Here is a 72,089-nt window from a genome sequence, read left to right on the forward strand (position 1 = left end):
TAAACCCATATTTTGACATATAAAAAAGAACCTGACATGTATAGCATTATTTAATTAAAAACAGTAAAGTGTATGACAGTAGTAGACATAAGTACTTCAAAATTTGAAAGTCAACATTAGTGCATTTAACATTGATCTCTAATGAATGTTTCAATTGCTATAATTCTAGGATTAACAGAAAATTATCAATTTAGTTTATGAAAATAAAATATGATAGATAGATGCAACCATATAGGTAGCCATTAGTCATTGTTTTAGAAGACTCAAGTATTAATCTTCATTACAAGGACATAACTGAGTTTATATTCCATTTTTCTAGATTTTAGAAAGCTAAAAAATAGTGTTTGCTTGAATTCAGTGGTCTGGAAGTTATGCTGAAAGTGAATATCCTTAGGGATGGTAGATAAACATTACCCTTTTCTTGATGCAAGTGATAATTGATGAAAAAAATGCATCTGAGGCAAATTTGATAGTTTATTTAATGGTTTACATTTTTGGATGTTCATATGTGTTTTGGTAAACGGCCAACTTTTTCTGGTAAAAAGTCCCCATTTTCTTGTGAAGTGAAAATCTGAAAGCTTATTATCCCCCTGACAGAAACTTGGGCTTTTGTTATTTACAACAAATATTCCTGTTAAAAATACAAATAACAAGTTATGATTTAAGGATCATCAATGAATGATATAGTGAGTATTCAGTATTTCAATCTCTGCCATGGTGATATAGCTTGATATTGTTTTGATGTTTTACCCTTCCCAAAGACATTTATTTTTATCAGAGGAAACCTGAATAACTTATTTAAGAATAATAAAATTAGGTGTAGCTCTTTTAAGAACTAGGGTGAAATTGAAAAGTAAGTTTAGCCATTCATCTCTTTGTAACAGTTATTTTAATCTAGACAAGGTAGTAAGTCTTGAGAATTAGTGACAAATGGTATGGAGTAGCCCTCATAGTCAACAAAAGAGTCCGAAATGCAGTCCTAGGGTGCAATCTCAGAAAAAACAGAATGATCTCTGTTCATTTCCAACACAAACCATTGAATATCACTGAAATCCAAGTCTATATCCCAACCAGTAATGCTGAAGAAACTGAAGTTGAACACTTCTATGAAGACCTTCTAGAACTAACACCCAAAAATGATGCCTTTTTCAACATAGGGGACTGGATGCCAAAGTAGGAAGTCAAGGAATACCTGGAATAACAGGCAAAGTTGACGTTAGAGTACAAAATGAAGCAGGACAAAAGCTAACAGAGTTTTGCCAAGAGAACATATTGGTCATAATAAGCACTTTCTTCCAACAACACAAGAGATGAGTCGAAACAAGGACATCATCAGATGGTCAATACCAAAATAAGAATGATTATATTCTTTGTAGCCAAAGATGGAGAAGCTCTATACAGTCTTCAAAACAAGATGGGAAGCTGAATGTGGCTCAGATCATGAACTCCTTATTGCAACATTCAGACTTAAATTGAAGAAAGTAGGGAAAACCACTAGACCATTTCGATAAGACCTAAATCAAATCCCTTACAGTTAGGCAGTGGAAGTGACAAATAGATTCAAGGGATTAATCTGATAGACTGAGTGCCTGAACAACTATGGATGGAGATTCATGACACTGTATAAGAGGCAGTGATCACGACCATCTCCAAGAAAAAGAAATACAAAAAGGCAAAATGGTTCTCTGAGGAGGTCTTAGAAAAGTAGAGAAGAAAAGGCAAAGGAGAAATAGAAAGATATACCCATTTGAAAGCAGAGTTCCAAAGAATATCAAGGAGAGATAAGAAAGCCTTCCTTAGTGATCCATTAAAAGAAATAGAGGAAAGCAATGGGAAAGACTAGAGATCTCTTCAAGAGAACTAGAGATACCAAGGGAATACTTCATGCAAAGATGGGCACAATAAAGGACAGAAATGGTATGGACCTAACAGAAGCAGAAGATATTAAGAAAAGGTGGCAAGAATACACAGAAGAACTATACAAAAAGATCTTCATGCCCCAGATAGATAATCATGGTGGTTGATCACTCATCCCAGAATGAGAAGTCAGGATGGGGCCTTAGGTAGCATGATTATAAACAAAGCTAGTGGAGGTGATGGAATTCCAGTTGAGTTCTTTTAAATCCTAAAAGATGATTCTGTGAAAGTGCTGCACTCAAAATGCCAGCAAATTTGGAAACTCAGCAGTAGGCACAGGATTGGGAAAGGTCAGTTTTCATTCCAATCCCAAAGAGAGGTAATGGCAGAGTATGTTCAAACTACTGCACAATTCCACTCATCTCACATGCTAACAAAGTAATGCTCAAAATTCTCCAAGCCAGGCTTCAACTGTATGTGAACCATGAACTTCTAGATGTTCAAGATAGATTTAGAACAGGCAGAGGATCCAGAGATAAAATTGCCATTGTCCACTGGATCATTGAAAAAGCAAGAGAGTTCCAGGTAAACATCTATTTCTGCTCCATTGACTATGCCAAAGCCATTGACTGTGTGGATCACAACAAACTTTGGAAAATTCTTCAACTGATTGGAATACTAGACCACCTTACCTGACTCCTGAGTAATCTGTATGCAGATCAAGAAGCCACAGTTAGAATCAGACATGGAACAAGAGATTGCTTCCAAATCGGGAAAGGAGTAGGTCAAGGCTGTATATTGTCATCCTGCTTATTTAACTTGTGTGCAGATTACATCATGTGAAATGCTGGGCTGGATGAAACACAACCTGAAATCCAGATTGCTGGGAGAACTATCAATAATCTCAGTTATGCAGATGACAACACCCTTTGGCAGAAAGCAAAGAATAACTAAAAAGCCTCTCAATGAAAGTGAAAGAGGAGAGTGAAAACATTGGCTTAAAACTCTATATTCAGAAAACTAAGATCATGGCAGCTAGTCCCATCACTTCATAGCAAACAGATGAGGAAACAATGGAAACTATGAGAGACTCTATTTTGGGGGGGGGGGGGCTCCAAAATCACTGCAGATGGTGACTGCAGCCATGAAATGACCCAGAGGGGTGGTACCAGGAGGGAGGAGGGACGGGGGTTCAGGATGGGGAACACGTGTATACCTGTGGTGGCTTCATGTTGATGTATGGCAAAACCAACACAATATTGTAAAGTAATTAAGCTCCAATAAAAATAAATAAATTTGTATTTTTAAAAAAAAGACGCTTGCTCCTTGGAAGAAAAATATGACCAACCTTGACAGCATATTAAAAATCAGAGACATTACCAACAAAGGTCCATCTAGTCAAGGCTATGGTTTTTCCAGTAGTCATGTATGGATGTGAGAGTTGGACTATAAGGAAAGCTGAGCACTGAAGAATTGTTGCATTTAAACTGTGGTATTGGAGAAGACACTTGAGAGTCCTTGGACTGCCAGGAGATCAGATCAGTCATTCCTAAAGGAAATCAGTCCTGAATATTCATTAGAATGACTGATGCTGAACCTGAAACTCTTATACTTTGGCCACCTGATGATAACTGACTCTTTGGAAAAGACTCTAATGCTGGGAAAGATTGAAGCCAGAAGGAGAAGGGGATGACAGAGGATGAGACGGTTGGATGGACGTGAGTTTGAGTAAGCTCCAGAAGTTGGTGATGGACAGGGAAGCCTGGTGTGCTGCAGTCCATGGGGTCACAAAGAGTGGACATGACTGAGGGACTGAACTGAACTGAACTGGTATAGTCAGTCAGCAAAATCCTGACATCCTGGAGTGTGAAGTCAAGTGGGCCTTAGGAAGCATCACTGTGAGCAAGGCTAGTGGAGGTGATGGAATTCCAGTTGAGATCTTTCAAATCCTAAAAGATGATGGTGTGAAATTGCAGCACTCAATATGCCAGCAAAATGGAAAACTCAGGAGTGGCCATAGAACTTAGAAAGGTTAGTTTTCATTCCAATCTCAAATAAAAGCATGCCAAAGAGTTTTCAAGCTACTGCACAATTGCACTCATCTCACACACTAGTAAAGTAGTGCTCAAAATTCTCCATGCCAGGCTTCAACAGTACATGAACCATGAACTTCCATATGTTCAAGCTGGATTTAGAAAAGGCAGAGAAACCAAAGATCAACATCCGCAGGATCACTGAAATGCAAGAGAGTTCCGTAAAACATCTACTTCTGCTTTATTGACTATGCCAAAGCCTTTGACTCTGTGGATCACAACAAACTGTGGCAACAAACAGAGCATGAGATGCTTGGATGGCATCACTGATTCAATGGGCATGAGTGTGAGCAAAGGTTGATAGTGAAGGACAGTGAAACGTGGAATGCTACAGTTCATAGAGTGTTGAATTATTGAACATGACTTGGCTACTGAAAAACTATAATCCTTAAATAATTATTGTTAATGGATTATGATTTTTTCATTATAACATAAAAGACATAATATAAGGAAAAGAAATATGTAATGCCAAGTAGTAAGTCTTCTGAATTAGTGACTTGTATGTATTATGTCGCTTCAATCATGTTTGACTCTTTGCAACACCATGGACTGTAGCCCACCAGGTTCCTCTCTCCATAGAGATTCTAGTGGAGTGAATTGCCATGCTCTCCTCCAGGGGATCTTCTCAACCCAGGGACTGAATCCACATCTTTTGTCTCCTGCCTTGACAGGAGGTTTCTTTCCCACTAGCTTCACCAGGGAAGCCCTAGTGACAAACATTGCTAACAGAATTATGATTTTTTTCCACAACAGGAATGAAATCATGAGTATAAGGAAATGAAAAATGTAATATCAAGATTTAGCAACTTCATGTAAAAGTAAAACTTAAACATTGAAGGTACCCTTAACTAGGCCTTAGTTTGTAGTCTGTGTGACTGAGATAAAAGCAAGTTAACAGTATTGTTGTCGTCTTTTCTTCCCCAATATCTTTTAGAAAGTAAAAAAACTTCTCAGAGGCACTTGCCAAAGGGCAAACTAAATGACACACTACATACCCAAAGTCTCCTATATTCTGGAGGTGTGCCATGAGATAAACCGTCTTCAAAATACTCAGGTGTAAGAATTTCCTGTTTAAACTTTGTGACATGTTGATGAGAAATCTACCTTTTCTACACTTGCTTCACCATGGGCCTTCACAGGGTAGTCTGTGAAGAACACAGATACTGTTTATTACAGAAACTTGGTCACCCACAAGAGGAGGCAGGATTCTGGCCTGCAGAAGGTATGTGTCTCCCTCTTCGTCCTAACTCCTCGTCTCATTTGGTAGGAGATTACACATGCCTAGATGTGATTCAATTTATGGACAATTGATATATAGCCAAATTAAGGGTATATTGGTAGCTTTATTTGAATAATTCTGAGAATTATGTAAGCACAAAATATGAAATATTACGGAGGATTTCTAAAAAATTCAAATTCTTGCCTATTATTCAAGTTCATATACACATTTGTAAATGAGCTTGTAAATCAATGTGATTTTAAGTGAAATCTCACAAGTATCATGACAAGGAACAATTACTGCTGTATTTTGTCATCAATAGAGATATATTTATATATGTCATTAAACATTTCACTTAGCTTTTAAAAATAGATTCTCAAAGGAGATTCATGGAACTGTGAAGGGCCAATGTAATTTTTCATAGATTTATATTCAATAAAAGCAGTTTAGTTTTAATAAAAATAAGACTAATGTAGTTCAGTAAAGTGCTAATTTAAATGTAATTCTAAACAATCATATGCTTTTTAAAAATGTGAACAAAACATTGAATAAAAAAGATAAATGGTACATATACAGAGATCCTGTCTAATAAATTGTTACATTTTTTAACTATATGTATGTAATTATAGCTATTATATTAAAATAATTTAATGTCAAGTGTTTTATATGATTTATATAATGCATATTTCATTCTCATTTGAGATTAATAAGCTAGTTTGCTAGATACTAAATAATTTTTAAAGGTCACAAATTGTAAACTTCAAAGTCAGAATTATTCTTAGATCTCACTAACTACAGGCTCCAGTGACAGAATTATTAATGTGCATTATCTGACATTTAATTGTTGATTCAACTAAAGCTACCCTCATTGATTTAACACCAATAGGATCTTTCTGGAAGTTTGTATCAGAATTGCTCTTCCATAATTGATTGACACTTTTATTTATCATTTTATGATTTCATATCTCAGCCATTATCAATTGCTAATTACTTTTGTAAAGTATTTTTTTTAATCTTTTTAATATTGTTTTCTTTTATTGTTTGTCAAGTTTTGGATAGTTTAATATGTTTCATGTAACATTTTTAACATGCAAAATATTTCTGTAAATTTCTGATTTCAAAGAACTTGCAGTCAGAATAAAATTAAAAAAGTATTTGATAGCGCTTCATTTTCTTTTAATAAATGATATCACTAATTAGAGTAGTTTAGTGCAGGAAATATTACATATGCCTATACTATTATTCTCGCTTCTTTAGAAGCCTCAATCCTTAAACATTAATGGGCTTTAAAATTATCATACAGTTGTTACATTGGTGCATCTGTTTTTTCCAGTATGGCATTTTAATTTCAACACAGTTGCTGTAACAGCTTTTGAATGTTTCTATGCAAATAGACTGTAAATTGATAAGGATGTTATTCTTTATGAACTTTATTTTTCACCAATTTATTAATTTCATTGCTCCAATGATAAATAACTATTTCAAACTCAGAATATTATTTTTTAAACTTAGTCTATCTTGAAACACTTACTAAAACTTTACAGATATAAGAACCAAACATGCACCTTGCTTAACTGCAAAATGAGTGCTGTCACTCATCTCACACACCACCCACTCCAGGCTTCTTGTGATTTTATACACCATTTATTAACTAGCTAGGTACAGTTTTCATAGAGCGCCATCCTTGACATTACACTGCTGCGGAGATGAACAATCAAAGGGAAAACTACCCAGAACCAAGTCTGGCTAAGGACGCCAGGAAACAGCAAATGAGAGGTAAGAGCACGCAAAGTTCCCGTTTAGTCACTGAGCAGGAGAAAACCTACAGGGAATTAAAATTTCTAGATGCTTCTCACTATCCTCAATGGAATGCCAGGAGCTACCAGTGCAAGCGTGAGAATTTAATAGCTCACATCCTTTTTATTTATGAGGCTCAGAGCTTGAATTTGAAATACAGTACTCTAGTATGAGCTTCCTGGTGACTTCATGATAAAGAATCCACCTGGCAATGCAGGAGATGTGGGTTGGATCCCTGGCAAATCCCATGGACAGAGGAGCCTATCTATTCCAGCATTGTTGTAATTTGTAGTCTTTGATACACAACTTGTGAAGTGTTATATTTGCTGAAAATGTATATATTCTGAGAGGAGGATTATAATGTTTCATATGGATTTGGGGTCCAAGTTGATGTCTATGAATTCTCACGGATGTGGGATCTTTTGTTCTTCTGAAACAACTGTCTCCATTGCTCCTTTCTTAGTGTTTCCTTTTCTCTTCCTGCAGATTTACCGTCACCTTGAGAGAAGTTCATTGCCGTGATCCTGAGAATCATCTGTTTTGTCTTGATGTATACTCTAGTGAGACTGATAACTTTTATTCCATTTAAGTATATTTTTGAAAATGTGATTGAACTGTTCACTTTAATGATCATCAGTGCCTTCTCAAAAATCATATGATGAAATAAAACTCTTATTTTAATATGTGCATTCAGCCTAAATGTGAAATAGCTATTCTCAAATTGTCCAAAGTATAAATAAGAGGATGATTCTAGGGAATATTTTATATACATATATATGTATGTATATATTTGTACATATGTGTGCATGTATATATATATATATATATATATATATATATATGTATTTTCTGATTTCATTACTCAAATACAGGCTTTAGGAAGCTGAAGACCTTATTGAGAAATACAAATTAGTTCTTGAGATTGGTTAAACCAAATACTGTAATAGGTGGAGAAGTCTATTCCTTTAGGCTTTTGTTAATATCCCCCCCTCCCAATTTTCATTACTTTATTAATTTTTCTTGGTAAAAGCAACTTTATTCCAGATAATTCTAATTCTAAAAAATGCCACATTTAAACTAAGAAACTAAAATTATTATGATTTATTTAGATCAGTGTTAATTTTTTAAAAGATCATTTCAATTTTTCTAGGTACTAAAATACCAGAGCAGAACAATTCCTGTATGAACAAAGCTCTGAAAAGTTACATAATAATTTTCAAAGTTCTTATATTAAATACACTTAGTTTTGTCTCTGTCTTAGGTTAGATAAAGATAATAATTGTCTTTGACAAGAAAGCATAAATTATAAAATCAAATGAACATTCATAAATGATCATAGAAGAGTGTTCCTTCTTAGACAACAATACATAGAAATATTCAGTTACAATCACCATACCTACTGCTGCCAATTGGCTTAAATTTCCTCCTGTGATAATGCAATACAAATAATTTTACATTCTACAAAAGGAGTGTCATTGATTATCAGGTTGTGTAGAGAGTACATATTTTGTTTGTCTGTTTGCTTCCTATGGGGACTTTGGAGAAAGAGGTTGACCTTTCTCTGTGAGTGTGTATATGAGTATGTACCAGCCTGTGAAAATGCATAACTATGTTATGTACATATATTTTATACTTAGCAAATACGTAAATGAATCTTAATTTCTTTAAGATTAATTTTTTGGATAATAATTCATAATCTTTCTTCAGAATGTCATTCTGGTCATTGTCCAAAAGACTGGTTACATATTCCAACAACTGCTATTATATTACTTTTGGAAAAAAAAAAACATGGAATAAGAGTTTGATAGCCTGTACTTCTAGGAACTCTATTCTGCTCTATATAGATAATGAAGAGGAAATGGTAAGATATTAAATGTTTCCAACACTTTGCTAAAAGCTTGATTCAGTTAATATTATATTTGTTAGAATTCACTTTATGTTTTTGTACATATTTGTAGTATGTTTAAGGCTTGTTATTTCATTAAACAATGGAATACAACTTAATGATATTTTATTTAATTTTTATCTTATTAATGCATGCTTTATAATTTCCAGTTCCTGCTTTTTTTGAAAACCATGGCTCTACAAATGCTAAATGCTAAAATAAACTGTGCTATTTAATTTTACCATATATGAAGGAAAATATACCTATCATAATTTTGCATATTGATAAAAAATAGAACCATGTAATTGAACATCAGACCATGGATTAGAAATTTGCAACTCCCAACTACCCTGAAAAGTGAAAGTGCTAGTCGATCAGTCGTGTGGGACTCTTTGCGATCCAATGGACCATAGACCACCAGGTTCCTCTGTCGATGGAATTTCCCAGGCAAGGATACTGGAATGAATAGCCATTCCCTTCTCCAGGGGATCTCCCTGACCTGAGGGTAGCACCCTGTCACCTGCACTGTAGGCAGATTCTTTACCAGCTGAGTCACCAGAGAAGCCCAGCGGCCCCATTCTCTGTAATTTCTCATCACATCTATGTCCTCCTTATTTACCCACCATCATGACTTCTGATATTACAGAATCTCTTTGCATGTTTTTGCACTTCATATACACGGAATCATACAGTATGTGTTTTTCTTTCTGTCTCCACTCACTCCCATATGCTATTTTAAAAATCATCCCAATTCTTGCACTTACCTGGAGTTTGTTAATTTCTACTGCTCATTATGTAAAATCCATTCCATGCAATGTCTCTGACTGGAGATGGAGTCTTACACCTTCAGCGATAAAGAGGCTTCCTGGGTTCAGTACTTTAAGTCATGGAATCACCTTTCTTGATCCCATCCTTACCCCTACGACCTAATTCTAGTGACTCTTGGTGGAGAAAGGACAAGCACTTCCTTTGACTGCTCCTTGTTAGCAGATGTTCTGATGGATCACCTTGTAAGGCTCACTGGGTGCTGCTCACAGGATTCCCCTCAACACACAGGAGGAATGGCTTATCTGTGCCACCTCCTACAGGTGTTAGGTGTTGGGAAGCAGCAGACCCCATCATTTTCTTCTGTTGGGGAAGGGATATAAAATGCCCCTAATTTTTCCATCACCTCAGGGTCTCAAACCGTTTCACTTTTCTCTTCCTACCCTTCAGCATTCTCCTTTCTTGTGTCTTTCATTAGTTCCCTTGTTTACAGTTGAACTTAGCAGGGAGGAACAGAGAGAAATGAGTCTCTGATCCTTTGTCTGGTTCACTGGATTTCACCAATACAGAAATAGATTGCTTTGGAGTTTATCTAGTCAAAGAATGGCGTGGGACCTGGAAAACAAACCTTTGTCTTTCATGTCATTTATTTTCTCAATTTCACTCCCTTAATTTCTTTCTAAAACTGAAATTCTGAGAAACATAGTAGTGAAATCTTGTCATATAATCACAGTATCTGGAAAAAAGAATGTCACAGAATCTAAAAATATTTAAAACCTTGCTATATTCAATTTGACAATATGGATAACAATTAAACTACATGACTCACTTTTCCTTATTAACATAAGAAAAGCAATGAAACTGCTAAACATAAATGTTTGAGTCTATTTTAAATCAAAAGTACAGACAATGGTTAATGCTTTGACAAATATTAACTTTCAACTTTGTACTTTTAGTGTTAGATTACACTAAACTCTCATCTTGTTCAGAAAACTAAGGATCCTTGATTTCTTTCATCAGTGTTTTATAGTTTTCTATATATAGATCTTTTGTTTCTTTAGGTAGACTTAATCTAAGTATTTTATTTTTTTCATCACAATGGTGAATGAAATTGCTTCCTTAATTTCTCTTTCTGTTTTCTCACTGTTGGTGTATAGGGATGCAAGTGATTTCTGTGTATTAATTCTATATCCTCCAACTTTACTATATTCATTGATTAGCTCTAGTAATTTTCTGGTGGTGTCTTTATGGTTTTCTTTGGAGAGGATCATGTCATCTGCAAACAATGAGAGTTTTACTTCTTTTCCAAGCTGGAATACTTTTATTTCATTTTCTTCTCTGATTGCTGTGGCTAAAACTTTCAAAACTATGTTGAATAGTAGTGGACACCCTTGTCTTGTTCCTGACTTTAGGGGAAATGTTTTCAAGTTTTCACCATTGAGGATAATGTTTGCTGTGGGTTTATCATATATGGCTTTTATTATATTGAGGTATGTTCCGTCTATGCCTGCTTTCTGGAGGGGTTTTTTTTTTTTTATCATAAATTGATGTTGAATTTGGTCAAAGGCTTTCTCTGCATCTATTGACATAATCATATGGTTTTTATCTTTCAATTTGTTAATGTGGTATATCACATTGATTGAATTGTGAGTATTGAGAATCCTTGCATTCCTGGGATAAAGCCCACTTGGTCATGATATATGATCTTTTTAATATATTGTTGGATTTTGTTTGCTCGAATTTTGTTGAGGATTTTTGCATCTATGTTCATCAGTGATATTGGTCTGTAGTTTTCTTTTCTGTGGCGTCTTTGTCTGGTTTTGGTATTAGTGTGATGGTGGCCTCATAGAATGAGTTTGGAAGTTTACCTTCTTCTGCAATTTTCAGGAAGACTTTGAGTAGGATAGGTGTTAGCTCATCTCTAAATTTGTAGATTTCACCTGTGAAGCCATCTGGTTCTGGGCTTTTGTTTGTTTGAAGATTTTTTTATCACAGTTTCAATTTCTGTGCATGTGATAACTCTGTTAAGATTTTCTATTTGTTCCTGGTTCAGTTTTGGAAGCTTATACTTTTCTAAGAATTCGTCCATTTCTTCCAAGTTGTCCATTTTATGTGAAATAAGTCAAAGATGACACAAATAGATGGAAAAAATATACTAAGTTCATGGATTGGAAGAATATAGCTAATATACTACCAAAAGCAATCTATAGATTCAATGCAATCCCTTTCAAGCTACCAACAGTATTTTTCACAGAACTAGAACAAATAATTTCACAATATGTATAGAAATACAAAAAAAAAAATCTCGAATAGTCAAAGCAATTTTGAGAAAGAATTGAACTGGAGGAATCAACTTGCCTGACTTCAGACTATACTACAAAGCTACAGTCATCAAGACAGTATGGTACTGGCATAAATACAGAAATATAGATCAATGGAACAAAATAGAGAGCCCAGAGATAAATCCACACACCTATGAAAAACTTATCTTTGACAAAGGAGGCAAGAATATACAATGGAGAGAAGACAAACTCTTTAACAAGTGGTTCTGGGGAAAACTAGTCAACCACCTGTAAAAGAGTGAAACTAGAACACTTTCTAACACCATACACAAAAATAAACTCAAAATGAAATTAAAGATCTAAGTGTAAAACCAGAAGCTATAAAACTCCTAGAGGAAAGCATAGGTAAAACACTCTGATATAAATCATAGCAGGATCCTCTATGACCCACCTCCCAGAGTAATGCAAATAAAAGCAAAAATAAACAAATGGGACCTAATTAAACTTAAAATCTTTTGCACAATGAAGAAAACTATAAGTAAGGTGAAAAGACAGACTTCAGAATGGGAGAAAATGATAACAAATGAAGCAACTGACAAACAACTAATCTCAAAAATATACAAACAGCTCATGCAGCTCAATTCCAGAAAAATAAATGACCCAATCAAAAAATAGGCCAAAGAACTAAATAGACATTTCTCCAAAGAAGACATACAGATGGTTAACAAACACATGAAAAGATGCTCCACATCACTCGTTATCAGAGAAACGCAAATCAAAACCACAATGAGGTACCATTTCACACCAGTCAGAATGGCTGCTATCAAAAAGTCCTCAAACAATAAATGCTGGAGAGGATGCAGAGAAAAGGGAACCCTCTTACACTGTTGGTGGGAATGCAAACTAGTACAGCCACTGTGAAGAAGAGTGTGGAGATTCCTTTAAAAAATGAAAATAGGGGGCGGTACTAAGATGGCAGAGGAATAGGATGGGGAGACCACTTTCTCCCCCATAACTTCATTGAAATATCATTTGAACACTGAGCAAATTCCACAAAACAACTTCTGAAAGCTGGAAGAGGACACCAGGCACCCAGAAAGGCAGCCCATTTTCTTTGAAAGGAGGTAGGACAAAATATAAAACATAAAAAGAGAGACAAAATACTTAGGGACAGAGACCCATCCTGGGAAGGGAGTAGTGAAAGAGGAGAAGTTTCCAAACAACAGGAAACCCTCTCACTGGCGGGTCTGTGGGGAATTTTGGAATATCAGAGGGTAACATAATCAGGAGGAAAAAATAAATAAATAAAACCCACAGATTATGGACCTAACCACAACTCCCAGCAGAGAATTAGCCCAGACACTCACATCTGCCACCAGCAAATGGGGACTGAACAAGGAGGAGCGGGCTGCATTGCTTAGGATAAGGACTGGGCCTGAATGCCCTGAGGACAATCTGAGGGATCTAACAGGAGATAGCAACCCAAACTGTGGGATAGCCAGAGACAAAAAAAGAAAAAGAAAGACAGAGAGAGAGAGAAAACTTTCCTGCAAAAAGCTCTAACCTAAGGCACTTCCAGGCATGCACGCACAGCAAAGGACTGAGTGAATACCAGAGTAGAGCTAGCCAGCTGCTGACCAGCAGCTGGTCAGCTGCTGACCAGCTCATCCCCCACTGGAGGCAGAGAGACAGGCAGGAGACAGCCAGAGCTGGAGGGAGAGGGGCAATCTTGGCCCCAGAGACGGTATCCTCCACCAAACTGTGAGCAGGCCCCCAGTTGCTAACCAAGTCTACCTGGGATCCTGGATGGTTGACATCCACCAGGAGGGTTGCTGCCAGAGATCAGCTCCCCAGAAGAGACACATGGCACACCTGAGATGGTGCTCCTGCTGCGCACCCAGGAAACCAAGCGGCTGGGACCAGGGAGGTGATAAGATGCACCACCCCACCTGGGGAGAGTGTGCTCACCAAGCACCTGTTTATCTGAGCTGCTCAGACCTGGGAAGGGCAAAAAACACAGGCCCAACCGAGTCTGTGCCTTTGTGGAGTACCCGAGAACCTGAACCTGAGTGGCTTAGACCTGGGAAGTGCACTCAACCCAGGGTCTGCTTTAGACAGATCCCCTGAAGAGCAACCTGGAGCCTGAGACAGTGTAGACTGGGACACGCTGTGAGTAGGGGCAAACCCAGTGTGGCCTAGACACTGCAAGCACTCCCCACACATGTCAGTGATATTTGTTTGCAGTGTTCCTCCTTCCCCACAGCACAACTGAACAAATGAGCCTAAATAAGTGACCACCTCCTCCCCCTTGTGTCAGGGTGGAAATTAGACACTGAAGAGACTTGCAAACAGAAGAAGCCAAAATAAACAGAGGGAACTTCTTTGGAAGTGATAGGTGCAACAGATTAAAATACTGTAGTTAGCACCAGCTACATTGGAAGGGGCCTATAGACCTTGAGAAGTATAAGCTGGAACAAGGAACTATCTGTAATTGAAGTGACCCCATGCACCCACACTGTCTGCAACAGCTCCAGAGAAATTTCTAGATATATTTTACTATTATTACATTTTTAAAATTTAATTTATTCTTGTTTTAAGTCCTTTATTACACCCTTAATTTTCATTGTTATAACCTACTATTACCTTAAAAAAAAACACTTATTTTTAAAGCAAATTTCAACTATATATTTTTTTAATTTTTGTGATTTTTTTTAAATATTGTATTTTGGGAGTATAACCTCTACTCTAGATTTTTAATCTTTGCTTTTTGGTATTTGTTATTAATTTTGTACCTTTAAGAATCCAATCTTCAGTACCCATGTTTACTTAGGAGTATGATTACTGGCTTGATTGCCCTCTGCCCCTTTTGACTCTCCTTTTTCTTCCCCAGATCATCTCTATCTCCTCCCTCCCCCTTCTCTTCTCTACCCAACTCTGTGAATCTCTTTGAGTACTCCAGGCTGTGGAGAACACTTAGGGAACTGATTACTGGCTAGACCTGTCTCTCTCCTTTTGACTTCCTCTCTTCTCTTCCTGGTCTCCTCTATCTCCTTCCTCCCTCTTCTCTTCTCTACATAACTCTGTGAACCTCTGTGAGTGTTCCAGGCTGTGGAAAGCACATAGAGAACTGATTATTGGCTATATTGCTCTCTTCCCTTTTGATTCCCCCTTTTTTCCTCCTGGTCACTTCTATCTCCCTACTCCCTCTTCTCTTCTTAATGTAATTCTGAGAACCTCTCTGGATGTCCCTTACTGTGGAGAATCTTTTCTCCATTAACCTAGATGTTTTATCATTGGTCCAGTATGGATGGAGAAGTCTTGAGGCTACTGTAAACCAGAGGCAAGAGGCTTAAATCCAAAACTTGAGAACACCAGAAAAGTCCCAACTCCAGGGAACATTAATTAGCAAGAGCTCATCCAAAAGCCTCATTACCTACATTGAAACCAAGCTCTACCCAAGAGCCAACAAGTTCCAGAGCAAGGCACACCATGCTAATTCTCCAGCAATGCAGGAACATAGCCCTGAGCATTAATATACAGGCTTCCCAAAGTCACACGAACCCCATAGGCACCTCAAAACTCACTACTGGACACTTCACTGCACCCCACATAGAAGAGATCCAGCTTCATCCACCAGAACACCAACACAAGCTTCCCTAATCATGAAACCTTGACAAGCCACTTGTCCTACCCCAACCACATGGAGGAATCCCCACAATAAAGAGGAACCACAAACTCCCAGCATACAGAAAGGCCACTGCAAACACAGCAATCTAAACAAGATGAAAAGGCAGAGAAATATTCAGCAGGTAAAAGAACATGATAAATGCCCACCAAACCAAAGAGGGTGATAGAGGGAGTCTACCTGAAAAAGAATTCAGAATAATGATATGATAGTAAAAATGATCCAAAATCTTGAAAACAAAGTGGAGTTACAGATAAATAGTCTGGAGACAAAGAGTGAGAAGATGCAAGAAAGGTTTAACAAGGACCTAGAAGAAATAAAAAAAGAGTCAGTCAATAATGAATAATGCAATAACTGAGATCAAAAACACTCTGGAGGCAACCAACAGTAGAATAACTGAGGCAAAAGATAAGATGAGTGAGGTGGAAGATAGAATGTTGGAAATAAATGAAGCAGAGAGGAAAAAAGAAAAAAGAATTAAAAGAAATGAGGATAACCTCAGAGACCTCTGGGACAATGTCAAACACCCCAATATTTGAATCATAGGAGTCCCAGAAGAAGAAGACAAAAAGAAAGACCATGAGAAAATACTTGAGGAGATAATAGTTGAAAATTCCCTAAAATGAGGAAGGAAATAGCCACCCAAGTCCAAGAAACCCAGAGAGTCCCAAACAGGATAAACACAAGGTGAAACACCCCAAGATACATATTAGTTAAATTAACAAAGATCAAGCACAAAGAACGAATATTAAAAGCAGCAAGGGAAAAACAACAAATAACACACAAGGGGATTCCCATAAAGATAACAGCTGATCTTTCAATAGAAACTCTTCAGGCCAGAAGGGAATGGCAGGACATACTTAGAGTGATTAAAGAGAAAAACCTACAGCCCAGATAACTGTACCTGGCAAGAGTCCCATTCAAATATGGAGAAATGAAAAGCTTTATAGACAAGCAAAAGCTGAGAGGTTTCAGCACCACCAAACCAACTCTTCAACAAATGCTATAGGATCTTCTCTAGACAGCAAACACAGAAAAGGTTTATAAACTCAAATCCAAAACAACAAAATAAATGGCAATGGGATCATACTTATCAATTATTACCTTAAATTCAAATCAGTTGAATGCCCCAACCAAAAGACAAAGACTGGCTGAATGGATACAAAAATAAGACCTCTATATATGCTGTCTACAAGAGACCCACCTCAAAACAAAGAACACATACAGACTGGGAGTGAAGGGCTGGAAAAAGATATTTCACACAGAGACCAAAAGAATGCAGGAGTAGCAATACTCAAATCAGATAAAATAGACTTTAAAATAAAGGTTGTGAAGAGACAAAGAAGGACACTACAAAATGATCAAAGGGTAAATCCAAGAAGAAGATATAACAATTGTAAATATATATGCACCCAACAGAGTAGCACCACAATATGTAAGGCAAATGTTAACAAGTATGAAAGGGGAAATTAACAGTAGTACAATAATAGTGGGAAACTTTACCCCACTCACACTTATGGATAGATCAACTAAACAGAAAATTAGCAAGGAAACACAAACTTTAAATGATACAATGGACCAGTTAGACCTAATTGATATCTATAGGACATTTTACCCCCAAACAATGAATTTCACCTCTTTCTCAAGTGCACATGGAACCTTCTCCAGGATAGATCACATCCTGGGCCATAAGTCTAGCCTTGGTAAACTCAAAAAAATTGAAATCATTCCAAGCATCTTTTCTGATCACAATGTGGTAAAAAACTATTAAAAATACAAACATCTGGAGGCTAAACAACATGCTTCTAAATAACCAACAAATCACAGAAGAAATAAAAAATGAAATTAAAACATGCATACAAATGAATGAAAATGAAAACATAACAACCCAAAACCTATGGGATTCAGTAAAAGCAGCGCTAAGGGGAAGGTTCATAGCAATACAAGCTTACCTCAAGAAACAAGGGAAAAGTCAAATAAATAACCTAACTCTACACCCAAAGCAATTAGAAAAGGAAGAAATGAAGAACCCCACGGTTAGTAGAAGGAAAGATTCATAAAAATTAGGGCAGAAATAAATGAAAAAGACAAAAGAGATCATACCAAAACTCAACAAAGCTAAAAGCTGGTTCCTTCAGAAGATAAATAAAATAGACAAACCATTAGCTAGACTCATCAAGAAACAAAGGGAGAAGAATCAAATCAACAAAATTAGAAATGAAAATGGAGAAATCACAACAGACAACACAGAAATACAAAGGATCATAAGAGACGACTATCAGCAACTATATGCCAATAAAATGGCTAACTTGGAAGAACTGGGAAAATTCTTAGAAAAGTACAACTCTCCAAAACTGAACCAGGAACAAATAGAAAATCTTAACAGACCCATCACAAGCACAGAAATCAAAATTGTAATCAGAAATCTTCCAGCAAACAAAAGCCCAGGACCAGATGGCTTCACAGCTGAATTCTACAACTATTTAAAGAAGAGTTAACACCTGTCCTACTCAAACTCTTCCAGAAAACTGCAGAGGAAGGTAAGGTTCCAAACTCATTCTATGAGGCCAACATCACCCTAATACCAAACCAGACAAAGATGCCACAAAAAAAGAAAACTACAGGCCAATATCACTGATGAACATAGATGCAAAAATCCTCAACAAAATTCCAGCAAACAAAATCCAACAATATATTAAAAAGATCATACATCATGACCAAGTGGGCTTTATCCCAGGGAATGCAAGGATTCTTTAATATCCACAAATCAATCAATGTGATACACCACATTAATAAATTGAAAGGTAAAAACCATACGATTATCTCAATAGATGCAGAGAAAACCTTTGATGAAATTCCACATCAATTTATGATAAAAAAAAAAACCCTCCAGAAAGCAGGCATAGAAGGAACATACCTCAACATAATAAAAGCCATATATGATAAACCCACAGCAAACATTATCCTCAATGGTAAAAAAAATTTAATGCATTTCCCCTAAAGTCAGGAACAAGACAAGGGTGTTCATTCTCACCACTACTATTCAATATAGTCTTGGAAGTTTTAGCCACAGCAATCAGAGAAGAAATAAAACAAAAGGATTCCAGATTGGAAAAAAAGAAGTAAAACTCTCACTGTTCACAGATGACATGATCCTGTACATAGAAAACCCTAAAGATTCCACAGGAAAGTTATTAGACCTAATCAATGAATATAATAAAGTTGCAGGATATAAAGTTAAAACACAGAGATCCCTTGTATTCCTATACACCAACAATGAAAAAACAGAAAGAGAAAATAAGGAAACAATTCCATTCACCATTGCAATGAAAAGAATAAAATATTTAGGAATAAATCTACCTAAAGAAACAAAAGATCTATATATGGAAAACTATGAAACACTGATGAAATAAGTCAAAGATGACACAAATAGATGGAAAAATATACAAAGTTCATGGATTGGAAGAATCAATATAGTGAAAATAAGTATACCACCAAAAGCAATCTATAGATTCAATGCAATCCCTATCAAGCTATCAAAGGTATTTTTCAGAGAACTAAAACAAATAATTTCACAATTTGTATGGAAATACAAAAAACCTTGAATAGCCAAAGCAATCTTGAGAAAGAAGAGTGGAACTGGAGGAATCAACGTACCTGACTTCAGACTATACTACAAAGCTACAGTCATCAAGACAGTATGGTACTGACACAAAGACAGAAATATAGATCAATGAAACAAAATAGAAAGCCCAGAGATAAATCCACACACCTATGGACACGTTATCTTTGACAAAGGAGGCCAGAATATACAATGGAGAAAAGACAATCTCTTTAACAAGTGGTGCTGGGAATACTGGTCAGCTACCTGTAAAAGAATGAAAATAGAACACTTTCTAGCACCGTACACAAAAATAAACACAAAATGGATTAAAGATCTAAATGTAAGACCAGAAACTATAAACCTCCTAGAGGAAAACATAGGCAAAACACTCTCTGACATAAATTATAGCAGGTTTCTTTATGAACCACCTCCCAGAGTAATGCAATTAAAAGCAAAAATAAACAAATGGGACCTAATTAAACTCAAAAGCTTTGCACAACAAAGAAAACTATAAGCAAGATGAACAGACAGCCTTCAGAATGGGAGAAAATAATAGCAAACGAAGCAACTGACAAAGAATTAATCTCAAAAATATACAAGCAACTCCTGCAGCTCAATTCCAGAAAAAATAAACGACTCAATCAAAAAATGGGCCAAAGAACTAAACAGACATTTCTCCAAAGAAGACATACAGATGGCTAGCAAACACATGAAAAGATGCTCCACATCACTCATTATCAGAGAAATACAAATCAAAACCACAATGAGGTACTATCTCATGCCAGTCAGAATGGCTGCTATCTAAAAGTCTACAAACAATAAATGCTGGAGAGGCTGTGGAGAAAAAGGAACACTCTTACACTGTTGGTGGGAATGCAAACTGGTACAGCCACTATGGAGAACAGTGTGAAGATTCCTTAAAAATTGGAAATAGAAGTACCATATGACCCAGCAATCTCACTGCTGGGCATACACACTGAAGAAACCAGAACTGAAAGAGACATGTGTACCCCAATTTCACTGCAACACTGTTTATAATAGCCAGGATGTGGAAACAACCTAGATGCCCATCGGTAGACAAATGGATAAGAAAGCTGTGGTACATATCCACAAATGAATATTACTCAGACTTTAAAAAGAATGCACTTGAATCAGTTCTAATGAGATGGATGAAACTGGAGCCTATCATACAGAGTGAACTAAGTCAGAAATAAAAACACCAATACAGTATACTAACGCATGTATATAAAGAATTTATAAAGAATTTATAAAGAATATATAAAGAATTTATAAAGATAGTGATAATGGCCCTATATGTGAGACAGCTAAAGAGACACAGATGTAAAGAACAATCTTTTGGACTCCACGGGAGAAGGCAAGGGTGGGATGGTTTGAGAGGGTAGCATTAAAACTTGTATATTATTGTATGTGAAGCGGATCGCCAGTCCAGGTTCGATGCATGAGACAGGGTGCTCACAGCTGGTGCACTGGGATGACCCTGGGGGATGGGATGGGGAGGGATGTGGGAGAGGGGTTCTGCATGGGTAACACATGTTACCCATTTTTCATTCATGTAGATGTTTGGCACCACTAAAAACTGTAAGTCAGAAAGAAAAACACCAACACAGTCCATTAAAGCATACATATGGACCACCTGACCTGCCTCTTGAGAAACCTATATGCAGGTAAGGAAGCAACAGTTAGAACTGGACATGGAACAACAGACTGGTTCCAAATAGGAAAAGGAGTATGTCAAGGCTGTATACTGTCACCCTACTTATTTAGTTTATATGCAGAATACATCATGAGAAACGCTGGGCTGGAAGAAACACAAGCTGGAATCAAGATTGCCGGGAGAAATATCAATCACCTCAGATATGCAGATGACACCACCCTTATGGCAGAAAGTGAAGAGGAACTAAAAAGCCTCTTGATGGAAGTGAAAGAGGAGAGTGAAAAAGTTGGCTTAAAGCTCAACATTCAGAAAACAAGATCATGGCATCCGGTCCCATCACTTCATGGGAAAGAGATGGTGAAACAGTGAAAACAGTGTCAGACTTTATTTTGAGGGGGCTCCAAAATCACTGCAGATGGTGACTGCAGCCATGAAATTAAAAGATGCTTACTCCTTGGAAGAAAAGTTATGACCAACTTAGATAACATGTTGAAAAGCAGAGACATTAAGAGACCATGCCAACAAAGGTCCGTCTAGTCAAGGCTATGGTTTTGCCTGTGGGCATGTATGGATGTGAGAGTTGGACTGTGAAGAAAGCTGAGCACCAAAGAATTGATGCTTTTGAATAGTGGTGTTGGAGAAGATTCTTGAGAGTCCCTTGGACTGCAAGGAGATCCAACCAGTCCATTCTGAAGGGGATCAGCCCTGAGATTTCTTTGGAAGGAATGATGCTAAAGCTGAAACTCCAGTACTTTGGCCACCTCATGCGAAGAGTTGACTCATTGGAAAAGACTCTGATGCTGGGAGGGATTGGGGGCAGGAGGAGAAGGGGACAACAGAGGATGAGATGGCTGGATGGCATCATGACTCAATGGACGTGAGTCTGAGTGAACTCCGGAAGTTGGTGATGGACAGGGAGGCCTGGTGTGCTGCAATTCATGGGGTCGCAAAGAGTCAGACACGACTGAGCAACTGAACTGAACTGAACTGATGGAATTTAGAAAGATGGTAACGATGAAACTATATGGGAGACAGCAAAAGAAACAGATATAAAGAACAGACTTTTGGACTCTGTGGGAGAGGACAGGGTTGGGATGATTTGAGAGAATAACATTGAAACATGTATGTTACCATATGTGAAATAGAGCACCAGTTCAAGTTCAATGCATGAAACAGGACACACAAAGCCAGTGCACTAGGACAACCCTGAGGGATGGGATGGGGAGGGAGGAGGAGGGGGGATCAGGATGAGGGACACATGTACACCCACAGCTGATTCATGACAATGTATGACAAAACCACTACAATATTGTAAAGTAATTCAGTTCAGTTCAGTCACTCAGTGGTGCCTGACTCTTTGCAACCCCATAAACTACAGCATGCCAGGCCTCCCTGTCCATCACCAATTCCCGGAGTTCATCCAACTCATGACCATCGAGTCATGATCTCATCCAGCCATCTCATCCTCTGTTGTCCCCTTCTCCTCCTGCCCCCAACCCCTCCCAGCATCAGAGTCTTTTCCAGTGAGTCAACTCTTCACATGAGGTGGCCAAAGGACTGGAGCTTCAGCTTTAGCATCTTTCCTTCCAAAGAAATCCCAGGGCTGATCTCCTGCAGAATGGACTGGTTGGATCTCCTTGCAGTTCAAGGGACTCTCAAGAGTCTTCTCCAACACCACAGTTCAAAAGCATCAATTCTTCAGCGCTCAGCCTTCTTCACAGTCCAACTCTCGCATCCATACATGACCACGGGAAAAAACATAGCCTTGACTAGACGGACCTTTGTTGGCAAAGTAATGTCTCTGCTTTTGAATATGCTATCTAGGTTGGTCATAACTTTTCTTCCAAGGAGTAAGCATCTTTTAATTTCATGGCTGCAGTCACCATCTGCAGTGATTTTGGAGCCACAAAAATAAAGTCTGACACTGTTTCCACTGTTTCCCCATCTATTTCCCATGAAGTGATGGGACCGGATGCCATGATCTTCATTTTCTGAATGTTGAGCTTTTAAGCCAACTTTTTCACTCTCCTCTTTCACTTTCATCAAGAGGCTTTTTAGTTCCTCTTCACTTTCTGCCATAAGGGTGGTGTCATCTGCATATCTGAGGTGATTGATATTTCTCCCAGCAATCTTGATTCCAGCTTGTGATTCTTCCAGTCCAGCGTTTCTCATGATGTACTCTGCATAGAAGTTAAATAAGCAGGGTGACAATATACAGCCTTGACATACTCCTTTTCCTATTTGGAACCAGTCTGTTGTTCCATGTCCAGTTCTAACTGTTGCTTCCTGACCTGCATACAGGTTTCTCAAGAGGTAGGTCAGGTGGTTTGGTATTCCCATCTCTTTCAGAATTTTCCACAGTTTATTGTGATCCACACAGTCAAAGGCTTTGGCATAGTCAATAAAGCAGAAATGGATGTTCTTCTGGAACTCTTTTGCTTTTTCAATGATCCAGCACATGTTGGCAATTTGATCTCTGGTTCCTCTGCCTTTTCTAAAACCAGCTTGAACATCAGGAAGTTCACGGTTCATGTATTGCTGAAGCCTGGCTTAGAGAATTTTGAGCATAACTTTACTAGCGTGTAAGATGAGTGCAATTGTGCAGCAGTTTGAGCATTCTTTGCCATTGCCTTTCTTTGGGATTGGAATGAAAACTGACCTTTTCCAGTCCTGTGGCCACTGCTGAGTTTTCCAAATTTTCTGGCATATAGAGTGCAGCACATAAGCATATATAATTAAATTTTAAGTGTAATATATTGTTTCTTTGCATTATGCTTTATCTTTTTCTCATCTTTCACAAGAGATATTTTTTATTTTCCTCTACAGAAACTTAATCATTTAATATGCCTTAGAGGTCATAAGAATACACAGAAGAACTGTACAAAAAAGATCTTCACGACCCAGATAATCACAATGATGTGATCACTTACCTAGAGCCAGACATCCTGGAATGTGAAGTCAAGTGGGCCTTAGGAAGCATCACTACAAACAAAGCTAGTGGAGGTGATGGAATTCCATTTGAGCTATTTCAAATCCTAAAAGATGATGCTGTGAAAGTGCTGCACTTGATATGCCAGCAAATTTGGAAAACTCAGCAGTGACCAACAGAACTGGAAAATGTCAGGATTCATTCCATTCTCAAAAAGGAACAATGCCAAAGAATGTTCATACTACTGCACAATTGCACTCTTTTCACATGCTAGCAAGGTAATGCTTAAAATCCTTCAAGCTAGACTTCAACAGTATGTAAACCGAAAACTTCCAGATGTTCAAACTGGATTTAGAAAAGGCAGAGGAACCAAAGAACAGATTGCCAAAGTCCACTGGATCATAGTAAAAGCAAAGGAATTCTCCCAAAAAAAATCTAATTCTGCTTCATTGCCTACACTAAAGCATTTGACTGTGTTGATCACAACAAACTTGGAAAATTCTTCAAGAGATGGAAATACCAGAGCACCTGTCCTTCCTCCTGAGAAACCTGCATGCAGGTCAAGAAGCAACAGTTAGAACTTGACATGGAACGACAAACTGGTTCCAAATTGGAAAAGGAGTATGTCAAAGCTGTATATTGTCACCCTGCTTATTTAACTTGTATGCAGAGTATATCATGTGAAATGCCAGGCGGGATGAAACTCAAGCTGGAATCAATATTGCTGGGAGAAATTTCAGTAACTTGAGATATGAAGATACACCACCCTTATGGCAGAAAGTGAGGAGGAACTAAAGAGATTCTTAATGAAAGTCAAAGAGGAGAGTGAAAAACCTGGCTTAAAATTCAAGAGTCAAAAAACTAAGATCGTGGCACACACTCCTATCAATTCATGACAAATAGATGGGAAAAAATGGAAACAATGACAGATTTTATTTTCTTGGGCTCCAAAATCACTGCGATGGTGACTGCAGTCCTGAAATTAAGACTCTTAGCCCTTGGAAGAAAAGCTATGATGAACCTAGATAGCATGTTAAAAAGCAAAGACATCACTTTGCCAACAAACATCTGTATAGTCAGACCACAGTTTTTCCAATTGTTGTGTACAGATGTGAGAGCTGGACCATAAAGAAGGCTGAGTACTGAAGGATTGATGCTTTTGAATTGTGGAGCTGGAGAAGGCTTTTGAGAGTCCCTTGGACAGCAAGGAAATCAAACCTGTCAATCCTTAAGGAAACCAACCCTGAATATTTATTGGAATGACTGATGCTGAAGCTGAATCAGGATTGATGCTGAATACCCTTTGGAAGCCACCTGATGTGAAAAACCAACTCACTGGAAAAGACCCTGATGCTGGGAAAGACTGAGGGGCAAGATAAGTTTCTCTTATAGGTCATTCCTGAGTATTAAGTAGAGCCACCTGTACTAAACAGTAGTTTTATTATTTATTTTTATATTGTAGTGTTATATGTCTATCTCAATCTCCCAATTTAATTCAAAGTGATACATACACCCCAAGCTCATTGCAACACTATTTATAATACAACAACAACCAGGACATGGAAACAACCTAAATGTCAATTAAGAGATGAGTGGACAAGGAAGATGTGGTACATTTATGCAATGGAGTATTACTCTGCCAGAAAAAGAATGAAATAATACCATTTGCTGCAACATGGATGGATCTGGAGATTGTCACACTCAGTAAAGTAAGTGAGACAAAGACTCATACTCAATTCTTGTCATTCTAGACTGCTCCATGTTCTATCCATCTCCAGATGTTCATAACCTCACTTAAACCAACAATACTGGACTACACATAGCTCTCTTTATTCCTTTTAATGCCTCTTTCTTCTAAGTCTTCATCATTTCTATCATCAATTCTTGGTGCATCTTAGCCCCATTCAGCTTGATATCTAACATGTGTGTATGAGAGTTGCTCAGCCATGTCTGACTCTTTGAGACCCCATGGACTATGTAGTCCATGGAATTCTCCAGACCAGAATCCTGGAGGGGGTAGCCTTTCCCTTCTCCAGGGCATCTTCCCAACCCAGGGATTGAACCCAGGTCTCTTGCATTGCAGGCAGATTCTTTACCAGCTGAGGTGCAAGGGAAGCCAATATGAGACATATTGTTTTAAATACACTCCTTCCAAATCACCTAATCCAGGACATCTCCCTAACACCATTTCCTCACAATTGATACTGGTAATCCATTATGAAATTTTCAGATATAATTCTCTCTTCTATAATGCCTAGTAATTGTGTTTACCATTGTAAATTGCATGTTAATTTAAAACCATATGCTAATGTCTATAATATGCAATATTGCATAGGAACCTGGAATGTCAAGTCCATGAATCAAGGCAAATTGGAAGTGGTCAAAAAGAGATGGCAAGGGTGAACGTTGACATTCTAGGAATCAGCGAACTAAAATGGACTGGAATGGGTGAATTTAACTCAGATGACCATTACATCTACTACTGCGGGCAGGAATCCCTCAGAAAAAATGGAGTAGCCATCATGGTCAACAAAAGAGTTTGAAATGCAGTACTTGGATGCAATCTCAGAAATGACAGAATGATCTCTGTTCGTCTCCAAGGCAAACCATTTAATATAACAGTTATCCAAGTCTATGCCCCAACCAGTAATGCTGAAGAAACTGAAGTTGAACGGTTTTATGAAGACCTACAAGATCTTTTAGAACTAACACCCAAAAAAGATGTCCTTTTCATCATAGGGGACTGGAATGCAAAAGTAGGAAGTCAAGAAACACCTGGAGTAACAGGCAAATTTGGCCTTGGAATGCGGAATGAAGCAGGGCAAAGACTAATAGAGTTTTGCCAAGAAAATGCACTGGTCATAGCAAACACCCTCTTCCAACAACACAAGAGAAGACTCTACACATGGACATCACCAGATGGTCAACACCGAAATCAGATTGATTATATTCTCTGCAGCCAGAGATGGAGAAGCTCTATACAGTCAGCAAAAGGAGCTGACTGTGGCTCAGATCATGAACTCCTTATTGCCAAATTCAGACTTAAATTGAAGAAAGTAGGGAAAACCGCTAGATCATTCAGGTATGACCTAAATCAAATCCCTTATGATTATACAGTGGAAGTGAGAAATAGATTTATGGGCCTAGATCTGATAGATAGAATGCCTGATGAACAATGGAATGAGGTTCATGACATTGTACAGGAGACAGGGATCAAGACCATCCCCATGGACTAGAGATCTATTCAAGAAAATTAGAGATACCAAGGGAACATTTCATGCAAAGATGGGCTCGATAAAGGACAGAAATGGTATAGACCTAACAGAAGCAGAAGATATTAAGAAGAGGTGGCAAGAATACATGGAAGAACTATTTAAAAAAGATCTTCACGACCCAGATAATCATGATGATGTGATCACTAATCTAGAGCCAGACATCTTGGAACGTGTAGTCAAGTGGGCCTTAGAAAGTATCACTATGAACAAAGTTGTGGAGGTGATGGAATTCCAGTTGAGCTGTTTCAAATCCTGAAAGATGATGCTGTGAAAGTGCTATGCTCAATATGCCAGCAAATTTGGAAAACTCAGCAGTGGCCACAGGACTGGAAAAGTTTAGTTTTCATTCCAATCCCAAAGAAAGGCAATGCCAAAGAATGCTCAAACTACCACACAATTGCACTCATCTCATATGCTAGTAAAGTAATGCTCAAAATTCTCTAAGCCAGGCTTCAGCAATACATGAACTGTGAGCTCCCTGATGTTCAAGCTGGTTTTAGAAAAGGCAGAGAAACCAGAGATCAAATTGCCAACATCCACTGGATGATGGAAAAAGCAAGAGAGTTCCAGAAGAACATCTATTTCTGCTTTATTTTCTAAGCCAAAGCCTTTGACTGCATGGATCACAATAAACTGTGGAAAATTCTGAAAGAGATGGGAATACGAGACCACCTGACCTGCCTCTTGAGAAATCTATATGCAGGTCAGGAAGCAACAGTTAGAACTGGACAGGGAACAACAGACTGGTTCCAAATAGGAAAAGGAGTACGTCAAGGCTGTATATTGTCACCCTGCTTATTTAACTTCTATGCAGAGTACATCATGAGAAACGCTGGACTGGAAGAAACACAAGCTGGAATCAAGATTGCCGGGAGAAATATCAATCACCTCAGATATGCAGATGACACCACCCTTATGGCAGAAAGTGAAGAGGAACTAAAAAGCCTCTTGATGAAAGTGAAAGAGGAGAGCGAAAAAGTTGGCTTAAAGCTCAACATTCAGAAAACAAAGATCATGACATCTGGTCCCATCACTTCATGGGAAATAGATGGGGAAACAGTGGAAATAGTGTCAGACTTTATTTTTGTGGCTCCAAAATCACTGCAGATGGTGACTGCAGCCATGAAATTAAAAGATGCTTACTCCTTGGAAGAAAAGTTATGACCAACCTAAATAGTATATTCAAAAGCAGAGACATTACTTTGCCAACTAAGGTCCATCTAGTCAAGGCTATGGTTTTTCCAGTGGTCATGTATGGATGCGAGAGTTGGACTGTGAAGAAGGCTGAGCGCTGAAGAATTGATGCTTTTGAACTGTGGTATTGGAGAAGACTCTTGAGAGTCCCTTGAACTGCAAGGAGATGCAACCAGTCCATTCTGCAGGAGATCAGCCCTGGGATTTCTTTGGAAGGAAAGATGCTAAAGCTGAAGCTCCAGTCCTTTGGCCACCTCATGTGAAGAGTTAACTCACTGGAAAAGACTCTGAAGCTGGGAGGGGTTGGGGGCAGGAGGAGAAGGGGACAACAGAGGATGAGATGGCTGGATGGTATCACGGACTCAATGGATGTGAGTCTGAGTGAACTCTGGGAGTTGGTGATGGACAGGGAGGCCTGGCGTGCTGCAATTCATGGGGTCGCAAAGAGTCGGACACGACTGAGAGACTGAACTGAACTGAATGTCTATAAACAGACTGTGAACAATTAGATCATAGGGACTGTGCTTTATATATTTGGATAGAGTCTTCATTAAAGTACAAGTAGTTTCCTATTTGTGTGTGTGCCTATATATATTCTATTGTGCTTTGATGTTATTAATTCTGTATATAATAATGGAGAAGAAATAAGCCAGTATAAAGAGGTTCCAGGAGGTTGGCTACTACCATAGAAGGAACATTGCAAGCTTTCAGTAGATATTTTCAAACTCTCCAGGAGGATAATGTAAGAATTGTAGAGTTTAAACAATGCATTTTTATTCCTGTGTATATAAATGAATCTGCTAACAATAAATGAAGAGGCAATAAATAAATTAGAACTTACCGACTGCTATTAGTTGCATTTAAAAAGTGATTTGAGAGACTTTGATTCTACCTACATCTGCAACTAATGATCCATTTTCCTTGGAAAAAGTGCTGCCTTATTCCTAGATCTATTTGTTTGTGTACCTGGGGTAAGTAATATCCATATTTCAAGATATTGACAAAATCCTAGTATTCTTTGATATTGAAAGTGCATTTGGATTCAAAATGCAGAAGTTGTAAATGGTGTATTTCTTTTTTTTTTTCCATGAATGTGGAGATTACCATTGTGGCAGAAAATTTAAGATTAAATGCCAAACAAACAAGCAAACAAACAAGGAAAATAACTAGAATGCTAATAGTAATTTGAAGACGTCTAACTTGTAAGTCACGCATATTTTTCCCCTGAGAGTGATTTTGAAAAGAGTTACTATTTACATGGCCATTTATTCACAAGTTATATGTTAATACCACAGCAGGGAAAAGCTCTGTGTTTCACTACATCAAATAGATTGATATTAAACAAAACAAATATGAAGTCTTCTAGCATGGGCTAAGTTAACTCAATGAAAACATTTCTTTGTTGAAGAAATGATCCTTCAGTAGAATTGTTTATTTTTGTAATTACAGAAGGCTTCAGCTAAGATGGGGCTAAGGAATTATTCATCTGTTACTAACTCTGGAAACCGTGCCAACCAATATTATTTGCCAAGATGGTGATCTAGTCTCCTCCTCTTCCTGCTGAAGTATACATTCAAGATTTATGAAATCCCTGCCTTGTGTTCATTCTACTACAATATACTGGTTGACTTTATATGTGCCTCGCCAAGTATGTAACACCTAGCTGTGTTCTGAACTTGTATTAAGTTCTGAATAATTATTTCTTCAAGTGTGTTTGCCAATCTTTCACTTTGTCACTGGACATTTCACTTCTGCTCCAACATAGCCGTAAGTATCCAGACTCAACTCTGTTTCTTCCAGTCAGATTTATTTACTTCATTGCTCTTGTTCTGAATTTTAGAATCTTCTTGTCCTGTCTCGTCGTTTCAAACACATTTATAGAAAAGTCAAGACTACAAAAATTGCTGTTGGTCATGGTCATACAGCTTATGCTTGCATTTCCAGGCAACTGTCCAGCAAACAACCCTGACCACATCCACTTTTAGTATCACAGCTTGAGATGAGTATCCTGCCCTGAGGACAGCTTCCCACCACAAAGTTGCACTGTGGCCTCACCACCTCCGCCCGTTATTGTACACAGGAAGAGCTTAACACAGCCTCAGTCATGTAAGCCAGACTGCACCTTACTGGCCAAGAAGTCCTGTTGATTAACTGTAGTGGTTATTCTCACTTAACAAATTTAATTTTGAAGAGCTTCTTGAGGTGGCAGTGGTTATTCTCAGATGACTTGAACCCAGGTTGTTTGCAAAACATTGTAAAGTTCTATCTCCAGTAGTTTTAAAATGTCAGATAGATATGTCCCTATGAAACCTATACATGTATTTTTGTAGTCAAATTACTCCATCTGCATAAATTCATTTTGTTAGTCCAATAAAATACCATTTATTAGAAAGTGTGTCTTCTGAAAGCAATGTCATGTACTTCTGCAATTTCACATGTCACTGAAATATCACTACTGTTCAGCACATCCTCAAAAAATGATCCATGGTGACTGGTGCAGGGTTAATATATGCTGAGCATTGAGAAAGACGTTGGAGTTTCATTATACATACTATCTCTTTACACAAGTAAGTTTTTAAATGTCTCCCCTGCCTTTTCATTTTTTTAGCTCACATTCCTGACTCAGAACATATCTCTTTAAGAATCCTTAAAGACAGTTGTTGACTGGACTTTTGTGGTGATCATTTTGCAATATGTATGAATATTGAATCATGCATTTGAAACTAATATAATGTTATATGCTAATCAAACCTTAATTAATAAATTAATGAAAAATTGTTTGCCCTCTACCTTAAAAAAAAAAACTCCTTTTTTTACTCTCAGTTTACAGAGGGAGTTTTACATATGACACAACACTCCTCATGCTTACATTGTCTCTTTCCAGAAACTGTTCTTGTAAGTATGTTTTTGTGAGTTTTCTGCAGGACTCTAAGTTCTTATTTAAAATAAATGAAATGAGTAGACTATTCAGATGTTCTGTTTCTACTTTATTTTTATTTTTCTTGGTCTTTTATTTAAAAGACACATCAGTTAAACCTAAAGCTGCTAACATAAAAAATAACCCTTCAAGTAAGTGTGATTTAGATTTCCCCATAAAAAAACCCACATTCATTTCCTTTTATAAACCAAATATTTTTTTAATGCGGTTTTAAGAAAATGTCTGCCTGTATTTCTTATGTCAAGGTCTAGCTTTATTCTGTAGCATTAGCAATGGAAAATGTGGATTAGCTGAAAAGAATATTGGGCAAAGACTATCACAAGATAACTATTTGTTTCCCTCAACTGTTTTACAGTCACTTGTTTTGTTTATTTTTAAAATTATTTCACACTTTCTTTTCTATTTTTCTATCAACTACACTAAAATGTAATATCTATGACAAGGCAAGAAATTTTGCCCTGATTATTTAACATTCTCAAGGTTTAGAAAAGCATCTAGCAAATAGTTGTCACTAAATATATATATATATATATATATATATATATATATATATATAATTAAATTGTTTGTTGTTCAAGTCGAAACATACTACCAACTTTGCTTTCCTTCTTTTCTCAGTATATTGTTAAAAATTTTGAGTTTGATAACCTTTCATTTCCTTATAACTTTACAGTGTTTTATTATCTTATTTTATATTTTATCTCAGTGCTTCAAATAAATGAAATGAAAATAAATAAAATGTATAATGAATCAATCTTATGAATTGATATCAATTTTCATGTATTTACTTATTTTTAGGTTATAATTTAAGTTTCTAATTCTGCATATGATGTATATACGGCAGAATGTATATACCCATATTTGGGTTTTTATACTGGTTTAAAAATTCACAGCAGTAATTATTTAATAGTACCTCATTTTCTACTTTATCTACAATGCTACCTAATCTATTTTTCCAGTGATACACATGACTTCTTGTTTGTATCTTTTCTCTTTCAGTTGGCCTGATTTATGTTCTCATGTCATTTTGTTGTAACAAAACTTTGTTGAACATAGCTTTAGCGAAAGTCATGATATTTAGTAGAAAAAGGCCATTTTTTTTTTTCTTCTTCAATAGTGACAGGTTTACTGTTGGATTTTTCTTTAATGAACATAGCATAACGGGATATTAATTGGAAGTGAATTTAACCCCTAAAATATTTTAGGATTAATTGGCATATTTATTAGATCCACTGGTCCTATTAAAATTTAGCTGTGTTTGAAAATATTTGTATACAATTATAGAAGAAGTTCTATGTAGATCTCGTCCATTTCTGTTAGATTTGCTCATAAGTATCTAACAATGTTTCTATTGTGGCTGTTAATTAATTGTTTCTGTTTATTATTGACCTTTAGTATGAGAGAATTTACAAATTAATGTTACATTCAGTTATACTAATATTGTTTTTATTAAATAGTCATTAAATTATTTTTATATTCTATGTTGATAATTATATCATCAGCAAAAAAGTTTTTTAGTCCTTATCATTTTAATTTTCTGTGGTGATCTTAAGTGTGCTGGAGAATCTCTTCAATGATATTGAAAAAAAGTGGTATTATCATCATTTTGTCATAATGATTTTCTAAAAATCTACTAATACATTGAGGTTAAGAATGATGTTTATCAAATTCAGGGCTGCCAGGGGGAAGGGATAGTTAGGGAGTTTGGGGAGATCATTATACACACTACTATATTCAAAATGGATAATCAATAATGACCTATTGTATATTACATGAAACTCTACTCAATGTTTTGCACCAGCCTGGATAGGAGGGGTGGTGTGGGAGAAAATGGGTGTATGTATATGTATGATTGAGCCTCTTTGCTGTTCACTTACCACACCATTGTTAATTGGCCGTACTCCGAAACAAAATAAAAGCTTAAACTTTGAGAAAAAAAAAAGAATGTTTATATAGACTCTGGTAAAGATTGTTTATCATGAAAGTTGTTGAATTGTAATAAGCATGCATTCTATCTTGATGCAATCATGTTCTTCTATTTCTGCAATTTATTGTTTGTAGCATTTTATTTAACATTCTTCTGAAAGAGAATTATTACAATCCCAAAATGAATTGAATATGATCATCTATATGCTAAGCAGTTTTATACAGTGTTTGATATGACTTGGGACTGTTTTACAATCTTGTAACAATGTTCATAAATAAGATTAACTTTTCCTTTTTCTAGTAACACATTTTCATCTAATTTGGAAATCAAGGTAATTCTAGTTGTAGTGAAAAAAATAGCAACAACTCCTTTCCCCCTTATAGTTTAGAAAACTTTGTATAATTTATAATGAAAGTCCTTGAAAGTTAATTTCTCTCTCCTATAAAACTATTTAACATTTGTGCTATCCATACAGAAAATTTTAAAATCACATATCGATTTCATAAAAATAGCTATAGCTTTATCAAATTTTGCAGAGCTTACTTTTACCTATGTTAATTTTATCTCACTCATTTTGTACATAGCAAATAGTTACAGTGTCTATGTAACTGCTCTATTAACTAAAAATTATCTCCTGATAATTATTTCTTATTTATTGAATAGACTGTGGATTTATTGGTTGAAGTTCTGTTTTTACAAGCACATGTTCAGTGAGACAACAGACTGGTTCCAAATTGGGAAATAAGTATGTCAATACTGTACACTGTCACTGTGCTTATTTAATTTATATGCAGAGTACATCATGAGAAATGCTAGACTGGATGAAGCACAAGCTGGAATCAAGATTGCCAGGAGAAATATCAATAACCTCAGATATGCAGAAGACGCCATATTTATGGCAGAAAGTGAAGAAGAACCGAAAAAGTTGGCTTAAAACTCAACACTTAGAAAAGTAAGGTCATGGCATCCAGTCCTATCACTTCATGGCAGATAGACGGGGAAACAATGAAAACGGTGATACACTTTACACGTTTGGGCTCCAAAATCACTGCAGATGGTGACTGCAGCAATGAAATTAAAAGATGGGTTGCTCCAGAAGAAAAGCTATGGCCAAGCTAGACAGCATATTAAAAAGCAGAGACATTACTTCACCAACTAAGGTCCATCTAGTCAAGGCTATGGTTTTTCCAGTAGTCATGTATGGATGTGAGAGTTGGACTATGAAGAAAGCTGAGCACTGAAGAACTGATGCTTTTGAATAAGTCCCTTGGACTGCAAGGAGATCCAACCAGACCATTCAAAAGGAAATAAGTCCTGAATATCCATTGAAAGGACTGATACTGAAGCTAAAACTCCAACACTTTGGCCACCTGATGTGAAGAACTGACTCATTGGAAAAGAATCTGATGCTGGGAAAGATGGAAGGCAAAAGAATTGGGTGGCAGACAATGAGATGGTCAATAGCATCATCGACTCAACTGACATGAATTTAAGCAAACTTGGGGGATAGTGGAGGACAGAAGAGAGTGGTGTGCTGCAGTTCATGGGGTTGCAAAGAGTCAGACACAAGTTAGGGACTGAACACCACTAACAACATGGACACACATATGTATATATACACATATGTGTTTAGGTATATATACTTATATATGTATGTATGCATTAATAGTATATATATGAAAGTTATCTCTCTGTGGTTTCAGTTTATATGATACAGCACAATTAAGTCCACTCAAATGAAATGATTAAGAAGTTTTATTTTTTCTCCTTTTTTCTTCCACCCACTACTTACAACCATATTTTATAACAAATTATTTACTTTTGGAAAAAATTCAGAAAGTGAGTCTGTTATCCCATCATTTGTTTCTTAAAACTCTGGCTATTTGTTATCACTGAATTTACTATTTTTAAGTCATAAAATGATGTTAGAACCTAACATTTATTCCATCAAAAAGGGAAATATTCTGTGCAATGAGAGGCGGAAGTACTGTGGTTTGTGAGGTGCTTTTTCAACAGAAAGATGAGATTAGAAAAACACCTATCATATCTTTCTTCAGGGATCAAAATTGACTGGAAATCACTAGTGTCATTTCTAAATGGGGAACTCAGGATATGTCAATTTTTTTTCAGGAGGCTCTTATCCACAAGAATTAGGATCTTCTTTCTCTGATCAGGTGTGTATCTGTGTGTGTGTCTCTGTGTGTTTCCAACAGCTATTGCTCAAGATATAAGAACTCTTGAGGTTTTAACCTCAAGAAAGTTTCTAAAAATATTTATGCTGTAAGGTAATTCTAGTTGTTCCTTAAGTGTTTGAATTGACTTACTGAAGGCAAGGATACTTATTACTTCTGGGGTATATTCTTTTTCACTTTATTTAACGGTGGACAAGTAGGATATACTTATTGAAGAATCAGAAGTTATGATGTTGTTATAAGATTAAGTCTTCAAATAAAGCTAAAAAAATAAACCTTTACTTTTGGGACTAGAGAACTGAATTTCAATTTAAAATTTCACACATGAGTTTTCTACTCTTGTGCAAGTCACTTACTCTATGTGACATATAACATTACTTGCAAAAAGGAAACAAATTATTTTCATTGTTTCCAACAATCATGATAAAATATAAAACAACTTTTAAAAAAATCTAAGCATTATGCATATTTATTCAACACATTTTGTCTGAGAGCTATGCTAGACAATGTTAAGATATTAATATATAAACAAATGTGAGATTAGTTTTGTTAATAATGATGATGGTGATAACTTGTAAGTGATGGCAATGATACGGACAGAAGCTCAAAAAAGCATACTAGGAAAAATCATTCATTAAAGTTTATATATCCTACCCAGATTTACCTTGCAAAGAATGTAGTTATTGCTGTAGCCTAGTGTAGGTGGATTAAAAGCAACTGTTACAGTTTTTAACAGCTTGAAATGATTTTTTTAAATGTTCTATTAAGGGAAAATTTAAAGGTTAATGTTACTTGATTTTATATGAATTCTCACTTCCATTCTTCCCTTTTTTTAATATCTCCATGCATGAACCTTTTCTATATTCTCACTTTTCTAATGTAAATATATCAACTTACCACAAGGAGAGAAAACTAGAAAAAAAATCCCATTTTTATTTTATTCAGGAACCTTTACTAAAAAATGAAGACTCTGAACTCATCTTTGATATAGATAAGCAGTCATAATTATACAGTGAGATTGGTCTGAGATAGGTGGGCTCATCATGGTATAGGTACGTACTTTCTGTATCAGTGGAGTTTACTCTTTCTGTATAGTTTCAAAATACCCAGAATTTGATACAAACATACAAGTCACAGAAAAGCAATTTACTTTGAATCACTTATGTTCATATTATATTTTAAATCAAGGTTTCAAAAACTTGAAAGCTTCCCCATCCCCCCACACCCCCCCCCCCCCCGCCCCGCTTCATTAAGTAACAAAGTAATGTATCTCAGAATCTGAGGCAGCCTAAAATAATAACAGCTTTAGGATTTGGAGTTAGAATAGAATTTTAATCAAGCTTTTACCAGTCTCTAGTTTTGAGATCTGGGACACTTCATAGCCTCTATGGACTTAAGTTTCCTTTTCTAGTAAATAGAGATTAAAAAAAAAATGTCATATTTACCTTAGTGGATCTCTATGATAGTCAACTCAAGTGACATAAATTTGAAAATGCTTCTTAAACTAAAAGTATTATAAATTACTTATAAGTGGTAGTATAATATTAAGTAAGCAGTATGACTTTGGCCACCTCTAAGATTTAGTTTCTTCAACCATAAAATACTCTTACTTTATTCACACATTTAATAACAAAGTTTGCTACATTGCATATTATGTGAAAGTCTTTGTCGTTCATTCGTGTCTGACTCTTTGTGATCCTATGGACTGTAGCCCACCAGAATCCTCTGTCCATGGAGTTCTCCAGGCAGGTTGACATTTTCTTCTCCAGGGGGTCTTTCTGACCCAGGGATCAAACCCAGGTCTCCCTCATTGCAGGCAGATTCTTTACCATTTGAGAAAATAATGTTTTAGTTTAATTTTAGGTGTAAAAGGTAACTCATATTAACATCTCATTTATAAAGAGGCTTTTATATATTCAGTAATGATTACGATTTAAAAAGAAAGAAAAAATGATTTTTCACTTGCTTTGTTCAGAGGCAAGAGTCTTTGCTTATCTTTATCCCAAAATTTTAGAGCCTATTTTATTCTTTGTAAGTCCTTCACTATAAAGAATATTAGATACACTAGTATATACTCTTTACTACCTGATTTACATTATTGACACTAGATGTATATTATTTACTTTCACCTTTTAAATGATCCACACCAGACTGTGTTAATATTTTTTGTCTCCCTTCATCCAAACCCCTCCCCTTTTCTTTCTCTTTCTTTCTTCTTGCAATTTGTGAAGTTATTAACTTAGTAAATGTGGCTCTGTGAATCAAACAAATGTCTGACTCCAGTCTTTTTCATGATACACTGTCTTTATTTTAATGTTATATTTCATTACAACACATTAGTACTTTAATAGTATATAGGATCTTGTTAGAGATATTTTGCCATAGTATAAATATATTTTTGTTTATATCAGTTCAGTTCAGTTCAGCTGCTCAGTTGGGTCCAACTCTTTGCAACCCCATGGACTGCAGCATGCCAGGCCTCCCTGTCTATCACCAACTCCCAGAGTTTACTCAAATTCATGCCTATTGAGTTGGTGATGCCATCCAACCATCTCATCCTCTGTTGTTCCCTTCTCCTCCCGACTTCAATCTTTCCCAGCATCAGGGTCTTTGCAAATGAGTCAGCTATTCGCATCAGGTGGCCAAAGTATTGGAATTTCAGTTTCAGCATCAGTCCTTCCAGTGAATATTCAGGACTGATTTCCTCTAGGATGGACTTGTTGGATCTCCTTGCAGTCCAAGGGACTCTCACGAGTCCTCTCCAACACCATAGTTCAAAAGCATCAATTCTTTGGCCCTCATCTTCCCTTATAGTCCAACTCTCACATCCATACATGACTACTGGAAAAACCATAGCTTTGACTAGACAGACCTTTGTAGGTTGGTCATAACTTTTCCTCCAAAGAGTAAACGTCTTTTAATTTCATGGCTGCAGTCACCATCTGCAGTGATTTTGAAGCCCCTAAAATTAAAGTCTGCCACTGTTTTCACTGCTTCTCCATCTATTTGCCATAAAGTGATGGGACCAGATGCCATGTCCTTTGTTTTCTGAATGTTGAGCTTTAAGTCAACTTTTTCACTCTCCTCTTTCACTTTCATCAGGAAGCTCTTTAGATCTTCTTCACTTTCTGCTATAAGAGTGGTGTCATCTGCATATCTGAAGTTACTGATATTTCTCCAAGCAATCTTGATTCCAGCTTGTGCTTCATTCAGCCCAGCATTTGTTTATATCACAAAGTATAAAAGCCATAAGGTAATACAAAATAAAAGTAATTTGATGTTATGTTTTAAAAAGGATATGAATGGAACTGACAACTTAAATTTTAAACATTTATGAGCTGAGTGGCAGAAAGGCCATGACATACTGGCTTGGACTGTTTTTCTCCAGAGATGAGTGAATCTCATACTTATGCCAGTGAACAAGTAAAGTCTCGTGCTTCTAGACAATGGCAAAAGAGAACATGTGCAACAACTACAAGCCAACGTGGAGAAAACCGTAAGTCCTATGTTCCATTTGTCTCTCAGTGTACTGAGGTGAATCTTAGAAATTGTGACTAAATTGATGATAAGCATTCAGTTTACTTTACCTTCATGAAGAAAGCAGAAATGAGATTCTCTTTCATATGCTATATGATCTTCCCTGGTAGCTCACATCCTATTGGAATATATAATAAAATTTAGCAGAAACTGTTGTGTTTAGAATCTTTTCATGCCCTAAAAATGATGAAATCATCATGATAATGAAGACAGTAATTTATAAGGGATTGCTGAACAACTAGACTTGTGTGTGTGTGTTCAGGTACTCTTTGCAACCCCATGGACTGTAGTCTGCCAGGAACCTCTGTCCATGGTATTTTCTAGGGACGAATACTGGAGTGGGTTGCTCCAGGGATCCAGGGGATCTTCCTAAGCCAGGGATCAAACCTGAGTCTCCTGCATTGGCAGACAGATTCTTTATCACTGGGTCACCTAGGAAGCCATGAAAAACTAGCCTTAAGGAGAAGTAAATAGAAATGGAAAACAGAAGGGAAATATCAAATTTCCTTCAGTTCAGTCCTTAAACACTATGGAGGAGATGACTTGACTGCTATTCACAGAAATGTTTCTGGGTGGTGAAGAAGGTATGCTCTCGTAACCAATCCAGAATATGGTGAAAAATAAAGCCTGAGATAGCTTACACAAAAGGAAAAACAGCAGGTTACTCTCACCTATAAATTTTGATTAAATGTTAAAAATAGGTTATCAAATAACATCATTTTACAATGATTAATTATAGGAATGAAACTGTGCACTATGTAATAATCAAAGTGGAAAGATTGTATGATAGTATACATAATGCTGAAAAGGTTTCAGATAAAAATAGATATGAATTCTTAATTTAAAAAACTTAATTTTAGAAACCTCTAAAATATAAGTACTGTCTTTAATATATTTTTTTCGAAAGCTACCATTATGCTTATGGCTAAATGGCAGCAGCATTTTCATTGTAGTTAGAAAAAGAGAAGAATTTTCATTATTATTACTGTTGAGTAATATTGATTGTTTTGCCAGTGCTAACATGAATTAACAGGAAAAGGAAGAGGTAAATGATATAAAATTGGAGTTAAAAGGCAAAATTAATATTATTTGAAAAAAAATGTGATTTAAAATATTTTTTAAGCCTTCACCTAAAATATTGCAAACAATAAGGGTATCTAGTAAGTGGACTTGATTGAAAATAAGACAAAAATCAATTGCCTTACTAACTACAAAAACAAGGAAAATGTGGTGAAAAGCAAATGCCATATACATAAAGCAAAATATCAGAAAAGAATAGCAGCACACTTTTAAATTGAAAACCCTAGAAATAAACTTACTCCTTTAAAATTGTACTGATGAACATAAAATAAGACATGTAATAGAAATAGGAACTATTCAAGGATAAAATATAGTTTAAAAATGTAAATTATGTCTCCATATTAAAGGAGAAAGGGATGACAGAGGATGAGATGGTTGGATGGCATCACCAACCGGATGCACGTGAGTTTGAGCAAGCTCCGGGTGTCGGTGATGGACAGGGAAGCCTGGCAAGCTGCATGTAGTCCATGAGATCACAGGCACGACTGAGTGAATGAACTGAACGGAATTTATACATTTAGTGTAATGCTATGGAAAAACCATTGTATCATATTTTTAAACTGACAGGTTCTTGGAAAGCTGCTATTAAAATTCTTAAGGCACATAACGGGGCTTCCCTAGTGGCTCAGACGATAAAGAATCAGCCTGCTAACGCGGAAGACCTGGGTTCACTCCCTGGGTTGGGAAGATTGACTGGAGGAGAGCATATCAACTCGATCTAGTATTCTTGCCTGGAGAGTCCCCATGGTCAGAGGAGCCTGCTGGGCTACAGTACCTGGGGTCGCAGAGTCTGACAGGACTGAGCGACTAAGCACAAGGCACATATGAAATGTAATGATAGGGAAAATCATCCGGAAAATGAAATATAATATTATATTGTGTGCACTAACAAATACTCAAGTATTTTACATATTAGAAAAGTTTACATATGTTTAAATGGAAACATAGACTTAAAAGTATAGGAATAAATGCAGGTACAAATTAGAATATATTATATGCTAAAGGTAGTGTTTCATATCAATGAGAACACATTGATTTATTGAGCAAATAAGTTAGAAATAGTCAGTGTCCACTTGGAAAATAAATTTTTTATAAGTTTAACTCCTACATAACTTAGTAAACAGACACACATACACACACATACACACACACACACATACACACACACACCCCTACCAGATAAACCAAATACAAAAGGAAACCACAAGATATCACAAAGGAACATGGGCATAACATATTTTATAAACTCAGAATAATGAAGGCACTTTTATTCATATCAGAAAAAGCATAAGCCATAAAGAAATGTTTGATTAAGTCAACCATTACCCATTTTGACATCCCAAAAGTATCATATGTAAAGTTAAAACAAATGGTATCTGGGACATGTATTTGCAAAGCATGTGGCATGAAGTGAACTAGTAATTTTAACCTGAAAAGAAAGAGACCAGACATAGACATCTCAGAGAAATTAAAAAAAAAAAAAAGCATTGTTTAACCTCATGAAAAAATGTTTAATCTTATTCATAGCAGGAAAAGGAAAGTTAGATTTTAAAAATAATATTTTGTATCAGATATATATATATATATACATATATATATACTTAAAATGTAGAGAAATAGAAATATTTGGTGTAAAGGAAAGTGTGAGGAAACAGGCTTTTGAATTTATTTTTGGTGCTACATAAATTGGTGTGACTTCTTTGGACTGAAACTTTCAATCATTACAAAAATTGAAAAAGCATGTGCCCTTTGATTAATTTCTCCTAGGCAAGTACTCAAAAAACATGCACAGATATGTGTGAAATATTACTCATATCATTATATCTAAAAGCAAAAACTAATAAATCATTTAGGTGTGTACTGGAAAAAAATAAACATCTGCCAATAATTAGATTTTGCCTGTATACTGATGAAACACAATGCAAGAAGCTAATTTTTTAAAAAATGACAAATTTTTAAGATATAATATGGAGTAATCACCAGGATATTTTTTTAATGTTCCCAGCATATTTTGTGTACTTCCTTGAACATGTGTTTTTAAAAGAAAGTTGAAGGAAACTGTCTGCATTTCTTATTACATCTGTGTGAAAATTTTTAAAATGATAACTGAGATTTATTCTAATGGAAGAAGGGGACTAGGGAACTTGAAGAAAGGAGTAAGAATGGATATTACATTTTTATACCCTTATTTTTAAATAATTTACAAAATACTTGTTTTACCTTTCCTGAGAAAAATAATCACAGAGAACTGATATCAACCCTCCCCCCTCAATTAAAAACAGTTCTAATATTCAAGTTAAACGGAAAGATAACAGAACCTTTTCTCATATTTCTCACTCTTGTTTTTGTCTTTGACAGCATCTCCATTTGTCCTTGCCAGATCCATTGCTATAGCCATGGGGATTCGTTTCATTGGAATGGTAATAATATGCAGTGCCATGATCATAACTTGTAAGTGATAATAGAAAAAATAATTAGCATCAATATTTATCTAACCATTGTAATGCATTAATTTGACTAGTATTCAGAGGCACAGAAATATAAACTAGTAATATTGAGTATATTTTTTATTGAGCTTATACTTTTGCTTAGACTATCATTACTAACAATATAAACTCATTCAATAACTATGATTATTTTAATAGCATTATTCAACCAAGAAGCTCCAATTTCTTTGAAAGGTAAGTGAAAATTTTCTGATATTTTGGTGCACAAACTGCATGCATCTATACATGGGTATAGGAACACATCTAATGGCATGAACAAGAAAGTGAATACAAAAATGATTAATTCTCCTCCATAATTCACTGTAGATATATTTATTTATAATGAGGAGGTACTTGTGAAAAGTAAAAGACATCTTTCCAGCATCCCTCCCTGTATAAATCTGTAGAGATATGTCCTTGGGCAGGATCATAATGAGTTAATTAACTTGAATTTTAGAGTTGAAATAAAAAAGGTATTTAACCTGTCCAGATAAAATCTGCTCTTATGTTCAGACCGGCTTCTTTACCCAGGTGGCACTAGTGGTAAAGAACCCAACTGCCAATGCAGGAGACATAAGAGAGATGCAGGTTAGATCCCCGGGGTGGGAAGATCCCTGGAGGAGGGCATGGCAACTCACTCCAGTATTCTTGCCTAGAGAATCCCATGGAAAGAGGAGCCTGGCAGGCTACAGTCCATGGAGTCACAAAGAGTCAGACACAACTAAAGAAACTGAGCATACACACACACATAATGTTCAGACATGCAGAATTAACAATGTATTCTACCTTTCTAGAAAATTACTGTGGTCCATGTCCTAAAAACTGGATATGTTATAGAAATAACTGCTACCAATTTTTTAATGAGAGCAAAAACTGGTACCAGAGCCAAGCTTCTTGTATGTCTCAAAATTCCAGTCTCCTGAAGATATACAACAAAGATGACCAGGTTGAGTATTTGTTTTAATTCCGCTTTCTATATTTAGTCTTAACATATGAACTGACTCACTGGAATATGAACCTGAAACACAAGAGAGGCACTAAGACTCAGATATAACAAACCCAAATCTTTCTGCATTAGAAATAAGAAAGCACAGAAATTTCAGGTATTTTGTATGTGGTGTTTAAGTCAGAATTATGCTAGTGGAGAGAATGCATTCCCCCAAGTGTTGGGGGAAATGGTTAAATGACTATGGCCTTGCGTTTATGAAATTCTGAACTCTGATTTTATTTGGGGTTTCAAACAGGATTTCTTTAAATTGGTGAAGTCGTATCATTGGATGGGACTAGTACAAGTTTCCACAAACGGTTCCTGGCAGTGGGAAGATGGCTCCATTCTCTTGCCCAACCTGTAAGTTTCCTTACCAACTGGAAGGAAATGTAATATTGTATTTCGTGTAATATTGCAACAAGGACTACCTATCTTCTGACTTCATTATATACTTGGGATTTGAAGCCCCTTGTACATCTTAGAATTGATCTGGGATGGCCTCATTTCTGTGTTACCCAAGGTTTTACTTTTAACAAAAAAAGATTTTACTCTCTGGAAATCATCTCATTTCAATATTTTTCAGGCTGCAAGTGCAAAATTTCATTTTTGCTAAAAGCAAAACAACTAGCACACCCAAGTTCTGTTTCTGAATATTATTATTTGTTGAGTGTGACTCGGTTTCCAGAAACTATGCAGAAATAACTACAGAGATTAATAAGGCTTAGAGTCTTCAAAAGCTTCACACTTCAGAGATACAGATATAAATGAATGAAGTGTAATCCAGTGTAATCAGTACCCTCGTGAAATGTGATGAGAGTAGGTGGGGAAAGCAAACACAGAAATTGAAGAAGCATATGAAAAAAAGTGAGAAAAATTGAGGCTTTAATGTACATAGATTGAGACCAACTAAGAGCAGTTACTAAAAAAAAAAAATCTTGATTTTTTTCCCCCTACAATGGCTAGTTTTTGCTATATTAACAAAGTTTGTTCTTTTTTCTTTTTAAATACATATACTATCAAACCTTGTACTTTACATTTTCTCAATTTCACACTGATGTAGAATCATTACTCTTTCTTCAACTTTCAATTTCCTGCTGGTTCCTAGTAGAAAACAAACCACCATTTGTTACATTAATTATATAACTACAAAATATTCAAGATCCTAGGACAAAATAGATATATAGATATAGCAATCTCTACACGGACTACCAGGCTTCCCAGGTAGCACTACTGGTAAAAAATCTGCCTGCCAATGCAGGAGACTTAAGAGACTTGGGTTCAGTCCCTGAGTTGGGACGATCCCCAGGAGGAGAGCACGGCAACCCACTCCAGTATTCTTGCCTAGAGAATCTCATAGACAGAGGAGCCTGGCGGGCTATAGTTCATGGGTTTGTAAAGAGTCAGAGAGGAATGATATGACTTAGCATGCATGCACACACACTTGGATATGTATATTAGAGGATTTCACAGTTTATTTTTATATTTTTACTGAGAAAAATTGCATATATCTGAAGAAGATTGTTTATTTTTGCACAAAACGAGACATTTGCCAACTTCTAAATTGAATTCTGAATTCATTTCTAAGTATTTGTTTTAATTTTTTTCTTTCATTTTGACTCACATACATAGATGAAAAGATTTCTGACTTTTCAAATTGACAAGTTTTTAATGTACAAAAAATAGTGACAAACTTTATAATAGAATGCAGTTTTTACTGTTATTATCTTAGTTGGCTGTATTTTGCATATCTATGAATTAAGAAAGAACACACATGGTCCTAAAATCTTCTAAAATGATATTATTTCAGTGTCTATATTTAAATATTATTTCATGTTTGTATTTCTACATTAACAAAGCTGTGAATATAATTTGTCCTTGTCTCTAATCTAGACTAACAGTGGTTGAAATGCAGAATGGAACCTGTGCAGTCTATGGCTCAAGTTTTAAAGCTTATACAGAAAATTGCTTAACTCCAAACACATACATCTGCATGCAGAGAACTGTGTAAAAGCTTATAATTAATAAAATATGAAGTATTCAAAGACTCAAAAGCCATTCGCCATACACTTCTTGAAGAAAACTTCAGAAGAAACTTCTATATAGTTACTGAATTTTTCCATGTATAGCATACAAAAAATTTTTGCAGGGAATAAAAACTAATAGATAAAGACAAAAAGGTACACATATACAATGGAGTAATACTCAGCCATAAAAAAGAACAAAACAGTACCATTTGTTGGGCCTAGATGGGCCTAGAGATTGTTATACTGAATGAAGACAGAGAAAGAAAATTATTGTATGAAATAGCTTATTTTGGAATGTAAATAATAAAGGACATAAATGAACTTATCTACAAACTAGAAACAGAATTACAGACCTAGAAAATGAATTTATGGTTACCTGGGAGTGGAAGGATACTTAACGGAGCTTGGGATTAACATGTACACACTGCTATATTTAAAATAAATAACCAACAAGAATCTACTGGTTAAAAAAATGGAAAGGGGACAAGAGAATGATATAGGTGAGATGTGATTGGCCATGTGTTGATAATTTTTCAAGCTAATTGGTGACTCCAAGGGGATTTATTACACTATTTATTCCAGTTTTGTGTATGTTTGAAATTTTCCATAATAAAAAGGTTTTTAAAATTTATTTTAAAAAGTAAAGCTTGGTGGAGGGTATATGAGATTTAATTTAATTTTCTATATTTGAAATTTTCAAAGTGAAATTTGAAAAATCAATAAATACACCCTCAAATCTTCAAAATTCCTCTACGAATTTAATAAAGTATATGACATGTTTGGCAGAAGTTGAATTATTCCTTGGAATAAGAATATGGCACTAATTGCTACAAAACTTAGAATATAAATAGTTGAATTTGAAGGAGACTTACAAGGCTTCTAGGGAAAAAGAACTCTATGCCTGAGTTGAAACCTGTAGAATGACTAGAAGCTGTCCGGGAAAATCATTTAGGGTACCAGAATTCTTGGCAAATGAAATGCTACATGCAAACATGTAGATGTTAGAAGAGTCTGTGACTAGGGAAAGCCAGTTTGGTGGAAGCAGAGTGATAGAGAAGACGAGGAACATAAGATGTGGTGGAGAGAGAAGCAGAGTAATAACTAGTAATAACTTTTTATTTTATTCTCTATTCTCAGGGCAATTACTCTTTGTGTGTTTTACAAAGGGCATTAAGAAGTGGGCTGAACAGCATTTTAGGTGGAAATTAGTATAAAATACCATGGAGAAAACTATTTATTTTCTACATAGCCAATCAAGGGCTGAGCAATGTCTTAGATCAACTTAAGTTTTTAAATCATTGCCTGAATTTGTATAATAGGCACCACCCAGAATTAAGGAAATGGCAACCCTCTCCAGTATTCTTGCCTGGAGAATCCTGTGGGCAAAGGAGCCTGGCTAGCTACAGTCCATGGGATCGCAAGAGTCAGACACGACTTAGTGACTAAGCCACCACCAACATTCAGGCATGTTTGCATTAAGATTTTATTATTAAAATTTTAAGTCATAAAAAGCATACAAAAAAGCACATATGTTAGCTTTGGAGAAATTAAGAAATTTAAATTGGGCTACTGAAACTAACAACAAAGAAGTTTTATGATATAGTGTATACAGTTTAGAGAAAGCACTGCTAAACGAACAATGGTAAAAACACTGTGGAAACTTAGAATTTAGTGAAAATGAAAACCCTAAGAGCAAAGCAACCACAGAAACTAGCTTTCATTCTGAGGGTTTTTAATAATCTGGGGGAACCTTAGTTTCTGTTTTAATGGTTGTGAAACAAGCCATAAAGTTCAGGGGCCACCTAACTAAAGGATTAAATACAAGTTTTCTTTCTAAACCTGGGACCTTCAAAGGCTGCAATCTCATATTGTTGTTGTTGTTTAGTCAATAAATCATTTCCAACTCTTTTGCAACCCATGGACTATAGCCTGCCATGCTCCTCTGTCCATGGGATTTCCCAAGTGAGAACACTGGAATGGGTTGCCATTTTCTTCTGAGGGAGTCTTTCAGACCCAGGACCAAACCCGCATTTCTTACATCTCCTGCACTGGCAGACAGGTTCTTCACCACGAGCCGCCAGGGAAGTCCAATCTCATATACTGAATAAGAAATAAAACTTGTATTTCAGGAAATAGTAACAATGACCCTTGCTAGTGAAGCAAATCAGAATATGTTACCCCAAATATGCCTCTTTGATATGAAAACCATTTTGAGCTAAAAATAATTAAGAAGTAACTTGAAATCACTACCTCAAATATATCTGCACCCAATTTTCATAGCATGGTTATTCAAAAAACCAAGACATGGATACGACCCAAGTGTCTGTCAACCATCAAACAAATGAGTGCATAAAGAAAGTGTGATACATAAACAAGGGAATACTATTCAGGTATATAGTGGAAGGAAATCTTATCATTTGCAACAACATCAGTGGACCTGGAATAAGCCAGACACAGACAAACACTATATGATCTCAGTTCTACGTGGAATCTAAAAAAGCCAAATTCATAGAAACAAAGAGTTGAATTATGGTTGCCAAGACCTAGTGGGAGGGAAAATGGTAAGATGTTGGTCACAGGTACAAATTTCCAATTATAAGGTGAATATGAATAAAACAGATAACTAATGAGAAGATATTGTATAGCACAGGGAATTCTACTTAATACACTGTGGTGACCTGAAGGGAAGGAAGTCTAAAAGGAAGGGGATTTATGTATATGTGTGGCTGATTCATTTTACTCTCCAGTAGAAACTAACAACATTGTAAAGCAACTATACTCTAATAAAATTAATTTTAAAAAGTAAAATAAAAAATATATAAGATGAATAAGTTCTGGGGACTTGCTATATAAGTTGGTTGCTAAAAGAGTAAATCTGAAATATTTTCATGCCATAACAAAAAAAAAATTGGTGATTATATGGAGTGATACATGTGTTAACTAAGCTTATTGTAGTACTCATTTCATAATATATGTGTGTAAAGCATCACATTTTACACCTTAAATGTATACAACATTATGTGTCAATTATATCTCAATAAAACCTGTGAGAGAAAAAAAAAAACTGTTGGTGGTTTCCTCTTATCATCTAAACAAAACAAAAAACAAACAGAAACAGCAAATACAGAAAACAAAGTCTCTCTACTCTTCTTTTTTCCATGTAAAGTCAGGCTATAAACTCTCATTTGACTGGAAACAGACCCTTTTTGCCCACTGACAGCACCAGACAAATCTTAAATCTTATTTCATTACTTTCCTCCCAGATATTTACCTTCCGACAGTTTGCTGCCCTGGGGAGCTTCAAATTGTTTATCTAATATCTCTCTACAGATTTATTGTCCTTTGTGATGCTACATAACCTGCACTTCTAAATCCTCACTTTGAACAACTCTTCCATTTAGGTTTCCCCCAAGTGATGTGCATTGCACGTGTTAGCAAACTTTGCAAATGATGTGCATTGCACGTGTTAGCAAACTTTTTCTCTTGTTAGTCAGTGTTTGATTCAAGAGACGCACGTGAAAACCTAAGATGGACAGTGGTCAAGTTTAGTCTTCCCTGCACTAGTCTTGACCTCTGATGAAAAAAGAAAGTAAAAATCTCCATTAAGCATTTGTAATCACAAATCAGCCCTCTTTTTTAGTTTATATCCCAAAGCCTGCCTGACAGCGAAGCCCAAGAGTATTGTATTCAAAAATTTATTTAAAGTGTTCAAGGTGAATAATGGTCTGCCTACTAACAATACTAATATCTTCCAAAAGAAAGCAGCTTCAATCCACTTATCAAAAAATTTTGAAAAATTATCTTCCAGATTTCTTGGACAAAGACAAATATTTAAGAGGGGAAGTGGGGAATGATCTAAGAGGGGAAGAGAGAGAACAAATATGATAATATTTTAACATAGAAGTAGTCTGGATAAAGGATATATATGTAAGTGTGTGCATATACTTTTTCAGGTTTTTTTGTGTGTGTCAAAATGCAAAGCTAAAAGAAACAAACAAAAAAACCCTGCAGTCATCCTTGAAGTCCCTCTTTCTCTTTCATACCACATCTAATATATCAGTAAATCTGAACACTGCTCATATATACATCAGCCTTCATTTATCACCTTTATTACTATCAGACCTGCTGCTATTGATGAATTGCCAAAAATTGATTTTCCTTAAAGATTTTTATTTTACCTTAATCTTTGAAAGATATTTTTACTGGATATGAAATATTATTTTGGTAGGGTTTTTTTTTTTTTGTCATTTTCAAAGTGAAATAGCATTAAATTCTGCCTTCCCTTATTTCTGTTAACTGCTTGGATTACTGATGTTCTCTTTCTTTGGCTATTATTGGTATTTTTCTCTTCAACTTTGTTGTCAGCATTTTGACTATAATATGCCTTGTTACGGGTTTCCCTGGTGGCTCAGGGGTAAACAATCAGCCTGCAATGCAGGAGTCCCAAGAAACACAGGTTCCATCCCTGGGCCCAGAAAATCCCCTGGAGGAGGGCGTTGCAACCACTCCAGTATTCTTGCCTGGAGAATCCCATGGACAGTTTGGTGGGCAGCAGTGTGTGCATATACTTTTGGTCACAAAGAGTCAGACATGGCTGAAGAACTTGGCACATGTGCCTTGGTACGGTTTTGCTTTTGTTTATACTGACGTTTTGTTTTGTTGGGACGATGAGGGGTGAGGGGGGTGTTACTGGTTCCGTTCTTTTTCTACTCTTGCCTCAAGACTCTGGTTCTATATAAATTTGTCTTGTTGAGTGTGTGACCTATTTTGTTCTTCTATAGACCTGGTTTTCTTTTTCTACTTCATGTTGTCTCTTTGCTTGAGTTTGTGTATTTTTATATTGACCAGTCTTTGAGTTCACCAGTACTGTATTTTCCACTTCAAATTGATATTTAATTTATCCCGAGTTTGTTTTTTTTTTTAATTTAATTTATTTATTTTGATTGGAGGCTAATTACTTTACAATATTGTGTTGGTTTTGCCATACATCAACATGAATCCGCTACTGGTGTACACATGTTCCCAATCCTGAAACCCCTTCCCACCTCTCCCCATACCATCCCTCTGGTTCATCCCAGTGCACCAGTCCCAAGCATCCTGTATCCTGCATCGAACCTGGACTGGTGATTCATTTCTTATATGATATTATAAATGTTTCAATGACATTCTCCAAAATCATCCCACCCTCTCCCTCTCCCACAGAGTCCAAAAGACTGTTCTATACATATGTGTCTCTTTTGTTCTCTCGCATAGAGGGTTATCGTTAATGGCTTTCTAAATTCCATATATCTGTGTTAGTATAGTGTATTGGTGTTTTTCTTTCTGGCTTACTTCACTCTGTATAATAGGCTCCAGTTTCATCCACCTCATTAGAACTAATTTAAATGTATTCTTTTTAATGGCTGAGTAATACTCCATTGTGTATATCCCCTGAGTTTTTAATTTCAGATATTACAGCTTTAGAATCTCCATTAGGTTGTTTTTGGAGACAAAAAAAAAAAAATTCTGGTGATGTTTTTAACACATCTTAATTACATCTATTCTTGTCTATTTTTTTAAATAATTTTTAAACACATTTATCATAGTATGGGCTTCCCTTGTGGCTCAGCTAGTAAAGAATCCACTTGCAATGTGGGACCTGGGTTCAATCCCTGGATTGGGAAGTTCCCCTGGAGAAGGGAATGGCTACCCACTCCAGTATTCTGGCCTGGAGAATTCCATGGACTGTACATGACTGAGTGACATGGCTACTGGCTACTATCACAGTATAGAATTATTTAAAGTTCTAGTCTGGTAACACCACTTATGAACTGTTTGTGTATCTGACTTGTGTGTGTGTGTATAGATTGTTCTTGATTATTGCTAATATTTTCCTGCCTTTTTGGAAGTCTTGTGATTTTTTGATTGTATGTCAAATACCATGTATAAAACAACCACATTGGTCCAGATGATGTTAACTTTCACCATAAAGTGATTCATCTTTTAATTTTCTTTAAAGTGGATAGGCTGGGAATGTGTTACTTTAATTAGGGAATTAGAGGGATTAAGTTTAAGTAACACTTTAGTTGTGGGCTTCCCTGGTGGCTCAGGTGGTAAAGAATCTGCCAGCAAAACCTGGTTCAATCCCTGTGTTGGGAAGATGCCCTAAAGAAGAGAATGGCAACCCACTCCAGAATTCTTGCCTGGAGAATCCCATGGACAGGGGAACCTGGTGGGCTATAGTCCTTTGGGTCCCAAAGAGTCAGATATAACTAAGTGACTAACACTTTCATTTTCACAGTTATTTTATCTCTGTAATCTATGAGAAAGTCAGTTCTTCTCTTATTTTCATTTCAATTACTTACCATCTTACTACACACAGCATCAAATTTTGGTAGATATCTTGAGGGTCTTACCAGTCATGTATGTGAGATCCTACTATTCTTGGACTTCCCTGGTGGTGCAGTGGATAGGAATCCACCTGCCAATTCAGGGGACACGGGTTTGATCCCTGGTCCAGGAAGATTCCACATGCCCTGGAGCAGCTGAGCCTGTGCACCACAACTATTGAGCCCACAGTCTAGAGCCTGCAAGCTACAACTACTGAAGCTTGTGTGCCTGAAGTCTGTGCTCCACCTCAAGAGAAGCTACCACAGTGAGAAGTTGGTGCACTGCAACTACACAATAGCCCCCACTCTCTGCAACTAGGGAAAGCCCATGTGCATCAATGAAGACTCAGTACAACCAAAAATAAATAAAATAAATGTTTAAGACTCTACTATTCTTCAGCTTTGTCATCCCACCTCCACTTTTAAACAGTAAAATCTCCAATTCTTTTTATGTGTGTGTGTTCTGAAGCTATGCCTTCCTTCTACTAAAGGACAAACTTGCTTTTAAACTTGTTTTTTAGCTATTCCCAGACTCATTGTCACAGGTGTGACCTTGGTGCAGGTCTCCAATCTTGGTTCACTACTCCATCCATGGCTTCTATATACTGTTTTTTGTTTGTTTATTGCCAGGATTCAGCCCTGGTGGATCCAGGGAATTCGAAGGGTGGACAGAGTCGGGGAGGAGAGATTTATATAATTAGAAATATAAGATTAGATTAGGAAAGAATAGTGTAGTAGGAAAATTGGTGGAGAAAAGAGGCTGAATAACTTGGGTTACATGGAGAACTAATAAAACCTCGAGACAAGAGGTTTGCACCATCTACATTAGGCCACTGGCACCCGTTTGAATAGTGGAGGGTGCCCCGCCTTGGGCTCCCTCTCACGTGGGTCTTAGAAGCCAGGGCAAGTAAGTAGACACGGCAAGCCTCCACGCCCCAGATGGGAATTCAGCCAGAAAATACAGTAAAGAAGACACGGGGTGACCAAGCTGCTTTGGTGAGCGAGGCCCAATAACTTTATTTTTTAAAAGGACTTTTATACCTTTCCCACAAACGATGTTGTGTACACTGTCTTCTGGCCTTGGAGGCCCATGAAACATTTTAAGACCCTCTTTTGATAAAGGCTGTTCAACCAGAAAACTTATTTTCCCTTGAAGTGTTTTTTCTTTATATTTCTAATCTATGTCAGCCTCAGAAAGTATCAAACAAAGTTACATTTTCAGGAAGCAAAGGTGCAGTAAGTTACAACGAAGAAAGAACCAATTAGCTCAAAAGTCTGATGTGGTTAGTTTCAAGGCTCCACTTGTTTTTTCTTACATTCTATGTTAACAAATGTGCTCTCAGGTGCACAGTGGATAAGAGATATGGGAACTTAGCAACAAGCATTGGCTCAACAGAGAAATCTTACACCAGCACTACTCTAATAACTTTTAACTCTTTGAAAGGCTTTATGTTTTAGGCTTCCCGTGCCTCTCACATTTGAGGGGCTGTAAACAATCACATGCATAGTTGTAAAAGTCCGGGTAAGGCAAGTTAGAGAGCCAGCAGAGGGGTTTTTGGATTGAAACACTCTTATTATGCCCAGGAGACTTATTATCTAAAAGCTCTAAATTAACTTTTCCCTAAAAAAAGGTGGTGGGGGGACAGCCCCCTGTTAATGTGAGAAGAGTAGGTGAAAAGCATAATATAGTAAAGCAGGCAGACTCTGATTTTGGGGTTAGATGCTCAGGAAATTCCAGGGGGAACCCCTGAAGCCTGATCCCCACCTTTGTGTTTTGTCAGGCTTCCTTCCTCATGACCTTTGCCACGGGTGGGATTCCTCACGCTGACTCCCGGCAGTTTATAACTCTTTCTACTGGTTAGTCTTTGCTTCCTAAACAGTAGGAAAACTTTGGGGGGTTTCTCTTTTTTTTTCCCCCTCAGAATCTTTTGACTTTGTTTCAAAGTCTTGTCTCAGTTTTATCTCAGACTTTAACAAATGGCTTGTGGGAAAGGTGACAATTTGAGGATCTTCAAATCTCTAATATTGTCATTTTAGTCTATGTAACCACTGAAAGCTTTTCAGGTTCTCTTTCTTTGATCGTAGGCTGTCTGCTTTGGCCAAGATCTGATCCACACACACAAAAACAGTAGCAACAGTGACAAATTGATAACTAATCCTCCCTATTCTGGAATTTAAACTAATTTAATGTGGGAGATATGGGTTCCATTCCTCTGTTGAGAAGATCCCCTGGAGGAGGGCATGGCAACCCACTCTAGTATTCTTGCCTGGAGAATCCCCATGAACAGAAGAATGTGGGCTACAGTTCATGGTGTTACAAAGAGTGGGACAAACTGAACAACTAAGCACAGTAATCCTTCTGTAGACCTTTAATGCCTTAAAAATGTATTTTAAAAAATTTAAAAAAGTCTTTCTTTTCCTGTTTTGACTTTTTTTGTCTACATTATATCTGGAAGCAGAAATGTACATTTTGAGTCTCTGTTATATTACCGTATCCTCCTTCATTTCACTCAGGCTTTCCTAGAATAACCATTTTAAAATTATTATTAAAATTGTGCCACTATATTTCTATGAACTAGAAATTTTATTTTGGTATATTTTTTAGAGAAATTGTGCTCCTTAGGTATCTAACAATTTTTGTCTGTGGCCCATGTCATCTGGCAGTTTTAGCAACCTTGTTTGTGATTGTGTATGGATTTGGATTCTCTGCTCTATCTTTTTTAAAAAATCAATTTTTATTGGAGTATAGTTGCTTTACAATGTTGTGTTGGTTTCCTCTGTACAGCAAAGTAATTCAGCTAAACATAAATATATATCCCCTCTTTTTTGGACTTCCTTCCCATTTAGGTTGTTACCACAGAGCATTGAATAGAGTTCCTTGTGCTATACAGTAGGCTCTCAAATCTTGGGTGAGTTTAAAGATTGAAAATACCCTAAAGAAGTCAAGAATTTCTCACAGTTTGCAAAGATTTGTGTTTTCTGTTTTTTTTCTTCCTCTAGGATTATATCAAACTGTTTTCCCCTTCCATCTCTGGGATTCAGTCACGCTGATCTTCATTCCGCCTGCAGTTTGGTTGTTTCTTTTTTGTCTCTGAAATACTCTTAACTCCCAGATCCTTTTCCTTTTTTTTTAAATAAAATTATTTATTTCTCAACTCTCCATATCAGGAAGTTCTTCACTAAATTCTCAGTCTAGATCAAATTCTTTGTTATAATCTGATAACTACTTTTTCACTTTTCACTATTTTTCCCCCTTTCTAAGAACTTATTTTATTTACATTATGCAGCTACCAATGTATCTGTCCTCTCATTTAGTTTGAAAGCTCTATGAAAGTAGACATAGTTCTTTGATTTGTACAAATGTGGATCTCCAGTCCTTAAAACTCAGTCCTGACCAGTGACAGGAAAAAAATTCTTGTTTTTGAATGAAATAAACACTATTTATTCCACTCCAGCTGAGACTATCCATTTTCATTCATTGTATTGATAATCTGGCTCTCTATAACCACTTTTAAACCATTATTTTCTAGCTTATCAAAAATGCAATTTTTCTTTGAGATTCATTTTATGAGACAATTTTATCTTCTTCAGTTCAGTTCAGTCACTCAGTCATGTCCAACTCTTTGAGAACCCATGAACTGCAGCATGCCAGGCCTCCCTGTCCATCACCAACTCCCGGAGTCCACCCAAATCCATGTCCATTGAGTTGGTGATGCCATCCAACCATCTCATCCTCTGTTGTCTCTTTCTCCTCCTACCTTCAATTTTTCCCAGCATCAGGGTCTTCTTACTTAACTATTTATTTCTCTGATAGATGACCATAATAAGGCAAAGAAAGAATTGTGTTTTATATAAAATTAAAAGCATAAGGCTAAAGTGATAAAATTTATTTTGAAAGTACTGGAAGACCTGAATAAAACTTGATTTATTTAGTATCTCTTTCCCAGTAATAGAGGAATTTCCTTCATACTTCTATCTCAATAATGTTCCCTCATATTCTTTATTTTCTCTATACTATCCAATGTTGAGCTTTCCCTGTGGGTCAGTGGTAAAGAATGTGCTTGGAATGCAGGAGACGTGAGTCTGATTTGTGGGTCAGGAAGATCTCTGGAGAAGGAAATGGTAGCCCACTCCAGTATTCTTGCCTGGGAAATCCCATGGACAGAGGAGCCTGGCAGACCAGAGTCCATGGGGTCACAAAAGAGTCAAACACAACTTAGAAATTAAAAAACAATTATCCAATGTTACTAAAATACTGTTTATTGTATCAATCCTGTTGCAAATTATGGATTAAAGTTGAAGAATAACATATAGACTTCAATGTTTAATGACATCTATTTTTAGCTAAACACGTTTTTACATAGTTGAAGTCATCTCACTGGAAATCTCAGGCACTTTATCTAATCTGAATATATTGTCTTCTTACAGATACAATAACCACTACTATGGCAATCTTCAGCAATTATCTGGCCGTATTTTATGTGTGCACATTTATTATTAGCATTCTCATGTCCTGGAAGTTGAAGCCTAGAAAACAAAATACTTTCCATTAAGTTCTGAAATTGCTTTATGTATCAATTGTACTTTTTAAATTCATAATACTTTGACATACTTATAAAAAAGTAGAAACATCATTTTCCCAGTTCTCTAATAATAAAATAATGAATATTTTGTCATCTGAAATTTAATATTAAATCTAGAATTGGGATGTTAATAATGCCTTCAATTCTGACTTTCATCTCTTGACCTCAGATAATTTCAAAGTATCTTCCATCTTCACAGGGGTCTACTATATTTTGTTTATACATTAGTGTTTTGGTAAACATTTTATTATATATACAGCAAAAAAAAAAAAATGGTCATGAATCATTAATGACAATTCATTCTCTCCTGGGAATATTTACGCCAGAGCAAACATCAGATTCCTCTTTACTAATAAGTCTAGAAAATAGTTTTAAAAGATTAAATATTTGGATATGTCAGTGAGAATCAGAGCAATTTATAAACATTTAAAGAAATATATCACATAATTCCTGAAAAGGGGCATGCATTTACAGCAATTAGAAATGAATATATAATCACTCAGAATTTTAAGTAAATTCAAAATTTTAATTTAACACAAATTATGTTAGAAAATCATGTCTGTTAAAAATGGATATATTAGAAGAAATCTTGCATATTTTAGTCATAATATTTTATGGTAGAAATAATATTTTAATTTTGATTTTATTTTATTTACTTTTATATTATTATTATTTTTAATTTTAGGCAAGCTACATGGCACACAGCTTAGTTCCCCAACCAGGGATGAAACCCATATGCCCTGCAGTGGAAGCACAGAGTCTTAACCACTGGACTACCAGGGAAGTCCTGAAATCACATTTTTAAATTAGATTCATCTATTTAAAATTTTATTTGACATTAATTTACTGTTAAGATCTGGGGTAGGAGAGGAAAGAGGAGGAGGAAGGAGAGATAACTTTATTTTCTTAAAGAACCACACATTTTTCACATGCTTAATTTATCAATTACTGTATTTTCACAAATATGCTATGATGTGGGTTCTATTATTCATCACATCTTATAGAAAATGGAATAGAAACCAAAACAGAATGTTTGGATAAAAGACTATGATCCTAATGGCAGAGCCAAGACATCAATCCAAGACACTTAAGAGCTTGCACTATCAATTGCCTACTATATTTTAAACTGTGGAGCTTAAAACTGGGCAACAAGAGTATTGGCAGTTCAGTATTTCCCATGGTCTTGCTAAACTGGTTTTTACACAATTATGTATGTGCACTAGTATATATTTTATATCTCCACTTCCAGATACCCTAATGAAATCATGGGAATTGAAGCCAATAAATCCTTTTTTAATGTAGGAAGTAGCTTGAATAAATATTAGTCATTCAGTCATGTCTGACTCTTTGTGACCCCATGGACTGTAGCCTTCCAGGCTACTCTGGCCATGGGATTCTCCAGGCAAGAATACTGAGTTGATTTGCCATTTCCTTCTCCAGGGGATCTTCCAGACCCAGGAATTGAATCCAGGTCTCCTGCATTGCAGGAAGATTCTTTACCATCTGAGCCACGATCCAAGCCAAAGGTTGAATAGAATTCATCAATAAAGTTTAAGCCCACCCAGAACTTCAAAATGTGTCCTTAATTGGAAATAGCTTCTTTGTAGATGCAATTAAGATTAGTGTCATGAAGTCACAAACATAGAGAACAGACTTACGGACACGGGGAGACAGGGAGAAAGGAGAGAGTAGGGTGTATGGAGAGAGTAACATGGAAACTTACATTACTATATTTAAAATAGATAGCCAATGGGAATTTGCTGTATGACTCAGGGAATTTGAACTGGGGCTCTGCAAATATATAGAGATATAGATGGGGAGGTAGATGGAAAGGAGGTTCAAGAGGGAAGGGACATTTGTATACCTATGACTGATTCATGTTGATGTTTGGCAGAAACCAAGACAATTCTGTAAAGCAAATCCCCTTCAATTTAAAAATAAATACATTTACATTTATGTCTTTAATCCATTTTGAGTTCATCTTTGTGTATGATGTTAGGAAGTGTTCTAATTTCATTCTTTTACATGTAGCTATTCATGACATTGTACAGGAAACAGGAATCAAGAACATCCCAAAGAAAAAGAAATGCAAAAAAGCAAAAAGCCTGTCTGAGGAGACCTTAAAAATAGCTGTGAAAAGAAGGTAAGTGAAAAGCAAAGGGGAAAAGGAAGATATACCCATTTGAATGCAGAATTCCAAAGAATAGGAAGGAGAGATAAGAAATCCTTCCTCAGCGATCAATGCAAAGAAATAGAAGAAAACAACAGAATGGAAAAGACTAGATATCTCTTCAAGAAAATGAGAGATACCAAGGGAACATTTCATGCAAAGATGGGCTCAATAAAGGATAGTAATGGTAAGGACTTAACAGAAGCAGAAGATATTAAGAAGATGTGGCAAGAATACACAGAAGAACTATTTAAAAAAGACCTTCATGACCCAGATAATCACGATGCTGAGATCACTCACCTAGAGCCAGACATTCTGGAATGTGAAGACAAGTGGGCCTTAGGAAGCATCACTATGGACAAAGCTAGTGGAGGTGATGGAATTCTAGTTGAGCTATTTCAAATCTTGAAAGATGATGCTGTGAAAGTGCTGCACTTACTACGCCAGCAACTTTGGAAAACTCAGCAGTAGCCACAGGACTGGAAAAGGTCAGCTTTCATTCCAATCCCAAAGAAAGGCAATGCAAAAGAATGCTCAAACTGCTGCACAATTGCATTCATCTCAAATGCTAGTAAAGTAATGCTCAAAATTTTCCAAGCCAGGCTTCAGCAATACGTAAGCCGTGAACTTCCAGATGTTCAAGCTGGTTTCAGAAAAGACAGAAGAACCAGAGATCAAATTGCCAACATTTGCTGGATCACTGAAAAAGCAAGAGAGTTCCAGAAAAACAACTATTTCTGCTTTATTGACTATGCCAAAGCCTTTGACTGTGTGGATCACAATAAACTGTGGAAAATTCTGAAAGAGATGGGAATGCCAGACCACCTGACCTGCCTCCTGAGAAACCTGTATGCAGGTCAGGAAACAACAGTTAGAACTGGACATGGAATAACAGACTGGTTTCAAATAGGAAAAGGAGTACGTCAAGACTGTATCTTGTCACCCTGCTTATTTAACTTATATGCAGAGTACATGATGAGAAACGCTGAGTTGGAGAAAGCACAAGCTGGAATCAAGATTGCCAGGAGAAATATCAATAATATCAGATATGCAGATGACACCACCCTTATGGCAGAAAGTGAAGAACTAAAGAGCCTCTTGATGAAAGTGAAAGAGGAGAGTGAAAAAGTTGGCTTAAAGCTCAACAGTCAGAAAACTAACATCATGGCATCTGGTCCCATTGCTTCGTGGCAAATGGATGGGGAAACAGTGGAAACGGTGGCTGACTTTATATTTCTGGGCTCCAAAATCACTGCAGATAGTGATTGCAGCCATGAAATTAAAAGACACTACTCCTTGGAAGGAAAGCTATGACCATCCTAGACAGCATATTAAAAAGTAGAGACATTACTTTGCCAACAAAGGTCTGTCTAGTCAAGGCTATGGTTTTTCCAGTGGTCATGTATGCATGTGAGAGTTGGACTATAAAGAAAGCTGAGTGCAGAAGAATTGATGCTTTTGAACTGTGGTGTTAAAGAAGACTCTTGAGAGTCCCTTGAACTGTAAGGAGATCCAACCAGTCCATCCTAAAGGAGATCAGTCCTGGGTGTTCATTGGAAGAACTGATGTTGTAGCTGAAACTCTGATACTTTGGCCACCTGATGCGAAGAGCTGATTCGTTTGAAAAGACCCTGATGCTGGGAAAGATTGAGGGCAGGAGGAGAAGGGGATGACAGAGGATGAGATGGTTGGATGGCATCACTGACTCAATGGACATGGGTTTGGGTGGACTCCGGGAATTGGTGATGGACAGGAACGTTGGCGTGCTGCAGTTCATGGGGGTGCAAAAAGTCGGACACAACTGAGTGACTGAACTGAACTGAACATTTAGGTCTTTAATCCATTTTGAGTTTATCTTTGTGTATGGTGTTCAGTTCAGTTCAGTTGCTCAGTCGTGTCCGACTCTTTGCGACCCCATGAATTGCAGCACACCAGGCCTCCCTGTCCATCACCAACTCCTGGAGTTCACTCAAACTCACGTCCGTCGAGTCGGTGATTCCATCCAGCCATCTCATCCTCTGTCAACCCCTTTTCCTCCTGCCCCCAATCCCTCCCAGCATCGGAGTCTTTTCCAATGAGCCAACTCTTCACATGAGGTGGCCAAAGTGTTGGAGTTTCAGCTTTAGCATCATTTCTTCCAAAGAACACCCAGGGCTAATCTCCTTCAGAATGGACTGGCTGGATCTCCTTGCAGTCCAAGGGACTCTCAAGAGTCTTCTCCAACACCGCAGTTCAAAAGCATCAATTCTTCAGCGCTCAGCTTTCTTCACAATCCAACCCTCACATCTCATCCATGACTACTGGAAAAACCATAGCCTTGACTAGACGGACCCTTGTTGGCACAGTAATGTCTCTGCTTTTGAATATGCTATCTAGGTTGGTCATAGCTTTCCTTCCAAGGAGTAAGTGTCTGTTAATTTCATGGCTTCAGTCACCATCTGCAGTGATTTTGGAGCCCAGAAATATAGAGTCTGACACTGTTTCCACTGCTTCTCCATCTATTTCCCATGAAGTGATGGGACCAGATGCCATGATCTTCGTTTTCTGAATGTTGAGCTTTAAGCCAACTTTTTCCCTCTCCTCTTTCACTTTCATCAAGAGACTATTTAGTTCCTTTTCACTTTCTGCCATAAGGGTGGTGTCATCTGCATATCTGAGGTTACTGTGTATGGTGTTAGGAAGTGTTATAATTTCATTCTTTTACATGTAGCTATCCAGTTTTCCCAGCATCACTTATTGAAAAGGTCATCTTTACCCTATTGTATATTCTTGCCTCCTTTGTCAAAAATAAGATACCCATAAGTGCATGGATTTATTTCTGGGCTTTCTGTCTTGTTCTGTTGGCCTATGTTTCTGTTTTTGTGCCAGTATTATACTGTCTTGATGACTGTAGCTTTGTAGTATAATCTCAAGTCTGGAAGGTTGATTCCTCCAGCTTCATTCTTCTTTCTCAAGACCACTTTGGCTATTTGGGGTCTTTTGTGTTTCCATATGAATTGTGAAATTTTTTGTTCTAGTTCTATGCAAAATACCATTGGTAATTTTATAGGGATCACACTGAATCTGTATATTGCATTTGGCAATATAGTCATTTTCACAATATTGATTCTTTCTACCCAGGAACATGGAATATCCTTCCATCTATTTATGTCATCTTTGATTTATTTCATCAGTGTCTTATAATTTTCTGTATAGAGTTCTTTTGTCTCCTTCAGTTCAGTTCAGTTGCTCAGTCGTGTCTGACTCTTTGTGACCCCATGAACCACAGCATGTCAGGCCTCCCTGTCCATCCTTGGGTAGGTTTATTTCTAGCTATTTAATTCTTTTTGTTGCAATTGTGAATGGGATTGATTCCTTAATTTCTGTTTCTGACTTTTATTGTTAGTATATAGGAATGTAAGTGATTTCTGTGTATTGATTTTGTATCCTGTGACTTTTCTAAATTCACTGATTAGCTCTAGTAATTTACTGATAGTATCTTTAGGGCTTTCTATGTATAATATCATGTCATCTGCAAACAGTGAGAGCTTTGCTTCTTCTTTTCTGATCTGGATTCTTTTTATTTCTTTTTCTTCTCTGATTGCTAGAGTTAGGACTTCCAAAACTAAGTTGAATAATAGTGGTGAGAGTGGACACCCTTGTCTTATTCCTGATCTTAGGAGGAATGCTTACAGTTTTTCACCATTGAGAGTTATGTTTTCTATGAGCTTATCATATATGGTCTTTACTACACTGAGGTAGGTTCCTTCTACACCCATCTTTTGAAGAGTTTTAATCATAAATGGGTGTTGAATTTTGTCAAAGGCTTTTTCTACATCTATTGAGATTATTATATGGTTCTTATTTTTCAATTTGTCAACATGGTGTATCATATTGATTGATTTGTGTATATTGAAGAATCCTTGCATCCCTGAAATAAACCCAACTTGCTCAAGGTGTATGATCTTTTTAATGTGTTGTTCGATTCTGTTTGCTAGAATTTTGTTGATGGTTTTTGCATCTTAAAAATGGATTAAAGGACTAAATGTAAGAACAGAAACTATAAAACTGTTAGAGGAAAACATAGGCAGAATACTCGATGACATAAATCAAAGTAAAATCCTCTGACTCACCTTCTAGAATAATGGAAACAAAAACAAAAGTAAACAAGTGGAACCTGATTAAACTTAAAAGATTTGCACAGCAAAAGGAAATTATAAACAAGGTGAAAAGATAACCCTCAAAATGGGAGAAAATAATAGCAAATGGAACAACTGACAAATGATTTATTTCCAAAGTATACAAGCAATACATACAACTCAATACCAGAAAAACAAACAACCCAATCAAAAAGTGGGAAAAAGACCTAAATAGACATTTCTCCAAAGACATAGAGATGGCTAACAAACACATGAAAAGATGCTCAACATCACTTATTATTAGAGAAATGCAAATCAAAACTACAATGAGATATCACCTCACACTGGTCAGAATGGCCATCATCAAAAAGTCTACAAACAATAACTGCTGGAGAGGATGTGAAGAAAAGGAAAGTTCTTGCCCTGTTGGTAGGAGTGTAAATTGATACAGCCATTATGAAAGGCGGTATGGAGTTTCCTTTAAAAACTAGATATAAAACCACCATATGACCCTGCCTTCCCACTCCTAGGCATATACCCTGAGGAAACCAAAATTGAAAAAGACACATGTACCCCAATATTCACTACAGCACTATTTACAATGGCTAGAACATGGAAGCAACCTAGATGTCCATCAACAGATGAATGGATAAAGTAGTGGTACATATACACAATGGAATATTACTCAGCCATAAAGAAATGCATTTGAGTCCATTCTAATGAGGTGGACGAACCTAGAGCCTATTATACAGAGTGTAGAAAGCCAGAAAAAGAAAGATAAATATTTTATACTAACACACACATACAGAATCTAGAAAGATAGTACTGAAGAATTTATTTGCAGGGCAGCAATGGAGAAACAGACATAAAGAACAGACTTATGGACATGGGGAGAGTGGAGGAGAGGGTGAGACGTATGGAAAGAGTAACATGGAAACTTACATTACCATATGGAAAATAGATATCCCATGGGAATTTGCTGTATGTCTTAGGGAACTCAAACAGGGTCTCTGTATCAACCTAGAGGGGTGGGATGGGCAGGGTGATGGGAGGGAGCTTCAAGAGGGAGGGGATATATGTATACCTATGGCTGATTCATGTAGAGGTTTGACAGAAAACAGAAAAATTCTGTAAAGCAATTATCCTTAATTAAAAATAAATAGTTTTTTATTTTAATAAATAAATACATTAAAAATTGAAAAAAATGACTTCTGTCATGATGAAACCATATTGGATTTTACCCTAAATCCAATAAGAATATCCTTATGGGAGAGCAACATACACAGAGAGACGCAGAGAAGGAGCAAAGGATGTTGGAGGTATAGACAGTTTTCTCTTTGTACCCAGGATGTGGACAGTGGGGAGATTCTTCTAGAATCCCCAACATATCATAGTCCACAGATGCTCAAATCCCAGGCAGTGTCTACATGGTTGGTTGAACTTGAGAATTCAGAACCCACAGATACAGAGGACTGACTTGTCTTTAAATGATGCCAAGGATTGGCAGAATATCTTGTATTTTCATGAAAATTTACTGTATTTCTTTTATACAGTAACATTTTTATAAACAAGTTCCACAGTATTTACAGAACAAAAAATTGTTTTAATCATCAACAACAGCTTTCTCTCTGGAAAAGTTTAGCAAGCTCCTTCAGACAAAGGATCTTTCCAGTAAAGAACTAATTCTACCAAGATCTTGATTTCAAACCTCTGTTCCCTCTGCTTGAGAGAATACATTTCTGTTGTGTTAAGCCACCCAGTTTGTAGTGATTTTTTTATGACAGCGAACTATACAAAGTACACTAGGTGAGTCCTAGAGAATTAGAGAGCACATTTTAAGAAAATTTCAATACATGCACATCTTTCAGTCAGACAAACTACACTGAAATTAAAATGACAAATCTGAAGCATACTCACTTTGTAATCTTACGCAAATTTATTTATTCAATTGCCTTTTATTAAAATGCAAAATAATTATACTTCAATAAGCAATTTCAATGAGCTTTGAAAGGAACATATTTAACTTATATAGTATTTAATATGTTACTAAGTATTTTGCACCTTGCTTTCCATCTTTCCTATCTTTTACTTATTGATTTATTACAGGTGCATCTGTTATAAATGCTACCGAGATCCACATTAAATATTTCTATATGGAAGAAAATAATATTGTTCGGTACTGAAATTTTAAAACAGCAAGACACTTACTTGTCCAGGGTAAGTTTTGTATCATCTTGCCAAACCCAGTTCAGTTGTTTATTGCTGTAGTATAAACTAATTGAAAACTTTTCTTTTTGCAAACCACATTGTATTTTTGACAATTTTATTATAAAATTCTGCAGAGAGGAAGAAGAAAGTAAATTAAAAAGTGGAACTTTTCTTGCAAAAAAGAAATATTATAGTTTAAATATGCATATTTTACTTCTCTTTGGATTCTCTCTTCTTTATATTGAAAGAATCTGGAGAGATTAACCCTAAACTCTTCAGCCATAACCTGAATGCTCAGAGCTAATAACTTAGTCACTGAGTATTTTTTGGGTACATATTTTATTCTAGTCATTTTCTTAAGTTATGAGTTGTAAAAGTAAGCATAAAATCTTAAAACTGTAGTTGCTCAAATTAGGCACTGAAAAAATGAATAATATTCATTGACATGTAATAAGTAGTAGTGACACATGGTAGAAGAATAGAAATACAGGATTGAAGGAGAGAAATAATTAACAGGGAATTTAAACAGATTTTAGTGAACTAAGGATGTTTTCCAAGTGGATCGTTTAGTAAGCTAAAATCTTAAAACAAGATGTATTAACTGAGAGAGGATAGTTTGGGATAGAAGGTAGAGGAAATAAAATTTGTCACAGGTAAACAGACCAAGGACATAAAAGAGCATAAGGGGACCATGATCAATCTCAATAACTTCAATACAGTTGGAGACCTTGGCACACGTTCCTTAGAACAGTGTGATGGAGTGTCCCTAACAACAGAAGAAGATAGAGAAACAGGCAGAAATCAGACTACAAGTGATCTTGTCTACATTTTACTTAGACTTTACCCCAAGTGCTAGAGGAAAACCATTCAGGTTTTATTGAAGTACACATTCAAAATTACAAATTGCAGAGAGTTTGGTGACTACAGTATGGAAAGTAATTCAGAAGAATACAAAACCTGAGTGATTGTTGTCATCCTAAAATTTTCTGATACCAAAATTTATAAAACAAAATCTTGTCCTTACCATCTCTTCTTCAGTATTCAACTTAAGAAATTCAGAATGTAAATTAGTGCAATAATGGTGACATTCTTTCCAAGGAAAAATGTTTCTTGAAAAATAGTAGCAGTTTTCTCCATACTGATGCCAGTTGCTTGAACAAGTAGGGTATTTCCAAACTATTAAAAATTTAAGATATAACTTAATTATTTCCATCAGTGCAAATCACATCTGTAGGTTGACATAGCAAATCTACCATCTACAAACAAAAACACTTTTTTATTTTTACATTATAGGTTGTGTTCACTTAAATTTAGTGTTAAATTTATCTTAAGTTAATAACTCAGTTCATTGAAAACATTTAGATTCATAAGCTGTATATTAGGAAATAATTTTTAATGACAAAATTAGAAATGTGTCAGGAAACCTATCCAGAGTATATGACTATTAAAATTATCAACATAATATTCTTTCTTTGTTTTCACATGAAAATAAAATATGTATATAATTATCTTTAAAAAGCTGTAAGTTTCAAAAATAAGACAATAAGAAATACATAAATGAAATTATATAGATGAGCCCCAAAATGATGATACCTTGTGGAAATATTTTATTTAACTTCAGGTTGTCATTTAATAGTGCCATCATCATTTGAGTCTTAATAGATTTGACATATATATATTTACACATATCCAGTTACATGCATTAAAAAAAACAGTTAATTGTCTCTTATTACTTGCAAATAAAATTATGACTCAGGGACTCATCTAAAATTACCTGTTTTATTTGCTTCCTTGTTGGAGGAGCTATTTCCTGGACATCCTTCTGGTTGAAATGGCTTTTTATTCACTGAAGAGAACTCAGAAAGGTCAGTTTTAAACTCAAAAAGAAAAATGTGACACATTTTTATAGGTAAAACATTGTGCTGAATTCAGAGCTACAAAAAGTGATGAATGAAGCATTATTTACTTCAAAGAACTTAAATGTAATAAAGTCATAATCATAAAATCAAATTATAGTACACATACAACAAGTTTACACAGCCATAAATCAAAGAAGAAAGAAATATTGTTCTGATAACAGTGTAAGAAAGCTTTTTCACAGAGAAAAAAATTTAAAGGTATTTCTGGTAAAGGAAACATGAAAACAAATAGTAAGGCAGTATGTAATGTTCTTGATACACTTAAAAATGGACATTTTTATATGTCTCTAAGAAATTAACTTTTGTGCAGAGAATATTTACTTTGTTAAGAAATAGAGCTGATCAAAATGATGTATTATCTTCAACATATTTCACTATGTGAATAATGAAATATTTCATATTTTGACTCACACTCAATGACCAAGTATCCAACAGACAGAAGAAGCCCCAGGCAAATGATCCACAGAAACACAGCAACATATTTCCATGAAGAATGTGGAATAGGGTGATCTATATAGAGAGAGATGAATACATCTTGTAACATCAACGCTAAATGTTTATTCAGAGTTCTGCTTCTGTTTTAGGTGCAGTAAATGTAGCTCTACAGCAATGTAGCTCACATCCTAAAAATAGAGAAAAGGAAGGCAGTCTACAAAATCATAACTCATATTGAGGGAATGAGGCAGCTGAACTGATAAAGTGATCAGGTGATCTGAATTCTAAAGAGATAAAGCCCCGACTCTATGGAAGAACAGCATGCAAACTCTACTTCACCTTTGGCAAAGCATAGGAGGAAAAGTGGCAGCCATATGAGAGTGAAGAGTTTCAACAAATCTTCAAGGCTAAAAGCAGACTTTAAGGCAGAGGAATCAGAGATCAAACTGCCAATATCTGTTGTATCATAGAAAAAGCAAAGGTGTTCCAGAAAAACATCTACTTCTGCTTCATTGACTAAACTAAAGCCTTTGACTGTATGAATCACAACAAACTAGAAAATTCTTAAAGAGATAGGAATACCAGATCACCTTACCAACCTCCTGAGAAACCTATAAAGCTATGACAAACCTAGATAGTGTATTAAAAAGCAGAGGCATTACTTTGCCGACAAAGGTCCATCTAGTCAAAGCTATGGTTTTTCCAGTAGTTGTATGGATATGTGAGTTGGACCACAAAGAAGGCTGAAGGACTATGAACTGATGCTTTCAAATTGTGGTGATGGAGAAGACTTTTGAGAGTCCCTCAGACAGCAAGGCAATCAAACCAATCAATTCTAAAGGAAATCAATATGCATTGGAAGGACTGATGATGAAGCTGAAGTTTCAATACTTTGGCCACTTGATGCAAAGAGTAGACACATTGGAAAAGACCCTGATGCTGGGAAAGACTAAAGGCAGGAGGAGAAGGGTACAACAGAGGATGAGATGGTTGGATGGCATTACTAACTCAATAGACATGAGTTTGAGCAAGCTCCAGAAGGTAGTGAAGCACAGGGAAGCCTGGTGAGCTGCAGCCCATGAGGTCGCGAAGAATCAGACACAACTTAGCTACTAAAAAACAAGCCCACCCTATACCCTGCATTGACAGTAGGCAAAAGCCATCTGCTTCTAGAGAAGAGACAGAAAACCAGCTTCTCCCCCAAATCCTGAAATTGTACAAAGCAGAAGACTTTAGCTGGGGCAGAGAGAAGAAACTTCCTCACACATAAAATCCACCAATACAGGATACATGCCACAGAGGAAGGGACAGAAAATCCACCTGTTGTCATCAGAAGAAGAAAAGGTTTGGGTCTTTTCAGCTAAAAATTGATTTCCATCAATTACATACTCTAATCTCCAGAACCTTTAGCCATCATGTCTCTGTTTATATTTTTATACTGGGTATAAGCATGAAACTTACCTTGTGGAGTTTTTTGGTAATTGATTTCCATCTGTGAAAGAACTATAAAGTTCTTTCACAGTGAAAATCTAAGAAGCTTTGTTAGGTAAAAATAAACTTAAAAAGACATGATGATGACTCTAAGTCATTCTATTTGATCCATGGCAAAATATGAACTGTGGTGAAGTATGTCATTTTATACATACTTATGCACATACATACAATTAATAGTATCATTAATAAAGTTTTCCCAAACCAGTAGATTTCCCCATACAAATCTATTAGTAATGCATTGATAAGAAGTATAGACACTGGTAAGATGAATTGTTCATCAGAATTTTTAAAAGAAAACAATTTCTGAATCTATAAAAGCAGAGTGTACTAGATATTAAGGGGTCTTTAAAAATTTGTTAACAATATATTAAGCAAAATTTAAAAATACTTCTTCATTAACCTCATGGTGAATCTGTATATCATAAGCCATATTGTAGTAATTAACAATCTAAAAAAACTGGAAATAATCAATTGAGGTCCTTGTTAAAATAATACATCTTAGCCAAAGTATTGAATATCCATTTTATGTAAGACAAAATAGAACTAGCACACTGATACACAGCTCACTTCTAATCATTCCACATATTGATTTAAAACATATGAAGACTGCAAATTAGCAACAGGAAAAGTACAAATGAAAGCAAATTTTAAATGATAAGAAGATATATCATTGAACTCCATATAATCATATGCACCAGTAAAGTAATAACATTGGCGTTTGTGTATCAAGAAGCATGGCACTTGAGAAAGTATACTTTGAACACACTATGCCAGCAAATACACAAACCAGGAAAACAAGAAAAATAGTCCCTGAATCACAGTAACTGTGTTTGTTTAATGAAATTATCTCTTCATTTGCTCACTTCTCTATTTCTCAAATATCCTACTATATAGTGTTGATATCTTAAATGATAGAAAATGATAAACAACATGTTTCGATCCTCAAACATCTCACTCATTCTAAAAATGCTGATATTATGTTTACAACATAGTTACAGTGATGACTCTCATGGGGAAAAATATAGTCTTCCCTCAAAAGCACTTATTTTCCTTGTTTAGTAAGAGAAAAAAATTTAGCTCATGTGTGTGTGCATGTGAGCCTGATAATGAATAATTCTGTATATTTTTAAGTAGAAAACATGAAAGACCTTTTCTCTTGGTAGTTTCAAGTCTTTGCCTCTTCTGTGGCTGAGATGATGGTTGAAATAGCAAATCGGAGTAAGTTACAACTTCTTCACTCATTACTGAAAGGCAGAGATACAAGAAAATGAACCAAAAATTACATTTTAAATTCATGTAAATTGTGAAATCCATAAGTAAAATTGGTATTGAATAAAATGACATTGGGAATGAATTTGAATAACTATGGATTGATTAGAATACAATTACAAATATGAAAATATTTTAAGAATGAAGAAATATTAATTTTTAACTGTTACTTAATGAGTTGGTAGGACTTCTCAAGTGGCTCAGTGGTAAAGAATCCACCTGCCAATGCAGGAGAAGCAGGTCTAATCCCTGGGTAAGGAAGATCCTTTGGAGGCTGAAATGGCAACCCACTACAGTATTCTTGCTGGGAAAATCCCCTGGACAGAGGATCCTGGGGAGCTGTAGTCCATGGGGTCACAAAGAGTTGGACACAGCTGAGCGACTTAGCACATATGCAAAGTAGTTGCTATGGTATATTATTTTTGGCCTTTTAAATATTGCCTATTCACAATTGCAAATCTGTTAATATCATTTATTTATAAGCAAAAATGCAAAAGATGATCTGATGCCTTTACTGAATTCTTTCGACTAAAATTTATCCTTATAGCTTGGCACTTCCATTCTTTCACAGTTTCACCTGTTCCTGCTCTCTTTCTAGTCTCATCTTTCAACTCAATCTATTTTCATTTTCCCCATAATTCCACTGACACATTTGTTCTTTCTCAACATACCACAAGCACTTCTCCAGTTTCAATGTTTTGCTCAAATTCTTCCTTCTCAAGTACATTTTCCTCCTCTATTTGCTCATAATGAATCTGTAGACCAAATGCTACCACCTTTAATAAAATTTCCAGATCCTCCAATAACAATTCATCTTTTTCCATTTTTTCTCATTATTTTTCGCTTGCCACCATCCAATTAGTTATCTCCTTTTACCTTATCTTTCATTAATGTCTCCCCAACATATTTTTAATATAAATTTATTTATTTTAATTGGAGGTTTATTACTCTACAATATTGTATTTGTTTTGCCATACATCAAATTTCTTGACACATCTTATTAACCTTTGTTACTGCTATAATTGTTTATTAGATTTATATATGAAGTATAAAAAGTAAGTGTGTATTAAACTTTAATTTGAAAAAATTTGAAAAATATTTTTCATGATTAAACATTTTAGAAAATTTCATAGGAATCTTTGTGAAAAATTTTTATGCCCTTACTAAAGGATAATATATCCAATTTATGCATAGTTTAATTATGTCTAATTATGCTTTACCCTGGTAGAATTTTATATTTCCTCATTTATTTTCTCTAAACCTCACATTTATACCAATTAATAATGTCAAGGTATCATAAAATGTGAAATTAAATAGTATCAGTGATAATAATAATGTCATATTAGTATAGTATTAGTGAAATTACTAAAATTAGATAATAATTAAAATCACTTCCTTATTCCAACTCATCTGATTTCTCTTATAGCATCACTCTTTTCTTCAATTCTTTCTCCCTTCCTTTCTTCTCTGTTCTCTTTCCCCACTCTGTCACTCACACTTTTATTTCCTTTTCTTCCAAATGATATTTATAGAGATATATAAATGTGCATATATATGATTGAAAATTATATATAATCATATAAAATTATATTATTATTTTTAAAACATATCTATATATTGATATACAAGTTTGTTTTTGCATCTATAACTTCAGTTTCTTTGATCCAAATTCCCTCAAAATTCCAAAAATACATGTTGAGAAATAATAGAAATCTGGGAAGTTAACAAATACCTGATTTTTAGAAGACAGCGTCTGAACTTTTGCAGAGTCTGTGTATATATCCTCGGAAGAAGAAATCTTATCTTTTATCACAGCAGTTTGAATTTAAGAATTTTGATCATCAAGAGCCCAGAAAATAAGCCAAGAAAAGAAATACACAGGCTAATAATGCCTTTGCCTGTTTTATGAGAGACTCTGACAGGTGAGGGCAGAATTCAAGAGTAAGAGTGCTCTGGATGTAGCCACACAGGAAACTGTTTTACTGCTGCTCAATTTAGCTCTGTATCATCTCTAGATTGGGCATGTCACAGATCTTACCTTGAATTACACAAGATACCTAACATATTTTCACTAAAGACCAGTTTTACTCAAC

At 36.0% G+C, this 72,089-nt stretch overlaps 2 protein-coding genes across 2 annotated transcripts; both read left to right on the forward strand.

Moving 5' to 3' along the window:
- Nucleotides 1–6,875: 6,875 nt before the first annotated feature.
- On the forward strand, nt 6,876–8,933 carry LOC128048233 (NKG2-C type II integral membrane protein-like). Its single transcript, XM_052640620.1, is given in 4 exon segments — nt 6,876–6,945; nt 8,674–8,703; nt 8,706–8,827; nt 8,925–8,933. Coding segments are annotated over 4 exon segments (231 nt in total).
- Nucleotides 8,934–38,707: 29,774 nt separating this feature from the next.
- KLRK1 (killer cell lectin like receptor K1) lies at nt 38,708–45,416 on the forward strand. Its single transcript, XM_052641261.1, has 6 exons — nt 38,708–38,813; nt 42,293–42,385; nt 42,580–42,615; nt 43,215–43,366; nt 43,665–43,768; nt 45,299–45,416. Exons 1-6 carry the CDS (start codon nt 38,708–38,710, stop codon nt 45,414–45,416), a joined length of 609 nt encoding a protein of 202 aa, XP_052497221.1.
- The last annotated feature ends 26,673 nt before the right edge of the window (nt 45,417–72,089 follow it).

This window comes from Budorcas taxicolor, chromosome 5 (assembly GCF_023091745.1).
Source record: "Budorcas taxicolor isolate Tak-1 chromosome 5, Takin1.1, whole genome shotgun sequence".
In the NCBI taxonomy this organism is placed as follows: Eukaryota; Metazoa; Chordata; class Mammalia; order Artiodactyla; family Bovidae; genus Budorcas; species Budorcas taxicolor.

Bases quoted from the DNA above. Each gene is read 5' to 3' on its own strand.
- KLRK1 (XM_052641261.1), top strand. From the start codon at position 38,708: ATGAGTGAATCTCATACTTATGCCAGTGAACAAGTAAAGTCTCGTGCT. The intron at 42,386-42,579 runs GTAAGTGATAAT...TTATTTTAATAG, and splicing joins CAGTGCCATGATCATAACTT to CATTATTCAACCAAGAAGCT. The intron at 42,616-43,214 runs GTAAGTGAAAAT...CTACCTTTCTAG, and splicing joins AGCTCCAATTTCTTTGAAAG to AAAATTACTGTGGTCCATGT.